The following is a 72089-nucleotide window of genomic DNA, read 5'->3' as shown; positions in this document are numbered from 1 at the left end:
ATATGAGAAATATGTTTCCCAATTTATGTGCACATGCATACACGCACAAAAACCAACAATAAAAAACCCCCCAAACTAGCAACAACAACAATAAAAATCCCAGCATAACAAAGCTAAAATCAAAGCATCAACAAGAAAACCCAAACCACAACAAAACAACAAGACCAAATCTGAAAAAAACACAGCATAGTGCAGACTACGGAAGGTCTTCTGAGCAACACATATTTTGAGAATTATAAATTTAAGTAATTTGTATTATTGGTGAAAAGTTTTCCTTTTGAGTCCCTGGTTTCATTTGCATATCACATATTACAACAAAAATGGATTTGTTGCCACAGAAACCCCTACCTCATAGAATATAAGTAGTAGAAGTTTGTTTTGGTTGTTTTGGAGAGTCTAAAGGTTCTGGAGGACACTTTAGAATTGCTGATATCTTTGCATATGACGTGGTTGGGCTTACAGGATACTTTCCACAACTTTGAAAGTTGTAATGGACCAGATCACTCCCCATTTTGTCACCAGAGAGTGTACATCAAAAACATATTCTTCCCTGTGCCATCACTCACTAGCTAGAGGTGTTTTCCCACCCAACAATGCGGCTTGACATCCTAGAAAGATGTCTTAAAAGGTCTAAATTCTTCAAACTTTATATACAGTATGTACAAATCTATGCAGTGTGCAATACTGATGGAGTTCACCAATGTCACTATGGGTTGGAGCTTTTGTATGAACAGTTACACATCAAGAAAGAACTGTTTTCCATATAATCTTCAGGAAGTCCTGCAGGAAGGTGGAAACAAAGGATCTGGAGATTCATTTCAGTGCCAGCTAGTAGGAATCTTAAATATTATTCTGTGTTACACATATTGCATAGCACAGCTGATTTCAAAGCTAAAAATGTGCTCATGAGTAATGTCTTTCAAGATAGTTTTCTTTATAAAATATAGAAATGCATCCCAAATGGTTTTATCAATAGAATAAAAAGTATGCAATGTCTACATTGAAATGAGGGAAATCTAACTACTAAAAACAGAAAAATAAGTTTTGATTAGGCTATTTGACAAGTTTATCTTCAATTTTCAGCAAATGTGTGACTGTGTTAAGACATTAAACAGCAAGGGAGTGCACTGATGGTGTTTGAGCATGACAGTACTATCTGGTCACAACCATAGGAAATAGTACTCAAGATTTTATTTAGGGTAATAAACACATTTTTATTCTCAAATACAGATATAATTTAATAGAAAATAATTCCTAATATTGAGTAAAAAAACCCATCCTTTAAAACCATGAAAAAAAGTTACAATTCTCAAAGAACAACTAACCAAAAAGACTACTGAGACCTCAGTTCCTACTTTGCTAGTGAATAGTGAAGTGTTTTCTTCTCAATAAACACTACCACAGTTTCTTTCACACATGCTGGTCTATGGATTGCTCTCCACAAGGTTTTAATCACAGGTCACAGCATTTGCAGAGACATCCAGCTATGCATAAAACAACACAGAATGAAACAAAACTGGAAAATAAAAAGCCCACCTTCATGGACTGTACTAGTTGCAAGTGATTATTTGAATCCTTATGGTATTTGTGACCTGCAGATCTGTGACATTTAAAAACTTACTAAGAATCTTTCTTTATCTCTGTCTACACTCCACCACCATCCCCAATTTGCTTTAAATCTCCCTCAAACTATTTCCTAAACATATTCTTCAGGTTTGTCTTTTACAGCTCCTTCATCTTCCCAGTGTGCACTTGCCTGCCTTCATTGACTCAGGGCCATTACATTTTGTCCCTCTTGCAACCACAGATGAACCTCCTGGATTCCATCCTCGAACTCAAAGCCAAAACAAGAGTCACACACCTTCCATTTTCTGTCTTTTTATATGTAAAATAGTATGTTTCTTCTTTGATGAAGAATTAGGACTCAGTCTGAAGTCTGTGTATATTTGGGAAGTGAGGTAGGTCTAAATCACCTTCAAGGTTTATTGATAATTTTGAACTGTAGATGCATTTCTATGCTGTGTTCCTCCTGTCAGTTTTGCAACTATATAGTTACCTCAGATAAATGATGAGTAGCACACAATGCATTTATTTTTTATTTTTATTTTTATTTTTATTTTTATGCATTTTTATGCATTTTTATGCATTTTTATGCATTTTTATTTTTAGAAGAAAAGCATATAGTCACTTTGCTTTTCTTCTTTTTCTTATGCCACACAAAACTGCCTTGTATTTCTGGCTCATATTTTGGAACAAAGTTAGATAATAAAGATTTTTTTCAGTGTGTCATCAATCTCAGTGCCACCAGCACTGTTATGCAGGGCTGTTTGAAAGAGTTTTATTAGGTGAGGGGGTGAATAAATATGCCTTTCCAAAAAATTGCATTTAGAAATATCCTTCTCCTATAGGATCTTACCTATTCTGATGAGCTGGGTAAATTGAATGACTCCTATAAATAGATAGCTTGCCAAAAACTGTGCTTCTATTATTAGATATTAGATAGATGACAACTAATCAGCATTCACTTTTCTAATTGCACTGCATCTGGATTCTTCTAAGTCCTCTGTAATTGTGTCTTTTAGGAGAGGAAAAATGGGAAAGGAAAGCTCTGCCAGTTTTATTTGCACATCTTTGCCAAAATTATGATTTAATAGCAATAAAATTTCCAACAGCAAGGCAATTTTTCCCTGTTTTTATCCCAAAGTCATATCAAGTGAACCTGAATCAATGATAAATGTCTACATTAAAACCATCATTGCTAATAGTATTCTATATCATTCGTCTTTTGTTCGATGTGACCAAATTACAATCAGCACATGACTATAGCTACTTGTGATTAATGATGGTTTTACTTAGTAACTGACAGTGAAGCTTCTGGGAGGAAAATGGCAATATATTTCAAAATTCCAAGCTATAAATTTTGGAAAAAAAATAGCTCTGTTTTCAAAGCTGTTAACATGTCTGCTGCTGCTTTTACCACTGTCAGACTGAAGAGCTTAAAAATGCTTAAATTTTGAAGGGATTATTCCTCTCTTCTCAGGGTGGGAATTTTGGCTTAGGAGGTCTTAAATCCTTTACAGAATATACACAATATTTCAGAAGAACTAGAGAGTATGCAGGGAAGAGTGTTGCAATTACTCAGGAAAAAAAATTAATGACCTGGAATAAAGTCTCTCTGAGAGCATGGTAAATTAAAAAATTATAGATAACCTTTATGAATGAATGAATTAAAGAGTAGACTTTTTGAAACATTGGAAGAAAGCTGTAGAAGCTTTCACTTGGGAGAAGCTGATCTTGATAAGGTCAGAAGTGGATAAAAGTCATTTTTATCATCTGATGGCCACTCAGCAGCTTTAGTCTGGTGTTTCTTAGTCTGGCACAGATGTTCACATCAAAACAAGTACTCCTGCTGATAATCTCCAGAGTCTGATCAAACAGAATGACTTCCCAAGCCTCTTGCCCACAATTATTCTGATACTGAACAGCTGGGCAATGTATGAAATACCTGTGTTGCCATTGCCAAATTTATTATAAACCTGAGAAACCTCTGTCTTTGGAACTATCAGTCTGTAAATTGTGTCAGCACTATGACTATTTCAAACTGAGAATCAAGTAAAAAGAAAAGAAGGTATGTATTTTAAGTGGGACTTGCTGTTTTAAGAGGTACAGTACCTGTCAAAGAACAATGCTTGCTCTCTACCCTCTACCTTTTGAAGAAGGCAAACACCTCTACCTCTCTGGGAACAAAGTGCTCCCAGACTCATAAGAACTTTATAAGAAGCCTGTTTTGAAGGCAAAGCCCTAGATACAAGTGAGGCCTTTATCAAAACCTCGATATTGTGCCCTACACCTCCTTATGCAAGAAAACAAACAAACAAACAAACAAACATACCTTTTTTTAAAACATCTTATTAACAGACAAATTGTGGAATACATGCAGAGCAAGGGGAACTCCCTCTATTAGCTGTTCCTGTGATCTTTTCCTCAAATAATTTTTCTGTCTTCATTTTCTGATATGTCAATTTGGGATAATTTGGGATAATAGATTCATGTAACTGCATTAACCATCTTATGTTCACAAAATCAGTATGCAACCTAAACTTGTGACTTCATAGTGTGTTTTCTTTTCCTCTGGATCAGTTATCTAAATAGATATGTCTATTCACTCTCTCTCTCTGTCTCTGTCTCTCTTGCTCTCTTTTCTCCACATTTTTAGTAAAGCAACTGGGAAGAATAAATACTTTTTCCATCTTTGAGCAAGAAAGAAATGTTGTTATCCCCTGAAATTTCACAGCATTTGGCCTTTCTGAGTTCTTCTTGAGACCCAATACAAAAATCAATCAATGAGCTGAAGTACCACTTTCAATTTGTGGCACATTTCTTCCCTCTGAATTATATAGTATAATTGATGTCAGCTTTTACATGAATTCTATGAGTAATACATAACTATTGAAACGTAGTTTCTAAAACCAATTAATTAGCTGATCTTCTAAAATTAATTCTTACTGTGACTAGAAATGACATCTAGGAGATTGTTGAAGGCTACATGAAAAAAAATTTGGTTCTCCTTTCCTTTTGTTTCAACTAATAATTAGGTAGGCGGGGGGGGGGGGGGGGTGGTTTTTTTTTTTGTTTTGTTTTTTTTTGGTTTTTTTTTTTTGGTTTTTTTTTTTTTTTTAAGGCAAAGATCGGTACATCAATTCATCACAATTTTGTGTGTGGGTGACCACTGCTATTGTCCCCCTGCTAAGGTTCACTATTAGACATGCAGCAGAGAAGTTAGGCTGTCTGTGTACACTTGAGTCACTACTAATACTGATACAGTTTACCACACAGCTTATTTTTTAAAATCTCAGAGTTTAGAATTGCAGAAGGGCAATGTCATACAAATTGACGACACATTTCTTGTAAAATGAGCAGGTTTGATCTTCAGACTATTGAAATATTTGTATTACAAAACCTTCCAGAGTAAAAACACTTTGGTTGATTCTGCTTCCTTTAAAAATTCAAGGCACTGATCTTAGTTCCAGAGCTGTCACAAGGTAACACAACTATGGAGACACAGTTAAATATATATGCAATATTTTGTAGCAGAACTACTTACATAAGGTTCATTTTATTTTTAGCTCATAAATTCATTTATTCTTTCTGTAATTTTGATGAGATAAAAATCAACAATGCAAACCAGTGAATTACAAATAAAAATGTTGCCTGAAACTGTTTTGTACAGCAGTAACAAATACTTTGTGACATTCAGACCTCGCTGCAAATCCATAGAAAGTGACCTTTGCAACGATTTATAGCAATGTAAATCTGCAAATGAAATGAGGGAAGTTTACACCTAATTATTTTTTCTGAGTGTCCCATTAAAACTGCTGCATGCCATAGAATGATATTATACGTAAAACTACAGTCTTTCTTCCTTCTGATGCTGCTATTTACAGTGATTTTGTTTCACCTTTTGTATGAATGACTTAGCAAAACACATTAAGAGTTAAAGCTTTCTCCAGGATTAGTTAAACTCCATAAAATCTAGCAGATCAGAAAAACTACCAGCTGCATTACATCACCCTCCGACATTTCTGTGCTCTTCCTTTCTATGATCATTTTTCTTCCACCAATTAAACTATTGGAATCTTAATTATGTATTTTGACAAGATCAGCATCACGTTCAAAAATCATTTTTAGTTAACATTCTTCAGTGTCAGTTACACAACCTATCACAATACAGTGTGCTATCATTTGGTAAGGTTTGACTTTCAGATTAGCTTTAAAGCTCAGAAGTTTTCATTGCATAGAGGAGAACAAATTACTGATGTTTTGTGGCAGAAAAAAACTCACAAAAAGTCCTAATCAGCAGACTTTATTTTGGTAAGGAAAAGAAAAGCAATATAAATGGCTTGTTTCTGCATTGCCAGAATAATTTGGTAGTGGTAAAACCTGAAAAATATCATAAGACACCAGTGACTATGAAGTGTTCGGGAAGTTTTCTTCCAAAATGCCAGCTTCTTTGTGACTTGTTTCATTTTGTTTTTTTCTTACCAAAAACTGATGCAGAAAATTACTTTCACTCCTGCATCTGGAGTTGCTCTCCCATTAAAGATTAAACATTAGAGTTCGTGAATTGAAATCAATGTCAACAAATTACTGTACCCTTATTACGCTTTTTTTGGTGATAACTATTACTGTCATCAGATCTTTCATCCAGTAGCAGCCAGAGCTTTCATATTTTTTCCTTAAAAAAAATTACTTCTAAACACCCATTACTTAATAACTGTAGTTTGCATATAAAAATTTTGCTGGGAGGGAGTTATTCATCTAACCTGGCATCTTATGCTGTATCAGCCTTTCAGCCTCAACTTCCTCAATATCAACCCTGAGGCCAGTGGTTTACTGCTTTTAGCTGAGAAAAGATATATTCTCACTAACTATCAACACCTTGCACAGAGTCAATAAACTACAAATTGGTGCCATGCGTAGGAAGAAAAAAAAAAAAAAAAAAAAAAGAGACCAGATTTCAAATTACTAGTCCTCACTCATGGGAGAAGAGGCACAAAATACCTGTCTCTGAAGAGCCAGTCTTGTAAAGCATTAAAGAAATTAAGCTTTAAGCATATAAATATTCCCACTGATGCCAATGGAGGTCATTTAAGTCAACAGCACTACTGTCTGCTCAAATGGCAGATAAATGAGGACACCAGTTTGGGGAAAGTGAAAAAATTATGTCTATTTAAACACTGAACATCTGAGGCCCTACTTAATAAAAATGAGTCACAGAGCAGCTTAACTTTGGATACTTTTGGGGGCTTTTAGTGTGTCAAGAAAATCCCTGTTTTATCCCTAAACAACTTAAAATTTCTTCATATTTCCTGTCAGAATGCTCCTATTTTGTTCCAATAATACTAATACTAGTCGTCATCATCATCAACATCTTGATATTTTATGGCTGTGTGCTTTCATTGGGATAAAAGATTTAATTCCAGATAAAAATTTTGGCCTAGGGCTCCTCACTGATTTTCCCCTTACTCCATTAAGCTTCCTTTCCTGTTCTAGCTTCCCGTAATCCCAGAAAGCTGCCCACAGCACTGAAAGTTTACAGTTTGGATTTTGTAAGGATTTGTACTTGTTAATATTTTATTCATCAGTTTGAAATGCTTAGGGCAGAAAAAATTACCTTCTCTTAAAACTTTTGTGTGTAACCTGTTGTGGAGGGTAACGTTTCACACCACAATGTAATACACAGCAAGGTGTCTCCAAAAAGTTGTAGCAAGAGGCTCCAGAAATTTGTGGTGTTCTACTTTCCACCTGGAGCCTCCTGTACTCTGGTGTAGCATTATGTCACAAGAGCAGCTCTGAACATCTCTATTTTTCCTAGGAATTATTGGGAATAAGACAAGAGGTTGAGCCCCAGAAGTTAATCTTAACTTATGACATTAGAACTTTTTTTTTTTTTAATTACAGAAATTTGAGTGCTATGGAGAATTTGACTTGCCAGGGGTGCCTCTGGGGGAACACCTCCTGCAGAGGAGGTAGATTCCACCATCCTGGGTCTCTTTTGCCCCTGCAAATGTGCCTCCTAAAGAAGCATTATTGCATAAACTACAAACTATAATGAAACTTAAGAAAAAGCTAAGGAAATGTTAAATCTGTTTCTTTGTGCTATTTGAATATCATCTTGGAGAGGAAGAGATATTAAAATGTACTAAAAAGAGCACAAAATACTGGTATGTATGAAAAGACTGAATAATCTGAAAATAGATTAGAAGACATGGGCAAAAATATGAAGAAACTGTTCCGAAGCCATACTCTCAAAACCACGTTCTTTTGCCACATTTATTACATTTACACCTTGTCTTTACACAAGTGCCAATATTTGCATGGAAAATGTCATCTCTTTGTCATATATCTTTGCTAAATGAATATAAAATCTAAGCAAACCTGAAACTTCAATGTAGATTTTTACTCATGGGTAACTGAAGGCAGAATTAAATCCTAATGGCTCATTAAAAGTGAAAACATTAATCAAACCCAATGAAATTAATAACTCCAACTGTCCAGTTAACACTATAACTTCCCAATTAATTTCCAAGTCACCAGGTAATACATTTAATATCTCAGACAGAAATGTGTACAAGGAAAAGCAACATGATTATTACAGTACTTTCTAAATGTCTTAAGTTTTTTTTTCCATAACTTTTTGGTTTTATCCTCCTTTTTATTTAGTTTTAGTTTATTTTTAATATAACCTGAACTACACACAAATCTTTACTTACGTGGTCTTGGGATACTTTACCTTCAGAAAGATGTTGAAAACAAAAATACTACCCACAAAAAAAAAAAAAAAAAAAAAAAAAAAAAAAAAAAAAAAAAAAAAAAAAAAAGGAGCGTACTCTGGCTTTGAATTTCCTTTGGTAGCAACACTTGAGCTTGGGTTTGGAAGTTATTCCGCTGAAATTATTTATATGTAGAATTGTAAGGCCCTTGCAAGAACATCTCCAGAGAAATTAGGAGCTGCAGCCCAGCTGGTCCATAGTCCTGCATGATCCCTGCAGTGCATACAGAACTCATTTCTATTTATGGTCTTTAATGATCACTGCAGTGCATACAGAACTCATTTCTATTTATGGTCTTTAATAATGAACAAAATATCTAATGGTTGTCTGAACTATACAGAAAACATTGTCCTGCGTGACCATGACTACATCTGTAGTATCAGTTTAGACGATATCAAATTACCAATGCGCAGTAATTAATTCTATAGCAAGGACCCAGGGAATTAACCAATACATGTTAAGCAAAAAGGTTGTGCCTATTGGATGGATTGTGCGTATCAGGAGCTGCCTGAGGTTCTCTCCAGAACTGTCTGAGTTCCTACAACACTCAAATGCCTTACTGTGAAGCTGGCTGCCATAGTAGTCCCCACCTTGTTGCATGCCTATCCCGTCTCCCCCTGCAAAGCTGTAACTGGAGCACCCCTGGAGTAACAGGGAATTGCGAAGTGCCATGGGTATGCACTTGCACACACACAACTCAGATGCTCCTCTACATTTACAGCTGTAACAGGACCAATTTGAGTTTCATCCTCACATCACCTTTGTAACTTATGTTCCCTGGATCCTAGTGCCACAGGTCAAATGCTGCAAACTACCTTTTTTAACATGGTTAAAAAAGTTAAAAAATTAAAGTTAAAAAGCTTAAGTTTTTAAGTTTAAAAACTTTAAAAATTAAAAAAATTGGATCTGTGGTCATCACTGGAATGCTTCACACAAGTACTCAGGAAACTAATATCTTGCTCTCAAAAGATTTAAGAGAAGATAGTTTGCAAATAACTGGGAGGTATACAGAAGTCTTTCCCCAGAAAATATCTGCATAAAAATCTAGTAGGCCTAACCACATATGCAATGTGGACTGTCAGGTATGACAATAAGAAATATGGAATTGTGAGAAAAGCAATGACTAAATAAGGGAATACTCAAAATTCTGAGTTCACAATAATTTATTTACTGAAACAAAAATCTATTTACTTAATAGCTTTAACAGCAAGAAGTAAGTGAATATCTAAGCACATTCAGTATAATTTACAAATGGAAAGTGAGATTTTAACTGTTTACACACTGGAATATAGTAGCTAATTCTGCATGTGTCATGGGAAGATTTTCTCATTCAAACCAGTTGAGGCAGCAAAGAATCAAGTTCAAAATTTCCAGCCAGTTGTGGGTCCATCTCTAGCAGAAGTCCTCCCTCTGTGCTTCTTCCTCACCTCAGCAGCAATTGACCAACCTACACAGCTACTGATCTCAGCTCAGCTCTCAGCTTTCTTCCTTCGCTTCATCATTTGTTGCCAACCAGGCTAAAAATGGCAACGTTCTTTTCACAAGTTCTCCTATTTCAGTTCTCATTCCTAGGCAGATTCCATCTAATGGGATCAATTTAAGGATATTATTTCTAACAATGTTTTCTTGAAGCTCCTCCAATGTCTGTCACTTTGCTTCCCACTGATTAACCCCTAGCTAGTTTGTGTTGCACCACACCCAGGCTCTGCCTACCAACAATCTTGCAAGATTATATAGTGCTACTACACCTCCTCAGCCTTGTAAGTGAAATTCCTGATTTTTTTTTTTTTTTTCCTATAAGATTAGCTGAAGAATATATATTTTTATAAAGGCATGTCCTGCCTTTAAAAAGTCTTTCAGCTACAAGCTCATCATTTCTGCTCAGCACCGGAACATGAGTTTTTTCTGGTGGTACTATCTTAGGGTGTGTAGTTACAGCAGAGTAAGGGACACAGAGAGACAAGAAAAAAAATATTCAACCAATTGAACTAGCCAAGCTTGTCTTCTTCTTAGACTGAGGTTCAGTAGCATTATTTAGGCTAAGTGAAACCTCCTTCTTCTTGGTTTAAAATAGTGCCAGACACTGAAAAGAAAATTTACAGTCTTTCAAATGCACTGTCACTGATGCTGCTGTTATGGCAGATTAAATAATATTTTCCTCTTTCCACTCTCATGGTTTCTCAAATATGCATACATAAAAATGCATATGTCATGACCTGAAAAACCCAGCCACGTGTTAAAGTGGATCTTGAAAATATAAAAATAACCCACACCTTATGTAATCTGTCCTTTTTTGGAGCAAAGATCTCTAAGAGTATGTTCAAATATTTGCCTGACCTTGTCTAGTGGAAAAGATAAAGAAATACTGAAAAGCCTCTGCAAAGGTGGTACATAGTTAATGTATGTTAATTTTTGATCATTCACAGACATATAATGAAGAGATAATAATAAGATAACCTTGCCGAATTAATTTTGTCCCCTCTAAATGTCAATGTTTTCTTTTTATCTCACATTTCTACATCCACCCCTGCATAGTTTGCATCATCAGTCTCTGACTGTTGACTTAACAATGACAAATACAAAGTTAGTGTTACTTCATGCATCCATCAGGGAAATTCCCTGAATTCTTACTGTTCAATATCTAGAATATCCACTCCTCAAAAAATCTATTTATCTGACAAGGAGAACACAAAATGTCAATACGGAAGAACAATTTCCCTTAGGATGTTAAAATCATTCTTATCTGCTTTGCTCTTAGCTTCACTTCAAATGATCTAACCTATCTGCTTTGCTTTGCTGTAAAAACGAAAATTGAAATGCTCTTATAACAAACCCACAGATTTTAATTTTTTTAAAGATGAGTTCATCTATGGAGACAACCAGTCTCTCAATTATGAAATCACTAGGAACCTTAGTCTTTATTTTTCTGAATCTGTTCTTGACTGAAACCTACCACTATGGATCTAAAGATCATCTTTTGACTGATTTACATACCCAAAGAGGAAGATGGAAAAGTCTCAACCATCATATAGATAAAATTTGTCACCTTGTGGCTTTTGCTGCATATTTTATCTTCATTTTGACAAGGTAGAGTCTGGCAGCTGCAAATGAAGAGCTAGTGCACAAGAGATATAGAGAATTGAGACTCATTCCAACAAGTCTCAGAATTCAAACTACTACATAATAACTACTTATTATTATAACTAATAGAAACAAAATAAAACAAACCAAAGAGCTATTTGAACATTTTCCTTTTGTGACACAAAATTTTAAGGAATTTGAAATTTCATCCTAGAAACCAAAGAAGTCCAAAATAAAAGTGGCTAAATTCATGCAGTATTACACAATATCGTATAACTTGTGACACACTTACAGAAATAATAAAATTGCTCTTTGGAAAAATACACTATATATATTTTTTCCTTCCAGGTGATCAGTATCAAAGGTGCTGCCTCTGTGATGCTAAGGTTTATTGTATGGTTCTTATTTGACATTAATCCTATCTTGTCAAATGACTTGTCTCAAAATTCTACACCTACAATTAGATTTTATTATTTTAGGACCATCCACATGTTTTACCAGCTTTAACATGCTTCTACATCTAACTTTCTTGCATTATATTCAACCCATGATCATTTCCAACCTTCCATGATTTTATCTTTAGAAGGCTACCATTTCTGTCTTTTTTTTTTTTTTTTTTTTTCTTCCTCCTCCTTTTGTGTTTTGTTTTCTTTTGTTTTTAAATTCAGAAACTGGCCTGGTCTCTCAGCATCTCAACATTGATGGCAGGATGAGAATTCCCAGCTAAACGATATTTGTCATAGCATTTTCTACATCATGAAACTCCACAGAGCTGATTCAGTGCAGTATGTATTATGACAGCAGTTTCCTGAATTACACCCAAAAGGCCATATTTAGGTTTGACTCATTACTGTTGGTTTTGGAGTTGATATTTTTGTTTTCCTTTTTTAATTGCTAAATATATTGTGATGATTCAGACAAAAAACCCCAAGAGATTGTTGCAATTCAGGTATCATTCATAAATTCACATTTTTTTGTTGCGTAGGAAAACAAATAATTTTTGAAAGGAAAAAAAATCTAATTTTTTCCACGGAAATTGTGCATAGAAAATTAACTGGAATTTCTTTTCTGTGAAAATGATCAAACCTTTAGAAGCTGCACTTTTTTTACAAATTATTTCTATGAAAAATTCTGGAATAAAAATTTAAATCTCCTTTTTATTTCTGTCTTCAACTTTATTTTCTATTTTCTATGCCCTCAGTTTCCATTTATCACTATTTTCAGTACAGAGCATTCAGTCTTCCATTTGGTTATTATTCACCTTTCACCTAATTCTTACCTCTTGCCTATTACAAAAATCCTCCTCATAAATCACCTCCTACCTATGCTCCGATCTTTGCTGCCCATAAAATGCCAGGTAGCACTTAAGCAAATTTTTGTGTTAGAACAAATTTTTTATTCCTGGTAAAACCATCTAAATCGTCTTTGTGATAATGGGTACTTAAGAAGTTCCCCCAAAAAAGACTAAATTTTTATTTTTAAACATTTCTCTACAAAAAATAATCTTTGCGGAATCACAGAACAAGTTGATTTGGATGGGACCCAAAAGGACCATCAGGTTCAGCTTCTTCCCCAGCACAGCACCATCCCCAAGAGTCACACCATGAGCCCAAGAGCTCCTCAAACTCTCTCTGGCTTAGTGCTATGACCACTTCCCTGGGGAGCCTGTTCCAGTGCCCAACCCCCACTGGGTGAAGAAAGTTTTCCTGATATCCAACCTAAACCTGCCCTGACACAACTTCATGCCATTCCTTCATGTCCTGTCACTGGACTGCCACTCTATGGGCTGGTCACCACAGGGAAAACCAGCAAGTGTCCCTAATGTTCCCCTCACAAGGAAGTTGTAGATTTCAATGAGGGCTCCCCTCCGTCTCCTCTTCTTGATATATCAGTGACTTTTATCTTTTTGCACCTCTGCATGAAAACATCTCAATTGTTTGTGGCCTGGTTTGTGGGTTTTTTGTTTTTTTTTTTTCAACTTGCTAATGCAAAGGGGGTTTTTTATTAAAATATCTTTGGCATATCAGTTCTGGGATTTTAGAGAACTATTAAGCCAAGATGGTTTCTATACTCTATGATTTATTTCATTTTATAGAAATGCTACCCCACAAGCAACTACAGGGATATTTCCCTCGTATGATTTCTAATCAACTGTTTGTAGTATTTACTTCCTTTGACACATAAGCTTTCTACTAAGACAAAAATTTAAAGGCAGAAACATTAAACATCTTTATGGGTCATCTACAGGAGAAAATATTTTATCTGAAATGCTGAGTATATTAACACTGTTAGTATCACATTTCCTGTCTCCTCACATTGTCTTTATGTTCAGCCTTCAACAGTGAGTTATACGAGATATCTCCTTTACTCTCTGCAGCTGGATTTCCCATCTCTCACCACTTTTCTCACTCTATGAGTTTCATTCTTCTTTTCTCCTCTTACTGTCACATGATCCTCCTATATCTTCCAGGAGTTCCCTGACTTCTCCACTATACATTACTCTCAATTTTTTTCCACTTAACAGTTGTGTCTCCTCTTCTACATTTCTGCCTTCATACCTGTAACTCATCTGGCTAGCAAACTGAAAAGTTGTCCAAATGAGCAGTGATGTCTTCCTATTTTTCTAATATTAAATATGCCTTGTTTCACTTCATTTTATGGAAAGACTCTTGTCTTTCGCCCTTTTCACATTTGTTGTTGCATGTCAGCCAAGGCAACTGTTCTGGTTTCATTCAGCAAATCTCTGATGTTTTCATTCTCCTTTCTCAGTGTCTTTGGAGATAAGAACTTGTTAAAAACCCTCATGAATTTTGACATTTGTTTTAACTTCATTCCATTTAATACCTAGAATTGTTCTTAGGCATGTACTTTCAAAGGCATTTAGATGCCTTTCTACATCATCACTGAATTTCAAGGTGCCATATCTATATATTAAGATGAAAGTAATGTTTGAATGGAAATATTGCATATAAATGGCATATTTTCAACAAAATTGGAACAAAAAAGGCCTCTTCATATCAAGATTGCAAAGGTTAATATTTAGAATTCTGATTATAAAAAATCTTTACAGAGTAAGAAACATACCTGTGTATACAGTACCTAAAATGGTAATTCTGGAGATTGTTTTGAAATGTACTCAAAGTCCCCCCTACAGGAAAGAACTAACTTGGCCACTAATCATTAAAAAAAAAAGTTTGTCATTACTTTATTAAGTTCTCTTCACAGTTTTCTCAACAGAAAATTAGTTAAGGCAGTTGCATTAACATGAGGAGAACTAGATTATATGCCCTTTTCAATCTAATGGAATTTGTAAAAACAGAAAAACAAAAAATATGTGTGTAGATTTTCTGCCAACTGTTACTGAATACCTACAGGTATTGAGAAATGCAAGTTCCTCCTCATAAAGATTTTCCACTTCCCATTAAATATCTAAATGTTCCCTTAATCTTTGTTTGATGGATATTTGGTTGACTGGTTGTTTTTAAAAGTAAAACAGAATCAACATTTAAACAGTGAGGTCATTTTCATCCACAGAGTACCTGACAATTTCATAGTCTAATTTTTTATAGGAAATATATATTGGATTCAGGTGCAGTTGTTCCTGTCTTAGATTGAGAACGTGGAAAAGATCTCTCACTTTTCATCTCTTTCTAATGTCTGTTCACTTCCTCTCAAGGCAAATGCAACTTTAATGACCAAATTAAACTACTGCTAACTTTAGTGAATGAATCCCTGGACTGTGGTGAAATGGCTGAGGAAGTTGGGGCTGTTGAGCCTGGAGAAGACAAACTTGCATGGAGACCTCATAGGAACATTCCTCTATCTGAAGGGTTCTACAGGGAAGCCAGAGAGGGACACTTCATCAGGAACTGTGGTAGCCCAAGGAGTAATGGATACAAACTGAAAATAGGGAAATTTAAGGTAGAAGTTAGGAAGAAATTCTTGACCATGAGGGTGGTGAGATACAAAAAGCAGTTGGTTCTGGAACCACCAACCCTGATAGTGTTCAAGGCCATGTTAAATATGGCCTTGAACAACCTGGTCAAGTGAGAGGTGTCCCTGCCCATGGAAGTAGGGGCTGGGACTAGGTGGTTTTTAAGGTGCATTCCAACCCCTTAACTTTCTATGACTCTATGACTCTAGCAAATACCATGACTTATTTTTGGACATAATTTTCACTGTTTTTCTTCTCATTTTCCATAAACTAAATATTTTGGGTTTATGTGAAAAGTTTCTTTATACAGGAAATAAATTCTTACATGAAACCAGTTCTCATTTTTGATTTTTTTTCATTTTCATCATGAACTATCTCTTTGTAAAAATTAATATTTCTATCTCCCTGTCCTTAAATATCATAGAGGAAAATTTATTTTTTTTTTTTTATATATATATATATATAAACAGCTAGAAACTAAAGACTGACACAGTTAAATGTGTCACTAATTGGTACTGGTGAAAGTGATTGACTATGAACATGAACTGCTAAGGGGTTGTTTATCTATTGATACTCACCTATAAAGATTTTGTGGCACTCTGCAAGACATATCTGTCAAATATATCATTGTACTGTGTAGATAAGAAATAAGAATACCTGATCTATCATTAGATAGTCTCTTTGGCCTTATTATATGTAGTTATATGTAATTGAGAAGATTTATTAATCAGAATTGAGATCTTTGTTCCTAAAACAGCCATCTAAATGATTCCATAGGAATGAGGTTTTATCTTAATTGTTTTCAGCTAGGAACAGTCTCACTGAAACAGATTGGTCACAGTGTGACTCATGTCCATTGAAACCAAAGAGCTTGACTGAAAATTCCTTAATTTTAGCATCCTGAGTCTCATGCCGTGTTATCAACCCAGAATATTGGAAGAACAGAGGAACTGGTTCCAATTCAAAGCCTTTGGTGCCGAAGGCTATTTCTTAACAGTCTGATATTCAGTACAACTCTCTCAATATATCCAGAAATCTTCACACCAAATTAGTATCAAATAATTTCTCTTCTGCTGCTTTGAAATATGTAGATAAACAATATTTAGGTGACAAAAAAGAACAATTTTTTATAGTAAACTATGTTTTCACATCATAATCCAATTATATGGTTATTTATCCAGCTGTTTCCTTCAAACAGAACTTGATCTCTTCTGAGGGACTTTAACCACTTGGAAAAATATGAGATTTTAATTATTTTGAAATGTAAAATAGAATAGAATAGAATAGAATAGAATAGAATAGAATAGAATAGAATAGAATAGAATTTTTTAGTTGTTTCCATCTATAGCAGTATAGTTTAGTATATATGGGGCAATATCATATGGGGTAATCCACAAATTCAATAAGTCTAATACAGGAATGTTCATATACAGAAAAGTATCATTGTTTCATGTTTTTATTGTTCAATTTTAATATTATCATTTTACATACTTCTAGACACTAGATTTTCAGCACAAAAATATTTATCTATATATTGAGGCATTTGCATTTTTTTTATTAAGAACCATGTTAACTATGATTTTCCCAATAATGTCAGGGTTCTACTTTCACTTTATATTCCTAACTGTTTAGTCCTAGTCTTAATACTTGTGAGCATCTTCCATATATTCTATTATCTACATTTAGGACACCAATACTCACAAGATGTGAGAAATTCACAGCCAGTTGCATTTTTTTCTGTTTGCACTAGATTTTAATTAGACCATATTTTTTGTTGCGTTGAAATATTTCTATTTCTTTTCAGGTTTTGCTATACTTTGAAATTAAGGGGATAGGTAAGCCAAATATTTTAAATCTCTGTCTCTTGGCTACAGTAATTACAGTTACCTATTCCAGTTTATTATGGGACCCTGCAGAGTTGTGTAAAGAGAATCTTACCTTTTAAACTGCATAAAAGTCTTGTTCTATGTAGTCAGTATATTCATGCAAGCACAAAACTTCCCTTTAGTCTAATATGAACACAGTTAATTTTCCTGTGAAAATCAGTCAAGCTCATTTGGTATGATCATAGGAACTATTCCTGAAACACCATAAAAAACAATGGGTTTATTTTCCTTTCCAGGCCTTTACACTGTACAGCCATGCCTTTGCTTCTTCTGTTTTCTTTACAAAGAGAAGAGCTGAAAAGGGTGGGCTTCTAGACAGTCTCAGACTCGGTCATTTCAGAACAGTGTGACATCCTTTTAAAAATTAAGTATATATACATAAAAGTTGAATAGAATTTTTGTGCGGAGGTAGCTTTCACTGCTATAAACTCAAATGCTTCGTTCAGAACCATACACTGGGAGTACTATGTGATCTGCAATACTACTACCACTAAACTGTCAGCATTTTCAAGGTGATTTTCCAGGTGGTCTGTACTCTCTACAGGTTTTTCTGCTGTTTTAAACTAACTTTCATCCTACCAGTTTTCATTTATATGCCTCAATTTTCCCTGGACACATTGTTCCCTCCTTCAAAGATTGGGCAGTTCCCAGACGTCTGCCCCTCTGTCATAGTCTCAAAGGTGTGCCAGGCACCGTCCCCAGGGACCAAAAGCTGAACTCCACCTAGCTCACAGACCAGCATGTACACTGCCATTTCCTCTGGAACCATGGCTTAGTGCTGCCTCAGCCTCACTTCTGCTTTGCCCTTCAGCAGAGGTTGGCAGCACCTGCACAGAGCCAGATGGGAGAAGCTGAAGGGATCCTCCGTGGGTCCCTCTTCCCTTTTGACATGCCCACCATGATGACGCTTGCTGTCACTTGAATGAGTAGATGAGCAAGACGGGGTGAGTATAACACTAATCAGACAAGGTGGCAAACAGGCAAGATACCAGCAGACAAACTGAGTGCGTGTAATTTCACAGATCCTGTAACTACACTCAAATAATCCACAAGATTATCCTCTTATGAGATAGATTATTATTATTATTATTATTATTATTTTAAGTTTAGTTCTCCTAAATGGCCAAGGAATATGAACGCCGTAAGTTGCAGTACGGTAATTTGTGCAGGGCAACCCTCATGAAAATCCTTCTTGTCAAGTCTAAAAAAAATCACCTGAATATTTCACAGATTGTTTCAACCTTTCTGCAGTTAATCAACACTTGGCTTTTTCGGAGAGCATGCTTGCAAGGATCTCTGATATTGCCAGTGGGACAATGATGTTTGCAGTGTGATGATATTTGTCCAGGGGGAATGTGGACAGATCCCAGCTGCTCGCCCAACACAGCTTTCTCCATTGCTACCAAATGCCAACGACTCATTCCCTGATGACCTTGGCTGATTTCAAACTACTAATGTAACAGTGCATTTTACATGTGTTTAATATTCTTATGCCTAGTTCAGCCTATAATACAGTGACTTCCTTAAATAAACCAATATCTGATTTGCTGGGTTTTAATAAATAACAGGTATAAATTGTTACTATAAATAATAACACTGATTATCCTGTGTAATCAAACTCTTCACCTGCTGTGAGACATACCACATTTATGCAGATCAGCTGTAGGCTTTTCATCCATGAAATTATAGAATGTATAATGTGATGGGCCATGATATATTTAGTGTACTGTAATTGCTTATTTATAAAAGAGCTATCAACAGCCCACTTTAAATAAATTCAGAAATCACCGTAGGGCATTTCAAAATGAATATTTTATATGACATTTCTAAAAGATTATGAGCATTTCTTTGAACAGTAAAATTAATGGATGTTTTGCTGTTTAACGTCATCCTGTGTAGATTCAGGATAATGGCATATAAACTGTAATTGCTGTATTTGTGTTTTAATTAGGAATATAATAATCCACCTCTCTCATGCTGTAGTTTTCTGAAATTAATATGGGGGATAATTTAAAATGGTCTGTTTGCTAATAAGATAGTTATAAAAAAGTGAATAAATTAAGCAGTAAGATACATACTTGCAGCTCATTCCTAACAGGAGATAGTCTACAGGGTCATCTTGCCTATTGCATTTTAGACTCAATGGTTGATTTTCATCTTTTCCAGTAAGTAAGATTTAATGACAAATGAAGGTGCCAGCTTTGCCTATTTCCTTCCAAACAATAACAGCCTGCAGTCTGTCTATGTAAAGAGAGCAAAGTTTTCTCCTGTAGATGCTAGTTTTGGAAGAGGAAAGGATGAAAGCAGAGTAAAAAAAAATCTTTCTGACAGAGAAATCTAAAACTTTCAAAACCCCTACTTATTGAGAAGGCCAGTTAGGCTTCTATTCACTTTGACAGACTGAGAGATTAATAGGTAGATGGAAAAGCAATTTTATACTTTTAGTGACTGCCAACACCTATTCCATATCTTACAGAGTAGTGCTATTAAAAAACATGTTGATCCGTGGAACAATACATCAAAATCACCCTTCAGGGCCATCATTTTGTTCATACCTGCCCTTGTGTTTATGTAATTTACAAATAAAGCTTGAAGAAAAGAAATGCCCAAAGCCTACAACTGCTGTGCTTTCTTCACCTGCCACAGAAAATTATACTGATTATGTGTTAAGCTACTGTGTCTTCAGCTGAATCTTAACATAACGTAAAAGTCTGTATTTATGAAACTAGCCTTGATACTTCATCATTCCTAAGTTGGAAAATTAATGAAACCTGACATGATTTTCATGTCTTGATCTTCTAGTAGCTAATTAGTGCTCCAATAAGATATTCCATAGTTGGAGTATTTATTGAGTGTCTTGCAGTCATGTATTCTCTGGTAACTAAGAAGGTAATATTCATGTGGCAGCATTTCCTTTAGAAGGGTCATTGTAGGACTTCTGCCTACTAAGTCACATATTTCAATGGAAGCCAGAGGGATCACTGACAGAAGGATCCTAAAGTCCATCTGTCAAATTCAGTTGAAACTGGTAGAGTTGACTGCAACTGCAGATTGAGAAGTTTCTAAGGGACAGAAAGAGACAGATAGGAGTCGCAAAGCAAACAAAACCAAAACAAAAACCTTACAGTTTTTCAGCTAAAATAAGATTTTTCATTAAATTGGCATTCTGGTTCTCTAGCCAACCTGAAGCAATTTGTATAAAGCACAGGAGAGGTAAATTATCAAAAACTTTCCAAAATTCCAATTGATTCTTGAATCAAGACCCAAGTAGGGGCATAAAGTGATTTGTATTTTATCAAAACTGGTTCGTGCGTCCAACTTATTTTTATTCAAGTGATTTTTTTAAATATGCTTTTCCTTCTTGTGTTTACAAGCTGTCTGTGTGATTTCATTAATGCATATAAAATGTATTTGTCTCCTTTCTATCACTAAACCGAATTATAACCTAACAGGCAAGGAACAACAGCTGAAATGTACAGGTGCCAGAACGAAAATTATTGGTGTGTCTTGAAGCAATTTCCCAATTGTTTCTGGCTTTGCAGTGCAGGGAAATCTGCAGTCACTAGACCATCATGAGTGATGTATGTCTTCACAGTGAATTGGATCAAAGATATTTTACACAGATGTTTCTGTAATTGTGTTTCATTCCGGAAATTTACTGTTCAGTGTCCCACAAATACATATTTCCACCTGTGCAATGATCTAGTACAGAAGCTGGGCCTACAGCATAAAACATGTAGTTAAGATGTCTGGCACAAAGGCAGCTAGAGATAATTTTTTAGAATTGTCTATGCATGTATTTCTGTAACCACAATTCTTTGTTTCAGTAACTGGACTTCCAGCTTTACTTCAAGGAAGAAAGAAAAAAATTGGCAGGCTTATGGGAAGTTTCAGTTTTGTCGTGTTAGAGATAAGATGGAAAACATGAATGTCTAACCAATTTTGAGGGGTGCTATTTATTTCTATTTTATGTTGAGAATATGAAGTCAGTACAGACAACACCTTCCTTGATCCTGATGCACATGCTAAGTTTCTTAAGTCTTAGGTTGACGCTATGTGTGGCATAAGGAGTCTGCATGAATGAGATGAACTTCCTTTCTAAAAGGTACCTGAGACACTTCTGCTTGGAAAATGCTTCAGTCATGGATGGTATCATTAATTCTCAGTCTGATTTCTCACTGAATACTCATCTTCTAGAATTTGTCTTAGTTGTGACAAAAAATCCAGTTCGTTTTTTTCTTCAAAGCATTTTTTTAGTTCAGTATATATGGACCTTTGAACATTAAAGCAAGGAGAGTTCAGCAACCCTAATACTAAACAAGAGATATTTTTAAGTGGGCTGAAGAAAATAATGTGAGAGATTCAGATTTTATCGCCACTTTGATCAGCAAGAAACACACTGTTCTTCATGCAGTTCTAACTGCAGTCAGTTTGAGGGCTTATTTGTGGTGTTAAACACAAAGCAGAAAGACCCAAAATAATAAAAACACATTTACAGCGCATACTAAAACAGTGTACTCTTGCAGTGAAAAACTGTAAAAGGAAGTTGGAATTGTCAGAGTTAGCCTGGCAACCTCAGAGCATCAATACCCTATGTCTGAAAGAATTTATCCTTCTCCTAGCCACTAAGGTACAGGAAAGAGCAGAAAAATTAGAATTTTTAGCATATCCATAATTGATAAAATAGTAGTTGATTGGTTTTGATGGTTTTAAACTCTCTGCTCAACTCTTTTATTTTTCAGTGAATAATCCCAATGCCACTCTGACAACCCTGGTGTCTTAATCTTGTAAATCCTATTAACCTCTCTCTAAATCAATATGAAAAGATTAAATTTTATCATAGATTCATTTTAAATGTTAAAATCTCTGATTCTCCCAACTGAATCTGTTACACAGTACTGTTACTCCACTGACTCAAAAGGAATGACTTTCACATTGATGTTGATGCCAAAAAAACTCCCCATACCTTAATGCAGTGGTGAGTTCTAGATAAAGGTTACATGGCTACAATGGACCAATCCAGAAGTAAAAAGAGGAAAAGTTAATAAATATATAATAGTGAGAAGAACAGCACAAAGAACAGATGTGGGAAATGAGAAGGAAAGGAATCAAAAATTGATGATTTGTAATTGTTTTAAAGGGATGACGAAGTGCAGAAGGTGAGAAGAAGAATTTGATTTTAGGAGCTGTGTCTTCATTACCACTCTTGGGGATTGCTTTTATTCTGCTTCTTTGGTCCCTGTAAATCAGCACTAAGGTTGATCAGGCACTACTACACTGGCTGCCAAAAAGATATGCAATCAACAGCTCCCACCTCGGAATTCTGGAGTAGTAGACAGAATTATTTTTCTGGAATGGACTATCTGGGCACACCCTGCCACCTCACAGCAGCTCCTTGGTTGGCATTGCCCAGCTGACTAGCCACACTCCTCTGTGGTGAAAAGCATAGTTGCTGCACAGCTCCTCTCCATCAATGTTACAGCTGAATCTTCACCTCTTAAACTGCCACTAACCAAGGTCATATCTCCCAGGATGCAGCTTAACCATTAATCCTGGATTTCAGTTAGGCTTCTGACACTGTCTCCCATAAGGTGTTCATAGAGATGTTACACAGACTGAAAGAATCAGCAAGGTGGATTGAAAACTGACTGAGTCCAGATGGGGATGATCAGTGGCAAGAAGCCTAGCTGGAGACCAGTGACTAATGTACCCCAGGGGCCAATACAGGGTCAAATCATGTTTAACACATTCATTAATGATCTAATGATTGGGCAGAGAGTTTTCTCATTACACCAAATTGTGAGGAGGGGCTCGTACAGCAGAGGGTTGTGCTGTCATCCAGTGGAATCTTGACAGGCTTGAAAATGGATTGACAAGAACCTCATGAAATCCAACAAGTGGAAATGCAAAGTCTGCATCTGAGAAGGAAAAACCCTAGGCTGTGCAGCTGGAAGGCTGCTGGGAGCTGTCCAGCTGGAGGCATCTCTGTGGAGAAGGACCTGGAGGTCCTCCTGGACATGAAATTGAATATGAGTCAACAGCATGCCCCTGTCACAAAAAGGACTAATGGTATCATGACCTGCATTAAGAGTTCTGCCAGGTACTTGAGGAAGGTAGTCCTTTGCCTCTAATCAGAACTGGTAAGGCCACATCTAAAGTGCTCTGCTCAGTTCTGGGCTTCTTAGAAAAAGGGGCATAGATATATTGAGGAGGATCCAGTAAAGGGCCACAGAAGTGACTGTAGGCTTTCATAGAGTGAGAAGCTGAGAGCTGTGTTTATTCAGCCTGGAGAAGGGGCTCTCATCAGTATCTGTAAATATCTGAAAGAGGGTGTAAAGATGGATCTTCTCAGTGGTGCCCACTGACAGGACCAGAGTTGGGCAAAATTATGTAGAAAGAAAGTCCTCTCAGAGTACCAGGAGGCACTTTTATTCATTGTGCAGTTGACCAAGCACTGGCACAGGTTACCCAGAGAGATTTTAGGGACTCCCTCTCTGACAATATTCAAAAGCATATGGACATAGTTCTGAGCAGTCAGTTCTAGATGACCCTACTTGAGCAGGCGGATTAGACCTGATGACTTTCAGGGATCATTTCCACCCTTAATTATTCTGTATTTCTGTGATCCCAGAGACAATCTCAGTAGTTTCTCAATAAAATATTTTCGCATCTTGGAAGGGTAACATATGCACTAAGTTCACACATTTAAAAAATATTCCTTGAAGCACCCAATCTTTTTGCCTTTATTTCCTAGTCACCCATGTAAGAATGGATTATTGTAACATTTGCTATGCAACATATACTTTGAAAAAAAAAAATATTCAGTTGCCAAGTGGTATGGCATTACTAGGTCTGAGAAAACAAATGAATCTATCCCACACTTACTCTCTCCTCCCTAAAATTCTCTTTTCTGCCAAGGAAATTTAACCCTGTGTTGCAGAAAGCACAAAAGCCACATACCATTTTTTTCTACTTACTTCTAATTTTTAATCTGTATGTAAATTAGTCAAAATTGTGAACTGTTTTTTGCATAGTCTCTGCTCTACATCACCTTATGTGCATATCTGTGTTGTCTGGAGCTGATCAGACACAGGAAATACAGGCAATATACTTTTTATTGTATTGACAGAAAATCAGTTTGTTGTTGCCAACTTTAACAGCATCTTTGTAACTCTCAGAATGCTTAAAAACTTAAGTGCCTCTGCAACAAGCATTGATGTACCAGTCAATTATGTTACATACATTACAAAGCAGCACTTTTGCTTTCTGGCAATGGTATAATGATTTGAAAATAAAAAATGGAAATTGAACAAGTGGTTTGTGAAAATGATAATAATAAAATCAACTGAATACATTGAGCAGCATTTTTAAAGTGCTTTAATTATTTTCCCACTCTTTTTCTTCATCATGTAACATCCTCTTTTTCTTCATATACACGTAACTTATTTGTAAGAAAAGGAGGCAGTATTCTTAAGACTGTTAAAAACACCATCAATCATTGTCTTGCTTGGTAATGCTTCAACTACTCTGGAAAAATACTATCATTTTCATTGCTACAATCTGATGTATGGAAAATCCCACCCACTCCCTCCCCAAACAGTAATGTTTGCATATGAGAAACGTAGGCAGTGTTGGCAAGATGATGAACCATTAATAAAGCTTTCTCTGTGCCTCCCAAGAGTTTGGAAAGCGTACTGCATCTTTGCAAGATTAGCCTAATGCTTTGTCACTTTATACTTTTCTGCCTTTTTTTTTCTTCAGCTTTTCTACAGTGAATATTACACTTGACACCACAGTAAGTGTTTCTGTAGCTGTTCCACTGGAAGTTGCATAAGGCATGAGTGGTTGGAACCATTCAGCAAGACATGGAACTGGATACTGAATATCAGCCTATGTGCAAATTATTTCCAGCGTATTTTGCCAAGGATTGTCAGGACCCACAACACTTGTGAGGGTCTTATATAATATAAAGTCACTTTCATATAAAAGAGGAGAAAAGAGAGCATTTTGACACAGAGGAAAAATAATTTCTTTCTTGCAAAGAAAAATGGAGGCAACAAATCTTCCAGGGTTTTTGAAAACATAATGGAGATGTGGAAAGGGAAGAGGAATGGAAGGGGGGTAAAGGAAAAGAAGGCGGAGTAGGGGAACAGGAAAAAAGGGGAAGAGAGAGGAAGGGGAAAAGAAAGGATAAAAGATTGCAATAGGTAACAACTTTGTGAGATGTGTTGGTAGACACAAGCCAGTTGTGGATAATGTTACAGAATTTTGTTCTGTGTATTTCGTCTTTAAATGTTGTTTTTTACAGACTGTGTAGTTTCATTATGTTTTTATCTTCCATCTCTGTGTTCCATACTGCCCACAGCTAGATCTAGATTTCAAGCACGACATTTGCAGCAATAGCCATTGCATATTAGTGCAGCGTGTAATTGAATAAAGTCTTGTTCCTCAATGAGAGCCTTAGATGCCCAATTTATAATTCAGTTAACTTCCTGCAGCCCCCTGTGGTTTCCTGGAACTACAGACTCTCTTCTCCCACTTCTCCATGGCACATACCATGAAGCTGTCTACAACAGCATAACTCTATGCAGCGCAATTACGCGAACTAGGCTTCTTTGAAGGCTTTATATGCAGTAAGAAGGGGTGTGGATCACATACAAGTCAGACAAAAGTAGTATGTTAAGAATCATACTCTCCAATCATCAGAGAATTAATAATAAGCAGAAAAATCAAAGATTTGGACATTATGATGTAATTTCTTCAAATATATTTTAGAAGATCTCTGTATTGTGGTGAAATGGTAAAATCAATTGCAAAATTGTTTTAATTTTCACCCTTTACATCTGTCTTTACATCTTTGTAACATGCTTACCTCTATTCTGACACTTTCACACTAGTACGGAGCCAGTCCACTTCTGTTTAATACCTCCCATTTGAATTCAAGAGTAATAACCACCTTGACAACATTATGCATGTTCCTCTTCATGTCACTTGGACTTTAAAAAAAAATTTAAATAAGACAGAGAGTATTTGTTTCTACCTGAAAAGTGTGAGTCTTCATTCTCATGATTATTTGCCTCCTTAAAGTCATATTGTGAACCTCTCAACAAAGGCAATAGAAGAGATTATTACCATAGATGTAATAGACTACTTCATATAAGATTTTTCAGTTCATTTTACATAAATATTCGGGGTATATTTACATGCAAAATTCACTACTACATCTTTTTTATTTAAAGCACTGTATCATATGCAAATATCATAATGAACAACAAAAACCAGAATCCATTTCTTAATAGAAGCAATCCATCAATACATATGGTTTAAATGCTTCTGAATGCTGAGTAAGTGGTCTTTGACTCATCTGTATCTAAATCAGCCTAAGTAATTTAGTAAATCTAAACAGCCTAGATAAATCTAAATTCAAATTCAATTTCAAAGTGAGTTTTTTGACCAAGTCATATATTCTCACTTGACCAGATTCAGGACAGACTGAATTAGCTTACTATTTCCTGAATAGTCTCTATTGAAAACAACAGGAATATTTAGAGAGCAGAGTATTTTCCTTTATTTTCAAGGCCAGTGGTCACCCTCTAGAAGAACTGCTTTGTGTCCTGTGCTGATGTGAGCTAAGTTTTAAACAGCCATTTATTCTTGGAAGCAGCTCCAGCCACATACGTGATACCCATTCATTCCTGGGTGTGGTAAATGAGCATCACCATCACTGCTTTGCCTTCCCAGTGTTTTCCTCACGAGTAAGGTCACTCATCCATACCCATGAAGCTTTTCCAGGTTCCTAGAGCATTACCTATAACAAGGATATTAAAAACAGCCACACAGGGAGGGAAGCAGAGCAGTATTTATGGGTTTTTTTTTTTCTTCTGAATACGCACACACTGTACAAGACTAAAAAGAGCACAGATAAGGAGCTTGACAGATTGCTCATTTCTGCTGTTTTATAGTAAGATGAGGCAGTGATGGTGCCAATATGCTGTCATTTTGTTTAAATGCAAGATGGAAATAGAGGGAATTTGTTTCAGTATTTAAATCACTGCAAATCGAGTTAGCCTAAGTAAAGGCATTTCACAGAAAAGGTTTCATGGTTGTTATTGTCATTTGGGCATGACAAAACAGTGTAATGATTTCACGTTCAAGTTTTTATAGGTTTCCCTTAGGGTGTAGACAATATATTTAAAAGTCACAGCTAGTCTTTCTGACAAAACATGCATTGCTCCTTATCCTTTGCATCTTTCACACTGCAAAGGGAGTTTAGTTGCAGATATTCATTGCATAATAATAATTATAACATTTCAGTTAATTGAATATTTACTAAATATTCTGATCCCAAATCTTTTTTATAAACAAGTTCTACCAGCGACTGGAGGCTCCAAGGAGCTGACTAGAGCTCATCAATTCAACATCTTTTAACCTAGGCACACAGTTTCTTAAATCACTGTCAAACCTGTGTACTGGGCAGGCTTTTACCCACCTCCATGTGCGCAGTTCCTAAAATCCACAATGCTCCAAAATGGAGAACATCCGTCCAACAGCTCTACCATTCCCCCCACATCTGTACAGTCTTTGCAAGTAAGCCTCTAAATATATATCCATAAGCCAGTTAGTGCTGTCCAGGCTTAGATGTTGGAGGTACCGTGGTGCGCACTGTGGTGTGAAAATAATGGCTGCATTAGTCACACACAGGGAGCCACAAATGAGCTACGCAGGACCTCTAACCCAGCACCAGGCTTATTAGCTCGGGCACAGTACCATGCTTCAGCTGCTGGCCTGCCCCTAGCACTGGGGAACCCCTGATGTCCTGCACCCCTGCCAGCAGGTCCCGTTCTGTGGCATGGACATGCGCATAGTAGAGAAGCTCTCTTGTAAAGAAGACTGCTCTACACTGCTTCACGTGCAAAAGAAGGATGCTCAATTTACCCCCAAACACAAACACACTCCTTACAACTCAGCCAGACATGTCTGTCTTATAATGGCACACGACGGCTTTGAATAGGGGAATGAGCTGGCAACATACAGTGCTAAACATACAAGATACAAGATACTGGGACAAATGACCTTGAAATTTAGTTGAGTTTTAACAATATCTCATGCAGACTGCTCATGGCAGAAAAGCTCACATGTATTTTCCAGTGAAACACAATGACTTAAAAAGCAATCAAAGGAACCGACAAAATAACACCTTTTTGGCAGTGACCAGAGGTTTGGACTATTAAAGATATGAAGGATACCTAATAAATTACAGTTATTGCATAGTCCACAGATTAGCCAGACAAGGATAGTAATTACCTAGGAGAGCATTTAGCATATAAATGATAGTTGCAAACAATAAATGTAACTGAAAACACATAATTTTCTTAATATTTCTTTCTCTCACCCTTCTTATGACATTATTTTGATCTCTGCATAGGTTTGAGTTTTTACACTGCTGCCATATTGAATTGAGAGGGATAAACGTTCTCCCCACTAGAGTGAAATCCTGGTAATAAAAATTAACATCACAACAGCTCTCAACAACAATAGATTCACATTTTTTTTATTCTCCTGAAATAGGCCCCTTTAAAAATGTTGGTATTCCTACAACCCTTCTTTGATTAAAGCCATTAAGAATGAAAATTTTCATTCTTATGACTTTTCCAGCACCAAATTGTTCTACATCCCTAGTGGGCTGCCCCTAGTGGGGAGCAGCCAAAAATATGATGGTCAAATGTGACCTGTGAAATTAAGTAGAACTTAGTCCAATATCTAGTGGAAAGATATTTTCTGAAAATCTTATCTTATTATTACCAGAAATGGACACTGCTTCTGGTAACATGGAAATAAATGTCCAAGCCCTGTGTAGAAACTGAGAATAAGAAAGGGAGAGGAGAGGAGAGGAGAGGAGAGGAGAGGAGAGGAGAGGAGAGGAGAGGAGAGGAGAGGAGAGGAGAGGAGAGGAGAGGAGAGGAGAGGAGAGGAGAGTAGAGTAGTAGTAGAGGAGAGGAGAGGATAGGAGAGGGAGGAAGAGGAGAGGTATGTATAGTAATTAGCCTTATATGAGCTTAATTAACTTCTTCTCACGTGTGTTAGTGAGCTTCTAGAGGTGCATTCCCTCTTCCTTCTCGTTCTATACTTATTAAGCTGTCTCGTTCTCTGTCAATCGGGTTGCGACTTCTGCTTAAGGTGAAGGGTAATAGCTGCTTCTCTGATGGCTCTCCCCCCTATATGCTCTTCCCTTACTATCCTCTCTTCACCTGCTTTCTCTTCCCTTCTCTTCCCTTACTTCAAGCTGACAAAAGACAAAGAAAGACAAGACAAGACAAGACAAGACAAGACAAGACAAGACAAGACAAGACAAGACAAGACAAGACAAGACAAGACAAGAAAAGAAAAGAAAAGAAAAGAAAAGAAAAGAAAAGAAAAGAAAAGAAAAGAAAAGAAAAGAAAAGAAAAGAAAAGAAAAGAAAAGAAAAGAAAAGAAAAGAAAAGAAAAGAAAAGAAAAGCCTTCTCTTTGGATTTGCAAATTTGTTTTTAACTCATCTCAGGTGGACAAAGAATTAGTGAAATGAGGAGAGGGAATGGTTCAGAAAGGTTTGGGTGTATTCAGAACAGTTTACAAATAGCTGCCAAATAATAAGGAAGAAAAGATCAAACAGTCCCAATGGGAGCTGTAAATGGCGGTAACTGTGGTGTGCTGGAGGAAAAAGGGAAGAAAGGAGTTTCTACAGCAGTGAGAACTGGCTTCAGTCATAAACAAGAACTTGCATAGAAAACTCACTAGTTTGTAGCCCTATATCATGACTGCCTCAAAAATAATGTCTTGTATGTGGGTAATAATCACCGTTCTACAGCTTTAAACAGTGCTCTTTAAAAGAGGAGTACTTGCACATCAGCAAGGATGGATGGGAACAGTATTCCACAGGACCTGATGACATCCTGTGTGTCCACTTCCAAATCCAAGAAGCTGTCCTAGGCAGACACTCTCTGCTGCTCCACCACATGTGAAGCAGGAATGTGCTCTCCTCTGCCCAATTTTGTTATATTTACTTCCTGACTGTCACTTCTCTTCTGCACTGCTGCATCCTGCCAACAGCCTCTCCACTCCATCTCCCTGGTTCATCTCTTCAGGGGAGAGCTTCTGCCTAGTCTGCTGGGCTAAGGATTCCTGTGTGCAATGTTCTCTCTATTTTCTTTCCATAGGATATGAGAAAAGAGGTCAGTGAGAATGACTCCCTTATCTCCTGCTATTCGGCTATGAAGCAGTTCTTCCTCTCCTGTACAACTGAGGGTGAGCCCCAGCCCAAGAACAGTCCATGTGCACGCCCAGCTTTAGGGCACTGAACACAGCAGGAGAAAGCAATGAGCATTTAGCGGGGTTGCTGAAGAATTCACACTTCCACAGATTAGAGTCTGTTCCCGATTTTTGAATTAATAATATTGTTTGAGAAGATCCCAAATGCTATGCATTTGCTCTTCATTAGTTGCAAACAGTGAAGCATTAGTGTCAGTCAGAATTTCATGCTTTTAAAATTTATTTTATTTTATTTTAGTAACTCTGAGAATAGAGATACAGTGAACACTGGGTTTGAACAAAAGCCCATCCAGAACAACAGCCTCAGTGTAAGGTTAGGGTACACAATGATCCTCCTGTTGCATAATCTTGTCACTTCAAGCTGTTTGTGGCTCAGGATGGTTTTAAGGAAGAGGTGATAGCTTTGTATTTAGTAGCCCCAGAATGACAATTCTTCCATGAGGTTCTCTAGATGATTTCCAAGCCCATGGAGGTGTTTGAGTCCACAAGGCTGCAAGCAGGTCCACGGCTTCAGTATCTGCTTTTGGACAAAATGGTACCCACAGTTTGTCTGAGCCTGCTGACAGCAGGGAGGGGCTTAATTTGTTCCTCCTAGTTTTGTGGCAGAATAGTCAAAAATGTCATGAACTCATGTCTGTGAATATGGATGGACGCCATAGCGAAGAGTAAGCTGAATATAATGATCTAGGAGTTTTGTGTGGTGGAAGAGGATTTGATACTTGGATGTACCTTAACCACATGTATACAAATTGTGCAAGATAACCTTTGAGGTAGCTCCACATATATCTAATCCCTGTCTTTCAGAACACCTTAATCTTGCATCCTGACAAATATTGCCACAATGAGTACTATATAGATAAGATGCGAGCTAAAGACTAGCAAAGTTTACCAAACCCTCTTCCACCCATGAAATCCTAAATAAGCTTAGTATAGAAAAGTGGTTGAAAGTATCTTAGCTTCATCCCCAAAACTATTCACCCCCCTCCCTTTTGTTTCCCATTTGAACCAGCCTAAACAAGGATTCATTACTGTTAATGGGATTTTCTTTTTCTTTAGTGACATTAAAGATTTGCTATCCAAACTCTACTTGGATAGCAATAAAAAATGGAGCCAGAAGGGAGAATCCTATTCCAGTATAGGATATCACTAATGTAAATAATCTGCCTGAAAACATTATATATATATATATATTTTTTTTTAATTGTTAGAAATACTGTAAACATTTCAGATGTTATCCCATGCAGTTAGCACAATGTCTAGGAAAATAATGAATTTGTTTATAACTGGCATTTCCTAAAGGAGAAAAAAAAAAAAAATCTTTATACATAATAACAAAAAAAGGGAGCTTCATAGTGAATAATACACAGCTCATTAGAAAGAATAAACTCCCAGGTTCCCTGAAGGTAAAATACAATGAATGTAGCCTCTTTAATACTTCATTCAATGAATATGATTTTTATACTAAAGCAAATCATATTTCATAACACAATGGATTATTTTATATTACTTCTTTTTACTATTTAATGTTCTTATTATATAAGCTGCATTTTCCACTCAACTGTCTTTTAGAAATCATATTTTTCTAAATGTGGTTTACTAAGGAATGCATTTTAAAAATGAATCATCAGGCGGTACTAAGATTTTTCTATTGTTTATTCTATGTATAAATGTTTGGTGACGCATTTGAGGTAAAAAGTCTCCCCAGTAGTATGCTGTAGTAATTCACAGCTGCCATGTTAAAAGGCAAATATTTAAAAGTTATGTACGTAAACTGTTGGAAGACATTGGGCTATGTGGAAGAATGCTGACATACTAATATGCCAATACTTAATAGAATGTCTATGGTTTTACAAACTGTTTACAAGGTGTTGTTTATCCCAGACTAACTTTCTTAGCCTCGCTTTCAAGCCACCAACATGTAAAGAGGATTTAAAGGGGCGACAACTCAAAGACAGAGAATAACATTTTCATTTGAAGCCAGGTAAAGCCATAAATCCATCCTGTAGTTGATCCAGAACATGGAAGAAAGTCCCTTCATGTCTGTCATAATAACCTTGCTGAAAGTGAAGTGCTTGGTTAATCAGTAGTTGGCACCCAGTTAAGAATTCTTTTTTTCTATAGTACGGTTGATGAGATCACAGCAAAACAGCTGAGGCTTCTCTTTAGTGCTGCCAGCCAGAAAGGATTAAAGGTGTTTAAAGGCACAGCCTTCCCTGGCAGATGGATGAGCAGTGCAAAGTGAGAAAGGCAGAGGCCCTTGGTTTGACAAGACTCCTCCATCTGGCATAGAGTAGCCTGTGCTGACCATGCTGGGTGAAGGGTGAATTTGCTGATCATGTGATTTGCGGCTCAGACTGGTCTACATGAGATCTGCCATGAGCATGTCTTGTGACATGTTTGAGGAGACTGTTCCACATAAACAAAGAACATGTACTGTGTGCCCAAACAAGTGCTGCGAGTTCAGTTCTGCTGTTCTCCTTGAAGACAATGTTCCAGCTACATTTGGCTACCAACACAGGAGATCATACTCAGTCAGAAGTTGAGATGCATAGCAATAGAACACTTTGTATTTTTTTGATAATTCATGACATTTGCATGCTTGTATTCCATCTTGTCTGACTTCTTCTGTTTGTCTCTGAACAACTCAGATTTACACAAAGAGGATTTGGATGAAGAAGCAAAGACTCTAATACCTAAATTGGATACTAACGGTATACAACTGTAATTCAATGAACACACATATCATTTATTAACTTTCTTCATAATCTGGGAATTGTATTGAGTGTCCAGATGTGCTGACAGGGGGAAGTGCTCTTCAATAATTTCAACAAGTTTTTCCTAGTAAGAAAGCTGTGACCTTTCTCTTTCAATATTATTGAAGTCCAAGTCTTTTGCAGGTTGAATTACTTCAAATGGCTCTGGTCTGTGTTATGATCTTAAACAAACAAAAGAATCCTTTTTGCCTAGCCAAGGAGGGCCTGAATCCCTCAGATATGGTCATGAATGTATTTGTGATTTGTTTTATAATGGAGGACTTTTTAGGCGGTTTTACAGGTATTTTATCTTCCAAGTCCTATATTATCTAGTTACTCAAACACTTTTCTCTTTTCTTTTTTTTTTTTTTTCCTTTCCTTTTCTTTTCTTTTCTTTTCTTTTCTTTTCTTTTCTTTTCTTTTCTTTTCTTTTCTTTTTTTGTCTTCTCTTCTCTTCTCTTCTCTTCTCTTCTCTTCTCTTCTCTTCTCTTCTCTTCTCTTCTCTTCTCTTCTCTTCTCTTCTCTTCTCTTCTCTTCTCTTCTCTCTCTTCTCTCTTCTCTCTCTTCTCTCTTCTCTTTTCACTCTTTTCTCTCTTTTCTCTCTTTTCTCTCTTTTCTCTCTTTTCTCTTCTCTTTTAGCATTGTTTTCCCACTGGAAAGAGAAGCAGTGGGATATAAAATGCAAACTTTCATTCCAAAGCCCATAAGGTAACCTTCTGCTGTTGCTGCAGTTCCTGCTGCCAGCACTGTCAGCAGCTCCAATGCTTTTATAGTAACAACTACTTCCAACAGTGCAATACTTGCAACAACGTTTTAGTAAGTACTGCATGTTATACACTTGAAACACAGCATCTGTCAATAAAACCTAAGTTTGCCTCTGATTATAATTCTTCTGTATCTTTCCCAACACCCTCTTCACACTTCCCTGGGCAACAGAAGTTTGCAAGGAAATATAAGGAGAAAGAAAACTCCCACCTTTACACAAAAAAAAAAAAATGCACAGAAATTTAGCAGCCAAAGAAGCATCCAGAACAGTTAGTGGCAGGTAAGTATAGATATCAAGGTAAGCATTTTTAGAAAAAACCAAAGCAGCTTGAGCATTTCTCTGTTCAGGAATCTGTCCTTGATCTTGGACGATGCAGATGGCATGTTTTATCTTTACAGCATCCTAAAGACATTTCTTAAGATAGAAGAGACATAATCTAAATCCCAAAACTCTCCTGGCCAATCTGCAATATTTAGTTACCACCTGTCATCCAGAAAAGGAGACAGGCAGGTACAGAGAGAAACATATGCAAGCAGAACTTTTCCCACTGTTAAAGATTATCTGAAATCATGACAGAAACATGAGGCATAATAGAATAATGTAGGTTTATTCTGTCTTTGGACATGATAATGTTATTCATTTATTTAGTCACTGCACTGCCTAAGTTTTCCATCAGTATATTGCGTGGAAGAAAAAGTGTATGGCATAGGAGCATAGAGCAGAGTCAAACAGTAATATTTACTGGACTTGGAACTCATCATGTACACAAACACTTCTGGTTGCTTAGCAAGGCTCTGCAAATGCCTGTAAATTGTAACTTTCTCTATAGAGATCAATAAATGTGAAGATTTCACACAATGCTTCCAGAGATGCCAGCTGCTGCAGTATTTAATGAGGATGTCACATAACGCTATCACCTGAAGTCTAGAATTAGCAGTAGGTTCTGCTAACAAAGAGGCAATTTGAAGCAACAAGTATAACAAACTACAGAAACTGAGTTCAGAATATGAGAAGGTCCCAGTTCCTGATGTCTCCACATTTCTTCTGTGCTCCTGTTTATCCTCATGTTGTGCACAATCACTACCAGCAGACATCACACAATTGTATAAATTTACTCTTCCACTCTCTACATGTTTTTCACATTCCTGGATTCCTAGTCACACTGATAAAATTAATACAAAAGTGATACAACAGAAAATCCTCTTAAATGAAAATTCAAATTTTTGTGTTTCTTTATTGCTCTTGCAACAAGCCTGGAAAATCAGAAATATTTTAAACAGAGTGAAAGTGTCATTCTTTGTTTATTTTTTTTTTTTTATCTTTTGCCAGATTTCATACCACATCTCAGTGTATCAATATATAAAAAGAGACATATCTGCTTTTTATATAAAAAAATATATATATATAATGTCAGAATCTCTTAATCCCTAGTCTACAGAAAGAAAGAAAAAGGGCCAAATTTTGCCTTCTGGCCAATAGAGGGCAGCTAGCTCACTTCCCCAAACCCACCCGTCATCCTTGCAGGAACCGCTTGGCAAGGTACCTGAGGAAACTCTTTTTACCACCAGTTTAAATTTCACTATCCCAACTCAATCTTCTGAATCTGTTTACAAGTGGATAAGACACAGCCCATCCTCTGCAGCCTCAGCCATATTCCTGACAAGAAACAAAGAATGCAGCATGATGGCTAGAAGCTGGCAAAAGCACACACTAGACCAGTAAGCAGAAGGTAGAGACCTTTCTGTCACCAGTTTGTAAAAGGTCTGTGGTGCAGCATGTGGAGTTTCTGGGTGTGAGCAATCCAGTGGTTAGCCTTGGAAAACAGCAGGTAAGATCATAAACTTCCTAATAACACAAATCAAGTTCTAAAGTGAAAGAAACATCTTTGCTTTAGTGGTACTACAGGGATAAAACTTCAACATTGTTAAATTCTCATTCACAGCCTACAGACCCCATTGATGAGTTGTGCACAGCTTCTAGGCAAGGTAGGGGAAGCAGAATTTATTAACTCAGATATTAAGCAAGGTCGGGCTTTAACAGAAGTTGCCGAGAGAGAAGCTACAAAGCCTGTACACAACTGACAACAGATGCAGGAAAAGATAAGCAAAACTGTCTTTCAACATCAGCTTTTTGGGAATTTTTGCCTGCACTTCTTTGCCTTGTCACCGTTAACCCTTTTTGGCCCAGACTCTGTCTCATCTAGAGAGTAATTATACATTGTAAATCCCTTGCTACTGCTCATGAATAGACAACAGGTTGTTGGCTGACAACTCCATTTGTATTGAAGTCTAAAGATTTTGTTCAGTTCTCAATTTCCACCTGTTCCTGGCCAGCTGTGTGTCTACTTAAAACCTGTTTTCCACTGCAGCACTTCCAGGCTTTTCCTCTCACTGCTCTTCATGGCCCTTGGCTTCACATTCTCTCTTGTTTCTCACTAGAAACCTCTAGTGGCTTAATGCTCAGCTTCATCTTTCTTTCTACTCTAAAACTGAAGGAAAATTTAAATTTTTTTTTTTTTTTTTTCCTCTGGGGGGCTCACCACTGCATTGTGTCCTGCTAAATCATTCATGTCAGAAACTATTTATCTCTGTGCCTGAGAAAAGCACTTTTCTAGATCAAACACTATGTTGTTTTGGACTAGTACCCTCCAAACAGACATGAAAGCAGACAGACATGATCCTCCCAATTTGTTCTGTTAACCTGCTCCCTCACTCCTTTCCAAGTATGCAAGTAAACATTCTTCTACTCTATCAATAAATTCAGCATCAGAATTTCTAGAACGAAGTTTAAAAAAACCCTCACAAAGATCACTTCATATTTTTTCTTTTTTTTCTTACCAGCCGAATACCCTTTCTTGTCTTCTTTACTTTCTGGGAGTATTTTTCTTTAAGGAAAAATTAAACTTGTATGTCATGTCTCAGAACCATTCTTAGTATATGTACACATACACTAAAGCCTAATTTAAGAACTAAGTAGCATCATAATTTTCAATAGTGATTTAAAGGCATAAAGACTCCTCACATTATTCCAAACTGCATGCGAAGTATCAACATGACAGACAAAAGAAGAACTCTCAAAACATCAAGAAAGCATACTGAATAGAGTTTTGGGGGAAAATAAAATATATTTTAGTCTCTCACTGAATTATTTGGCCCTGAAACTATTTCTCACACTATTAGAGAAACACCAAGGAGATTCAAAAGACTGTAACAAAGAATGGAAACGAAGAGTGTCATGCTTCATAAAAGACTCGACATTTTCTTAAAATAGAAATTATCATAGCATCAACTAAAGTACTCCCAAATGCTGAGAAACCATAGAACCAGTTACAAAAGAATAAAGATATTTTGACGAGTCATGGAAATCTCTTTTAATGATAATATATTGTATTTCTTTTTTATTTGTGTGTGGCACGTATATATTTCGTGTGCGCTCTGCTCACATGGTTCTCTGCAGGCTGAAATGAAAAACGGAAACAACTTATTCATGATGTGGTCACATTGTTATAGTTGCATACGTGGGAAAATAGAATAAAATAGAATAAAAATATAAAATAGAATAAAAATAGAGAGAATAAGAGTTTTCTATTTAACCACAAGGGCCCATCAAGTGAGACTTTAATTAAAGATACCAGAAAAAAACTGTCAGAAAGTAGCAAGCACGTACTAACTAAGTTGACCTGGATGACTTATAAAAAGAGTACAAAAAAAAAAAAAAATTATACCCTTTGTCTGATTGCCCACCTGAGGGAGGGATGGGTGCAGTAATGCTCCCCTGAGAGAGGCTTTGTCTGTAGGGAACAGTACCCTCCCACTCCCATAATGGTGTCAGGACCGGGTTAACACTGTGGCTTCCATCACATTCTGCTCAGAGGATGAAAACCTGTCTCAGAATGGACACCCCAAATCACACACAGTTCCCCATCTAGTTTATTTAATGCACATGATGAAAAATAGGATGACATTTACATCCTCTTCAAACACACAATTTGAGAATAAAAATTACTTATCATTAGTCACCACAATCTAAATCTCATTATTGACTCTAATTCTGGTTTGAATTTTGATCCTAACAACAAACTAGAAAGTGTTTCCACCCTCTTACTAGTCCTTCTAATGGCAGTCAGCCAAAAAGCAACCTGGCATCACTACCATTGTTTGATAATCTAATCACGCCTGGCATTTTTTTCCATGCCATTGTCACACACGTGGGTAGAATAAAGATGTGGGAAGATCTTGTTCTGCTGAGAAGTTCCCATGTTCAGAAGCTTCTGCTTTGAATGTATTTCCAAAATTATTGGCAACCTTGTCAAAAGAAAGCCTGAAATACTGAGTGTTGTGAGGAACTGACATTGCTAGAAGTGAAGGTGAAACCATTTAATTCAGACTTTGTCCTGTTCACTGCTTGCCCTGCTTCAGATGCTATTAGGTTTGACAATGCAGACAATGGAGGGGTCAGGGCTGGCAGGTGACTGCAGCGGACTAGAGTGTAAAGAGAAATCTTCCAGATAGGACTCTGGTAACAAAACATGTTTTGCCTCTGTGAACCCAACTGATTAGGACAAGAGAATAAATGAAGCCTGATATGAAAGATTGCTCTCATAATACAGACTCTGTATGCATATACTCAACGCAGAGAAGAGAACTGAGCAACACACAGGTTCAGAACTGATTCTGTGTGTTTCAGACAGGCTTTTATCAAAAGGACTTTGCTGGATTCACCATACATGGATTAGTTTCTCTTTTAAGGTAGTCACTAAGCCAAAACTTATGAAAATAATAATTCAGTCTTGATTTCTGACCGCAAATAAAACCAAATTCCTCTAGGATTTTCTCATGATAATGGATTCCCTGAGGGTAGTTTGCTAATTACTGTATAAAATCAGACACAGCAGATTGCTAATGAAACAGTGAAACAAGCATATTTCTTCTTGTGTAAATATGGCTCTGTATGTTTTGCCACCAAACTTTTATACAGTTGTTCAGAATCATGAAAAGCTAAACAACTTTTCAACTACAAATATATTCACAATCTAGCTTGCAAGGAAACTGAGAGGAGGTGATTTCAAGAATGTGCTCGATACCTACAATTTCTACCTAGTAATTATGTCATCAGTTTTGTCTTATCAGAAAGCAGCATTAAAAAAAATGAAGTGGAAGAGGAAATGCTAAGATAGAAACAAGCATTTAAATTTTTAAAAGGGAATAATTATACTGCAGAGCTTCTAATTCTCATTCTTTTCACTAAATACCCTTTACTTACCCAGACCACTTTAAAATGAAGAAGTGGCATCCGTTGTCTTTATGAATTTATGCATAATTATGGATAACTCTCTTACAGGTATTTCAGTTGGCATTATTGAACTTATCAGCCAAAAGTTGTTTGTAAGGCTCCATCACTCACAAAGAATTGTCCATTTCTAATGACATTAATTACTAATCTATGACCAGAAAATCTTGTATACTTGAGCTAGCAGCAGCACTCTCAACACTTGCCATAAGTGACTTAGAGAGCTTAATCTGTGTAGTTTATCAAAAGGACAGAGGTGACTTGATTACATCATGTGAGTACCTTCAGAGGGAGAAAATACAAGGGCTCTCTAATCCAGCAGAGGTGTAACAGAAAACGGCAGCTGAAAACTGAAGTCAAGAAAATTAAGCAGGAAATAAAGCACACCATTCCTAGCGATAAGGAAGTAAATCACTGGAGCAATCTACAAAGGAATCACAGGATCATAGATCAGTTTGGATGGAAAATACTTCTAAGATCATGGAGTCCAACATTCTTGAGCTACTACAGTCTCAAGAACAACATCAGATGCCTTTCAGGAAGTTATGCTTTAGCTCAACATGGTGTGCTTCAGCTGAAACACAGGTTATTATGCTCAGCTACAGGGTATCTGGGAGAATTCAGTGACCTGTGATATACAGTAGGTCAGATTTCAGCATCTATGACTGTGGGAGAGGTAGCAATTTTTTTGGTGTTGTTTTTGTTTTTGATGTTTGTTTCAATTTTTTTTTTATTTTTTTTTTTACTATGTAAGACGATGTTGCTGCCAAACAGGCAGACTTTCAAGCACACGAGCCTTCCTTCAGGTATAACATACACTGAAGCAGCAACTTACAATGCTGAAAACAAGTTGAGAAAAATTGGTCCAACTTTAATAGCTGTTCCACATCCTGGGTTAAAATGGCAGAGGTTAAAAGTGAGGGGATACTGACACAGAGCAAGGTTCTGTATCCCACACCTTTCTAATGAGTGCTAGTGATAAAGGAACCGACCAGAACCTGCTTTTTAACAACAAAACATGAACAGAACAACTGCTGCCTCTTCTGTGCTGATCCTGGGTGTTCTGTTAGCTTTGTTAGAACATGTAACAGAAATAGGGAAGTCTCAGCCTATTCTCTCCTTTCTTTTTTATTTTGAGAGCAAGGAAACTGAAAGCTTTCTGATAAGAACCTCAGCCAAGCTCAACAGCTCTTTCCTACTGTCCAATTACATCTTGTCAAGGCAGAAGGAGTTCATATTTAAAGCACTATCATTATTAGTCTCCTGAACAGTTTATTTGTCTTCCTGCTCAACAGTTAATTGGTTATAAAGTAGTAGTCAGATAAATCCACAGGAGGAGGTTTGTAAGCATTACTCCATTATATCACCAAAACTATGTTGATACATGACAGCTGAGAAACTCCAGAAGTTTATCCCTAGTCATTGTCAAACAGGATTTTCCCATGGTCTCATCTATTGAGCGACACATGTAGTGTGGCAATAATAAGGAAAAAGTATTTCAATGATTTTTGCTATGACACTAAAAATACAAAATTTTGAAGTAGTTAAGCCACTTATAGGCAAATCAAACTTTCAAACTCTCTTTATTTAAGTGCAAGAATTGAGAATAACTGCTCTGGTAAATGCCAAAGAGGGTGCTACTTTCTTGTGCAGATTTCCAACAGGAACATTTTGTTGTTTTCAACACCATAAATGTACCATAAAAGATTTACCACAGAGGCGTGTCTCACGATCTTGAGAAGTTTATTCAACCAGTCTTTTATTTAGCCCTGTATTTGTTGATTGTCATGTGAGGTAAACTTTGCTGGAACATCTGTAAATTTGGGGCACTCATCTAATTAACCAGCCTTACTTAAGCTCTTTAACTAAAGTAATCCTCTTACTAACGAGTAACAACAGGAGTCAGCCCACCACAAGAAAACAAAGAGTCCAAATACAGAAAAAAAGGACATAGAAAAAGGAAATGGTAAGAATGACTGACTGAAGAGTCCGGTTCTTACATGTGCTGAATCCTGTGGTACCTGTGGCAGAGGGTGTCTGGGTGTGAGGCATCCGACCAAAAACACCCAGTATATTTATTTTCAGATGACAGAAACAGGAGAGGGAAAACTAACCATTCGGTTGATGTTAATGACATTTCAGCTAGTGGATGGAGGTTTGAAATCCAAACATAAAATATCATCAAAAGCAGAATTACTTGATCAAGTCTAACCTGTGGAAAGTGTAGGGAATGTGACTAAAGGAGAAATAGACCAGGTGAGCTGAATGAAGGGGTCAGATAAGTGTGTGCCTTGTAGAGACATTCCCCCCACTTATTCCTGCAGGAAGGGAAAGATAGAAAAATACACACCAATTACATAACTTTTATTTTTTCCAACACTTAAAGCAAATCTTACTATATGAACAAAACCAAAAACAACAAAACAAAACAACAACAACAAAAATCCTTTGTATTTTTCAAGCTCTTTGGAATTTGATGAGAAGTCCATGCTGCATTCTCAAGTCTTCCTCTGCCAGGCTCATGGGATAGAGCAGAGATGGTTTCCCTTGAGCCACTTTTCAGTGTAGAAGTTTGGGGAAGGCTGCGTCACCAGCAGGGACAACTTCTACAAGAAGCTGGTAAGCTTTATATGATGATATAATTCACCAGCTCTCAGGAACTGTGTTGAATGTTGTAGGGATTTTACACATACTCAAATCTTTCAGTACTTTGGGATGCACTAGGTATAGCTACAAGAAGTTGGTCTCTCACCACACACAAAGCAAGGTGATGATTAGACATGTACAGCAGCATTCCCAATGTCATCCTTTTATTCCTCCTGGAACATAATGGCTCTAGGGTTCTACAGTACAGCCATTTTAGAAAGAAAAAATGAGCAGCATGTCTTTCTTTGGTTCCATTCAAAACAGAGTTAAGTATAATTTCCATAGCCTAAATCCTATCTTTATTCTGGTACCCACTGTCCTCCAGAGAAAATTGGAAACTAGGTTACGTAGAAGAAACTGTTTATTGTTCTGGCTTTTCTTCTCCAAAAATAATAAATTTGCTCACTTCAAGCTTGTATTAATGACTGCACTTAAAATATATTCCAGGAGCTACTGGAGAGGATCAAGCTTGGGATCAAAAAGATTATTTGGTGTTTGCAGCATTTCTTTTATAAGAAGAGACTGTGGGAGCTGGACCTCTTAATCTGAAGAAGAGAAAGCTGAGAGAGTTATCATATAAATGTCTCAAAGGCTGGTGTCAAGGAAATGGTGCCCAACTACAGGATGAGGAGCAATGGCCATAAACTAAATCACAAGTTTCACCTCAACATGAGAAAGAGCTTCTTTACACTGAGGACGGCAGAGCACTGGAAGAGGCTGCCCAGGGAGGTCGCGGGGTCTCTCTGGAGACACTCAAACCTGGATGCGTTCCTGTGTCACCTGCCTTGAGTGACCCTGCCTTGGCAGGGTGATGGGCTAGATAATCTCCAAGGTCCCTTCCAACCTTAAATATTTTGTGATTCTGTCTCAGGACCATATGTGACAGAAATCAGGAAGTCTCGGGTTTTTTCTCTGAGATTCAGGTGGTTTTAGTCTTTTTGCCCTCTGCAAAGCTCTGAGCCAAACACAAGGAAAAGACGGAGTCTTCAGGTTCTGATTTTTCAAGGTTGCATGCTTCGTTTATTATTTCTTATCATACAATGTTGGGCATTCTCAGTGCCCAACAAAGATCTGTGCAGCTGCTCAGGCATCTGGTGACTCCTCGACTCCTCGAATCCTCCCGGACTGGGCAGTTATTATCTTTTATACTAATTGCTACGTATTCTTTATTTATCGTTACTTGCCAATACCTATCACTTATACTAAACAGGTCATCCCTACTTTGACCCAATCTCTTTAAACTACTTTGTGCCACCGCCACTGCAGAAATGGAGTGAGGGAAGAAGAAAGAAGAAGCAGGAGACAATGCCCCAAACCCTCCATCTTGCCCCCATTCACTTCAATACTAAAAACCCAAATCTACTGTTTTCTCACCCTGTGATAAGCTAAACTACTATCTTTCACACTCTTGTGGTTTGCAATCCTTCCCGCAGTGTAGGAAGCCTTTCCCATGGACTGAGATCAAAGCCAATGTCCCTCTGGGCTCTGGGCCAGGGTCCCAGACCCCCCTGTCCAGGTCTCCGACCCTCCAAGGCAGCCAAAGGAATGCTCTGGACTCCAACAAGGAAGGTTTTGTTGAAGGCGTAGTTGGCCACTTTATGTTTATTCACAAAGAGAAAATACTGTCATTTTTTCCCCATCAAGTGGAAATAACTGGTTACAGGTTTGCCCTGATTTTGCTAATCAGTGCATCACCTCTTTATACTTTTGTCCAGTATACAAATATGCACCTCTTTATACAATGTCCAGACTTTTTTTTTTTTTTTTCTTTTTTTTTTTTTACCTAACTACATGATCACTTGAGATTACCTGTAAGAAGACAGAACCACTCAATAATGTCATCAGGAAAAGAGGGATTGATAGACAGCATTCAAGTATAAAAACAGTAGCACAATTCATCTTACTTTAAATCTGTCATTGAGAAGAATACAGATTGTTACTTTCTTCAATTGACAGTAAAGAAAGCCTTTGGTCACTAGTTCAAATAGAGTATGTGCTACAGAAAAGTAAATGCAGGTGACATCTTTCCACTGTTTAGTTTTTACAGTGTTTTAAATAGATCACCTGATTTAAAATCTGAGATGAGTCCTGCATGTGGGATTAAAGATACAGTGGGGGGAGTGCGTTGAAAAATTAGTAAATATCAAATTTGTTTAACATTGGAACAAAAAGAAATACAAGATCTTGATCACTTGGGAAAGGAAGAATTTAGCTGTTATATTTCATCCAGCCTTGCTGAAGCTGAACACAGTACTAGCAAAATCTGCAGAATTTGAATTTATATTCATTATACAGCTGCAGTAAAAGTACGCAGGTGGCACAGACTTGGATGACTAAGGAGGCAAACCAGCAAAGCCTAAAGCATATTCAAGTGGCAAAATCCCTCAAAATCACGTTTAGCTGCAGGCAGAAAAGATGAGTAACCTGCCCTATTTTTCTCAGCTACAGAGAAGGAAATACAGGTTTTGCAGCCTCATATATATGTGTCATCCGGATCCTCAGACAGTCCAGACTACCAGACTAATAATGAACCCAAGCAGAATATTGTCAAACAAGATAATAAAAACATTTGAAGTCACCTACTGCAAACTTTTTTTCCAGAAACACAAAAATAGATCTTATTTTTATCTACATTATGTCTTGGGGAATATAACACAGAGCAGACTTAATAATTAATACCTTGATATAAAAATTTCAAAGATTTAGTGCCAGAAATGGTTTAAAACTTGTGTAAGGATATTCTGAACATAAGAACATATTCTGCATTAGGTAATTTCAGGCATGAAGGTGAAGACTTCTTACTGGGCTCACCTTCATATCACTGGTATCTTAGAGTGTTGTTAATGTGGGGATGTTTTCCAGAACTCAAGCACCAGTCCCAGCAGACAAGGGTAAGTTTGGAGAGGGTATGTGCTTGTGAACAACCACATAAAGATTTGTACAGTTTTATTACTTTGTCTAAGGAAAGTGTAATTTTGACCACAGTCTCTTAAAATCAATTCAGCAGTTGCTAAACAATATTAATAATATATTTCCTGTGTGATTGATTTATTTTTGTAATATATAACTACAACATTAAAAACAAAGTCATTTTTTTCATCTCCCACTAACAGCTTTCCTGGAACAAGCAGAAATTTTGAAGATCGAAATGCCTTGTTTAATTGTTCTGGGTTAACCCTGGCTGGATATCTGATTCCCACCAAAGCCGTCTTGTCACTCCCATTCTCAGCTGTGCAGGGGAGAGAAAATCCGATGAAAGGCTCAGTTTAATTTACTGCCAACTAAATCAGAGTAAGATAATGAAAATAAAACTAAATCTTGAAACACCTTGTCCCCACTCCTCCCTTCTTCCCACCTTAACTTTACTCCACATTTTCTCTCTCTCCTCCCCCACAGCAACACAGAGGGACAGGAAATGGGTGCTGTTATCAATTCATCACCTCCCTAACCCTTTTTCCACCTCAGGAGAAGGGTTCCTCATGCTCTGTCCCTGCTCCAACACAGGGTCTATCCCAAGGGAGTGTCCTCCACAAACTTGTCCAAAGTGAATCTTTCCCATGGACTGCAGTTCTTCACAAGCACCCCAGAGCAGGTCCATTCCACAGGTTTCAATCCTTCAGGAATTGCTCCAGCCTGAGTCCCCTGTGGGGTCACAAGTTCTGACAGCAAACCTGCTCCAGCATGGTGTCCTCTCTCCATGAAACCACATGTCCTGTCAGGAGTCTGCTCCAGCATGGGCTTTCCATGAGGCCACAGGCTCCTTTGGGCATCCACCTGCTCCATGGAGTAGTCCTGCAGGCTGCAGGTGCATCTCTTCTGCAACATGGACCTCCTGTTATCACCACGGGCTGCACGACAGGCTGCAAAGGAATCTCAACTCAGACACCTGGAGCACCTCCTGTCCCTTGTCCACTGTCCTTGGTGTCTGCAGTGCTGTAGCTCTCACATGTTCTCACTCTCCTCTTCTCTGGATGCAATTGCTTCTGCACGGCAACTTTTCTGCCATCCTAAATCTGTTATCCCAGAAGTGCCACCGCTGTTGCTAACGGGCTCAGCCTTGGCCAGAGGCTTGTCCATCTTGGAGCCAGCTGGGACTGGCTTCACTTAACATAGGGGAAATTTTTGGCAGCTTTAACAGAAGCCACCAGAGTAGCCCCTCTCATTACCAAAATATTGCCATACACATACAATACATTAATATATTCCAAAGACCATTTCTGGTTGCTTACTCTTTTAAGAAATGCGTTCACAAGATAAAACTTTTTTTTTTTTTTTTTTTTTTTTTTCCTGCTGAGCAATACAAATTTTCAAGTAATTATTATTTTCCCGGCCTGTGATATTTGGGGCTCACGTACCCTAGGGAATTAGGACAGTCTTCCTGACCCAATTATCTCATTTTATAAAAACTGGCATTCATTCCAGACTTAAGTCATGTTTCTATGTTTCTCTAATTAAGAGTTTCAATAATTTTTTTTTTTTTAATATCATTTGAAAGAAAAAAAAAGGCATTCTACAACTCCAAATCTCACTTAACTACAGAAACCTCACTGAAATGTTGACATAGAAAGGAGACTAAACTTTATTTTTTAAAAAAAAAAGGCAAATAAAATTAAAAGGAAGCAAAACCAATATCATAAATACTCTTAGAAAGTCCTACACAAGTTCTACACATGGTACACTGCCAAAGTAAAAAATTAAATTCTATTACTTTGGCTCAGATTTATTTCTATGAGAACACATTTGAACATGAGAACCACAGATGTTTGGATCAGGACTAGAGTTCTTCCTAGATATATTCAAGTCTATCATTAGAATAATTTGTTTCTAAATGGTGAACTTTTATTATTCAGGTTTCTCTAATTTTCAAGGTTTAATTCATTACCTTATGTAAGGAAGCTAATATAAACTCAAGTAGATCTATAATTTCCTAGAACTGATTGACAAAAAAGACTTCAGAAAAATAAAACCAAAGTCAGTATGGAGACTGGTGGACTTTAAACTCCATAAAGCAAATTTGTAACCTTGACATTGCTGTATATCATCAATGTTAGTAACAAAACAATGTATTATGGCTCTGCAGAGTAATCTGTTATTTTCTGGGCTTAAGGAAACTTCTGTCAATATTGCATTTTTAAAAATCAGTGAGGTTTGTCCCTCTGAGGCAAGAGTGGATCTACTTTTACAGCTCTACAAGGGCTGGAAGATTCAAATGCCATGATTTCAAGCAAGTCACCAGCAGAAAGAATCAAACCTGTGATATCTGTGTGCTTTCAAGCCTTTCTAGCTCAGAAGGAAACATCTGTATTGCCTAGCTGCTAGCACAGCAGGAAGACACATCATTTGGTCCAAGTAGAAGAACAGCTTGCACTTATATTTCAGCTTACACAGAGCTTATAGAATTCTCATTCCTTCTTTTATCCAAACAGAGACAAATATTGGGTAAAAGAAGATGAGTTTAAAGCAAAAGATAAATAGTCATATGTTAGTAATGATGTATGTTCCAAGACACTTACAAGGAATAGAACATCTCTCCAATAAACACAAGATAGCTGTGCTCATTCTGCTAGTTTAGAAGGGTGGAAAAATGACAGATCCGGTTATGTATATTGCAAGCCATTACATTTTCTGCACAGATGTGACTAGAGCTGAATTTGCAGCCCTTAAGTAGCAGTGAAGCCATTGGTGGTGGGCTGTCATAATGTGGAGAAAACACATATCTACAAAAGTATAGAAATAAGAAAAAAGCTAAAGCAGAAGTGCTGTGTAATAGAATCTTGGAAAAAAGTTGAGGGAAGACGTAAGAGTGCATTAGTGAGCCTATAGAAACATGCCATGAAAGGAACAATGCGATACTACCGATGGCTCCTGCTGACCTTCATCACATTTCTCACATTTTGGCCTATGCATCCTGCTGAAGAATTGTTTGCTGTACTATAAGGTAGAGCATATGTCACTGTGTTCTACACCAGGTGAAATACACTTGTTCTATGCCACAGTTTACCCACATGCTAATTTGAAAGGTCAATAATGTTGACAAAGCAACAACTTATTTTCAGCTGGCCAGAATTAAAATGCTGAGGACTATGCTGAGGAACAACTAACAGGAAGAAATGTACTTGTGAATTTTATTAGCTCGTTTTCTAGAAAGAAGGAATCCGCAGAAGACAAGTCAGCCCATCAACAGAATAAACAGACAGCAAATGCAAGAAAAGATGGACACCAGTCAAATATGTCTTACATAATGCATCCTTTCACCAACAGAGATAGAGTAAACAGTGTCTCTAATCAGAAATGGACCTCCCAGAGCCCACTTTCACTACACATGCAGAGCAGTCTGATCCCACGGAATTCAGAGTAACTCAGGACAAAAATGAAGGATACAGCTTGCTCCTCAGATCTTGTATGGTGCATAGTCTTAAGACGGTTGTGTTTTTTGTTGGTTTTTTTTTTGTTTTTTTTGGGGGGGGGTTGGGGTTTTTTTTGGGGTTTTTTTGCTTATTTGGAGCATATGTGTTTATTTTTCCCTAAACAGTGTAGGATAGGATATCTTCTTGCTTACTAGTCAGATCTGACAGCTTCTGCCATTTCTTTTTCCTCACTGTATTTGTCTGCTTTCTTATCCCTCCACTTCACAGATGCAGTCAAGTTGAAATCAAGACAGCTTTCATACCTATTCCTAAAGGAATTTTACCCAAGTTCAGATTAATACCGTATCTCTTTTTTACCTCCCCAGCACCATCTCTGTATGGCATGGAATTGTTGAAGAGGGATGGAATTTATGAAATAGGATCTAAAATCTGTGCCTCTTCACCACAATTAGTAATTTTCCTAGTTTGTTAGAATAACAATGGAATTTAATGAAAAAAATCTTATTAAAACAAATTTAAAAAATACCCACCCTCTTTGAAAGTTAGGAATTTAAACTAGACAACATTAAATTCAAATTCCTGGCAAAGTTGATTGTGCTATCATGCTGGCATACTCTGTATTTTCTCCAAGTCTTGAAATGAAAAATATCTATTTCTCTTGTGGAAGAAAAAGCGGTTTGATATCAGGTGAATCAGTTAAAAATACACTCTCTTGAGCAAAGGAGTAAATAAAAACAGCACTCTTGTTTTCTGAGGTTTTAATTTTTTCATGGTTTTGGTTGAATGAGAACAGGGAACGTAAACATTGCCTGATGTGTTCTTTCTCCAGATGTAGATATCCACAAGTTCAGATCCTGGAAGAGATGCCATGTGGTTATTACAGCTCATGTCATTATACTATAAATAGATATCCACAGGCATAGGAATGAACCTTGTTGTGCTGTTGTTCACCATGATGACTGACTGTAGTAATGTTTTCCCTTATAATCTCAGTTAATGACTGCTTCCCTCAGTACTCTATTTTTGGAAAGGACATTTAATTATATGCCTGGTTTATCATTCCTTATATTAATTACATCTAGAGGTCATGTGCTAGCACTTTTAATATTTAATGTTTTGAAAATAAATTAAAATACATAATTTCAGGATAACTAATTTACAGATATTACAAAAGGATTACAGAAACAATTATGCCCTATATTGTAAGACTAGATGACTCAAATTATAGCTAAATAGAGGCTGTGTCTTTCCTCTTTAGGTTACCAATTCAAGTCCATCTGGTTTACTAGAGACAGAACGATAGATTCAAATGAGTGGTTGTGTCATTTGCTGAAACAATGAAATTGATTCAGGCTAGGATTTTCAAGGCATTCCAGAAGCATCTTATCTCCTCAGATACCTTTGGAAATCCTCGTCTTAGGTCTTTTTTTGCTTCACAAAGTCATTCACAAAGTATAAATCCTCATTCCATTAAAATCAATGGTAATTCTTGACTTCAGCAAGGCCAGAATTTGAACTATTCAGGCCAAGTACTGTTTTGTTAATTTCTTTTTTACAGCAGCCCATTTCCAAGGAGGTTATTGACTGTGTTTGAAGTGCTGTTTCCAGACACTTCAGGAATTTCTTATTTCATCTTAACTTATGCATTATTACTTACTTTGTGAAGGGGGGAATGGTGGCAGGCAACCTTAGCAAGAAAAGGCAGAAAACAAGAAAATTATCCCAGTAGGAATAATGCTGTTCGGATACATCCATTTGTCAAACACAGTCCCCAAACTAATGGTCTTACTGCAATAGATTTTAGAAATTCCAGCATTGCTCAGGATCTTAAATTCTGGTGATACCTGTAAGGCAAGTCTCAGGTCCATAAGATTCGTAATTAAGCTAGTTAGAAATATAATGATGAAAGCAATGCATCGTCACTCCCCTTTACATATGGTGAGCTAAGGCACAAAAATCTGAAAAGATTGCATCATATAAGATGCAAGTAACAAACACAAGAGCTGCATTGAGTCTTCAGAATCCTCATCAATCATAGTCATTTAACCTGTCTATAGTCACATTTTCACCCAAATATGTGGTGCTGAAATATTACAATTTTCAAGTAATACTTCTGAGTACAAGAAGAACACCAAAACAAGTAATTCTCAGCGTTTAAACAATTTATTTCTTTTGTTCTGTTGTAATTCATCTCTCCTGAGTTCAAGGAGTTCAGCAGAATCCTGATGATGACACCAAACTGGGTGGTGAGGTGAACAAATATGTCAGATGGGAGAACCATCTTACAGACATAATGGACAGACTGGAAGACTGCCTACCAAGAACAGCATGAAATTTAACTAAATACAAAATCCTGTGCCTTGGTTGGAATAAAATAAAGAGCCCAGTATACAACAGGAATTATGTGGCTGGTGAGCAGCCTCAGTGAAAAGAATTTGAGGGACAATGAGCTGAACACAAGAGACCAGTGTGCTGCTGGAGGAACAAAGTTAAATTGAATCCTGGGGATTATAAGGGACATTACAATCAGAGGTACAGACGTGACCATTCCACTCTACTCAGCACCTGTCAGGCTGTCCCTGGCGTAGCATCCCCCTTTCTGCTCCCCACAAGGCAAGAAAGACATGGGCGTATTGGACAGGGTCCAAAGGAGAGTGTCAGTGCTGTTCAATGCGTTGGAGAGCCTGCCCTATAAGGAAAGACTGAAGGAGTTAGGTCTCTTCTCCCTGGAGAAGGCTCAGGTGGGACCTCATCACAATATTCCAGTACTTAAAGGGCAGCTTCAAAGAGGGCAGAGGCTCACAAGGAACAATACAGAGAAGACAAAGCAAGCACTGGGAGTAATTTCACCTTAAGAAATATCCTCCCCAGCGATGTGGGAGAGTCCCCATTGCTGAAGATTTTCAAGATATGTGATTGGACAAGGTGCTAGATAATCTCATTTACACAGCTTTTCCCATGAAAGCTTAGACTGGATAATCTTTTAAGGTCCCTTCTGGACTATTCTGTGATTGTAGGATAAGTTAATAAATCACAGTTATCAGGAACTGGTAGCACTGAGATAAATTCAAGGAGTCTAATATTTATATATCTGAATATAATTCAATATTTAAAGATTATAAACTTAAAAATAACTTCTTTGGTATGTTCCAGTTCTTCTGATTTGCACCAAGATAACTTGAGAGGGTTGCTTATCATCTCCCCAGCATCTTCACACTTACCCATTTGTAATGCATTTAGGAGGTGTGCTGGCAAAATGTTACTCTTCTGGGCTTTTAGGAGATGATCATACACCCAAACTCTTATGTTTTGTTCTCTTCTTGGCAATGGCAAACAATTTCATTCCAGCCACTTGCAACCCACTCACTTCTCTGCAGGGCACAAGTACATTTGCTGCTCATCCCTTCTGGAACATGGAAACAAGAAAACAACTGTAAAAGACGAAAAAAAAAAATGCAGAAAGAAACCAATCTGGTTTATCTATATCCAAGTCCATTATATAAGAACTGATTTCCAGTTCTTTGACTTTTGTGTTGAGGACTGGCTGGGTTGAATTGTTTATTTTGTGTCAACATGCAGTGAATGCTCAAATGTTAAAGCAACAAAGTAGGCAAATTCTTTGAAGTTTAAAAAGACTGTGTGTGAGAGAAAAGAAGGGATAGAGTTAGAGCACAGGTGAAAAGATTATTGCAACTTCTCCTCTGAGGATTCTAAGGGGATGAGGAAGATTTTTGCAAAGACAAACCATGCCTTGAGGGAATTTCCTGATGCTTGGTTTTGCTTCTGGGACAAAAAGTGTCTCAGTTACCAGAACAGATCTCAGACACTGGGAACTTTTTGCTGGAACTTTTTTCAACCCGGAGAGCTGAACATACAAACTTTTACATCCATCTCCTATAACAAAGCCAGATGAATTAACACTGTTGAGAGGGGAAAACATAGTCATACAAACTGATACAAACTAGGAGAACAGTATGCCAGGAGAACCAGTCATGCATTTTTTCCTGATCGTCTGACAACCTCACACACTTTCTCAGATTAAAATGCTCTTTCCAAAACACCTGCCTACAAAGAATTGACCAGAGCAATGACTTGTCAGAGGTAGTCAATACAGGGTAAGGAGAAATACACTCTGACTTCTTGCATCATGGCAGTAAAACTCTTAAATTTCCAGTGTGCAGTGAGTCATTCAGCTTCTGGTTAAAATCAGCTCTAGTAAATGTAAGTCTTGTCTTTAGGAGACTGCGAGAAACTGACCTGCTTGAAGTGACTGCTTTCAATTTCAGAATCAAAATGGTTAAGACCTAGTTCTTTAGAGTCACTGGGTTTGTTCTGCATCTTTCTATAGCAAAAACAATTTCTTGGAATATTATTTTCTGCCTTTAGGAGTAGCTAATGTAAGGATGTTTTTGTGGAAAGAAGATTCTGAACTCTGAATGGTTCACTGGGCAGGAGTGAACATCTATTTCATTTAGCATGCTGTGTTGCCCAAGCTCCTAACATGACAGTCCATTGACTGTGTTGATCTTTGATGCACTATGTACCACACATTTTTGTGGCTCATGAACTAATTACTTGGCATGTACTGTAGAAATGCAAAGGGAGAAATTATTCCAGAAAAGCATTACCTGGAAACAGTAGTGAGATTTGAGCTGAAAACCATAAGATAAAACAGAAATGTGTTTTAATTTTGGATCTTGAGTCAGAGGGAAATACTGCTGACACCATCTGGTCTTCAACATACAGATTCTATGAATAAAGCATTGTATTAAATTCCTACCTCATTAAATCAGCTGTTTAGCTCTGTTGTGTTCTGCTACTGCAGCTCTGATCTGCATTTACAGTGCTGTCTGTAATACCTTGTAAGGCAAACAAAATTCCTGAACTATGAGGTATAATGTAATGCAAAAGTTGGGCCAACTACATTCTTGTCTAGTTTACATTCTTTACTGAATACTTGTTGAGAAGCATATTTTTTTTTTAATGTAGTGAGGAGTTGCAAGGAGCAATCAGCTTTACCAAAGATTCAGAAAAACAGCCAAAATATCTCTGGAGTTTCACAAGAAGAATTTCCTTGTCAGCACCATTCAGGAGCTGTTAACCTTAGGAGAATGGGAAAAAAAAATAAAAACCAAATAACAAAGTCTAAGAACAGGGCTATATTTCTGAAACAGAAAGTTGTTGTTGAAACGCCTTAGATTGACATCACTGGAGATTTTGACGGATGATTAAGACAAATACCATCTGGACAAACAACAGCAAAATGCCCCCAATACGCTATTGTCTATCAGTCCTGGCCTTTAAACACCAGCTGCGACTGTCAAGATAGGATGGGTTCTGTCACAGGCCCACATACTCCCCTTTAAAAGGACAAGATGCTTGGCAGTAGCTACACTCTCCTGAAAAAAAATGTTAAAAGGACTGTTCTCTTCTCAAACTTTTCCTTTAAATGTGTCTCCAGATTCCTGCAAAGAACTTGGTTAACTAAGCAGCTGGCACATTGTGTGCAGCGCTTATTATACTGATCACTAACATTTCAGCCCTCATTGTGGAGATCCTAGTTTTGTATCTCATCTTACACTTTGAATTTAAATATAGCAGGGTATTTTTGTTCTCTTCTTGCAGTGCACAGCAAAAGAGTGGGGTATCAGTGTGCAGAAAGAAATGAACAGGAGCACATGAATAACATCATTTTATTACAAACTAACAAAGCACCAAGTCGATTGCACTGTTCATAGAAAATGCTCCACAATGTGATAAGAGAATAACAGTTCTGTTCTTTTCGTAAATATTGCTCTTTTTGTGTTCGCAAAATGTTGCCTAAAGGGTAGGGAATTTGAAGAAAAAATTTGAGAGGGTGGCAAACAGGTGAAAAAGCATAAAATTTCCAGTGAGTCTCTCTAAAACTGTATTTTCTTGTATTGCTGCAGAAAGGAAACTGGAGGCAGTGACCCAGCTGATCCCCCCCAGTAACTTGCCACTGCTCCCAAAATTTAGAGTTGTTATATAGATATGAAGTCTCTGTGCACTCAGGAATGCCCTTTGGACGTCAATGTCAAAATTAAAATGACAGCAGGGGCTACTGTTTCCAATATTTTGTATTTCACTTCCTTTCTAGTTATTGCAAAATCAGAATTGTCAGGCTGATTTTCATTCATGGAGCTCATCAAGACAATCTTCTTGGCTCTGTAAAGCAGCAGATTTTATCATTCATTATTTCTTAAAATATCTTCAACCTCTTTCTCAATCAAGCAATACAAATAGAATAGAACACAAAATACAAGCAGACATCCTAGAAGTTTTTAAAGAGGTGTTGCCTCTTTATTTGATTATTAAGGAGCATTTTTGTTTGCTTGCAAAGCAAAGGAATACATTTGCTGGTCCCTTGACACCCATCTGCAAGTGTATGTGTCTGATATGAATTCTGCCACAAGCCAGTGAGAAAAATTTTTGTTGGTACCCATTGTGAAAAGATTGGCAGCATATCCATGTTTATGTCCCACTATGAGTCTCTTGAGCTGCTTATCTTTCTCAAGTGCTAACACTCATCTTGGGCAAATCCTACATCCTGCCACAAGCCCACTGCTAACATGGTTCAAGTCACTTGGGGCCAGATCTAGTGTGGCAGTGCAGAGCACCATGGTCATGCTATGTGGTTATGTTTAATCCAGTATCCTCTCTCTGATTGCTGCTACTAGGAGAGCAAGGTGCAAAATGCCATGTTTAAGTGGGATTTGCTTTTCCCTGCCTCTTTCTGCTGGTTGTGGGAATGGCACAAGAAGACAGAAATAAAGGGGAAAAAAGAGTGAGAAGAACAGAAAAATAAGTAAATAAATAAATAGGTCTTGGAGCTACAGAAATCCACCTAAGACCTTTCAGTAGAACTGAGGATGAAAAAATAAAATGGAGCAGAAAGGAAAAATACAAAATCAAGTAGCAGAGAGGAAACATTAAAGAATAACAATGCTTACAGCATTCTTTTTTGTGGATACTTGTTGAAAATTAATCTGCTTGAATGAAGATATCTCAAAGCCATATAGTACATATGTCTGCTTACTCTGCAGCTATAATCTCGTGCCTCAGCCTGGGTTTTAACCCAGACATATTCTGAACCCAGCATTTTAACCAAATTAAGTCACAAAATATCTCCCTGGCTAGATGAGAACTGAAGTTCATGAGAATTGTAAATATGAAGATTCTTTGTATTTTCACCTGAAGGGAAACAAACTGAAACCTAGACGATTTTTGCTTCCTATTTTTTGAACTGAGATCAACAGAACAGCTAACAGGGTTGATACCTGTTTTAGAGGTCCGTCAAGCACTGGCCATTCCATAAACTCATCATTGCGTGTCCATTCACGCAACATCTGAGTATCTGAGCTTGCCCCCACCTTGTCACACTAGCAATTCTGTAAGGGGATAGAAAAGGGGATAATGAAATCCCCAAATATTGATCAGGTTTAATATTTAAAGTCAGTAATCACTGACCACAGGGACAGTCACCAAGTTTCACCTCTTACCCAGGATAAATATGCAATAAGGGTACAATTACTGACACCAAGATTCATGCTTTGTGAACCTCCAACTGAAGTTGAGAGATCATGAGCATAAAAGAAAAAAAAAAAAAAAAAAAGGCAAAAAGATTTAAAGTGGTCATTTTATTCCTCATTGGTATGGATTTCCTCATTGTGAAGAAGTCCTTGCTGTCATAGAACTGCATTGGATCTTGTACGTTCCTTCCACTTAGTTCATTTTTATGGTATTAATAAAATTATGACTTTCTGAAGTAAAATCAGATTTGATAACTCCCACACAGATAAGAACAAACTGAAATGCAGTGTGTTAAAAGTGTTATAATTTGCGTTCATATAGGGCCTCTTATCAAAGAATCTCAAAATATTTTTTAAATGGCTATTATTCAGCTTTTCAGAGGAGGAAAAAAAAACAAAAAACAAAACAAAACAAAAAAAATCATGAAGATCAGCATTTTTCCTCTTGGATATAAGTGTTGGATACAAAAACCATGACCCAGCATTCAGAATATCTGAAATATCTGAATACCTACAACAGCTAGTAGTTCTGAAGATAAGACCCTAAGTGGTTTTTCTAATAAACAAAACTGTATTTGGTTTCTGTGGCAAGGTTGTGGCAGGTGAGAAGGTGTGGTTTCTGTGAGAAACTACCAGAGGCTTCCCTTATTATCTGATGGAGTCAACACCAAGAGGATCCAAGACAGACACACAACTGTCCAAGGCCAAATCCATGGGTAATGACAGTAACAATTCTGGGATAACAGATATAAGAAGGGGAAAAGTTGCTGCATAGGAGTGATTGCAGCCAGAGAGAGAAGTGAGAATATGTGTGAGCAACAGCCCTGCAGACACCAAAGCCAGTGAAGAAGGAGGGGCAGGAGGTGCTCCAGGCACCAGAGATGAGATTCCCCTGCTGCTGTGGTGAGGACCATGGTGAGGCAGCTGTGCCCCTGCAGCCCATGGAAAGCCCCTTGCCAGAGCAGATGGATGCCCAAAGAAGTCTGTGACCCCATGGGAAGATCACGCTGGAGCATCTTTGCTGTCAGGACTTGTGACCCCTCTGGGGACCGGCACTGGATCAATCTGCCCCTCAGGGACATGTAGGAGGGGTCTGCCCTAGAGCAGCTCATGAAGAATTGCAGGTCATGGGAAGGGCTTATGTTGGAGATCATGGAGCACTATCTCCCATGGGAGAGGGCCCACATGGGAGCATGGGACGGTGTGAGTCCTCTGCCCGAGGAGGAAGCAATGGCACAGATATCACATGATGAACTGACCACAGCTCCCATTCCCCATCCCACTGTGTTGCTGTGGGAGAAGGAGAGAGACAAAATGGGAAGTTAAGCCCTGGAAGAAAGGAGGGTTGGAGGGAAGGTATTTTTATGATTTGATTTTTCATTACCCTACTCTGATTTGGATGACAAAAAATTAAACTGATTTCCCAACACTGAGTCTGCTTTGCCGGTGACAGTAGCTGATCTCCCCCTGTCCTTGTATTGGCCCACAAGCCTTACATTACATTTTCTCTCCCCTGTCCAACTGATGAGAGAAATGACAGAAAGGCTTTGGTGAGAATTTGGCAACCAACCATGGTCAACACCCCAGAAAAAAGAATTATTAAAATTAACTACTTTCTATTTAAGTGAGTTCTTAATAAAGACTTTAATTGCTTAGGACTACAGCTTGTCTAAAAATGGAACTTATTTTCATGAACTATTTTGATGACTTGAATTTGAGTTCATTCCTAAGGACTTGAAACAAATTGATTTTTATTTCATTTCTCTATTTATTGAGCAATAGTTTGGATGTAAATGGTTAATATTATTTTCTATTTGGTTTTCAGATAAACCAAGAGTATTATTAGGATTATTAGGAGGGTTATTTTTAAAATGATAAATAATTCAGAGCAACCCCATCCCCCATTATCTGCAGTTACATGCTGGCCAGAGATGAGCCTATCTACTTTCCCAGAGTACCTTTTTAGGCATGATAAAGCACAGCCCATTGGCAGCATCCAGGCATATCTACAAAATGTCACTGACATCCAAAATTACATACCTAGCTGTGTCCATAAATTCTACAGTGGTCATTGGGGTCTAGGCTCAAGCAGAGAATGTCACCTACTCTGCTCAGGTCCCTCAGGAAAGGCTAAAAGTCCTGCAAGCATCTAACCAGAAAGGAAGTGGTTGGACAGGATGGGTAAGGGATTGAGGAAGGAATTCACTCTGCTGGAATTCACAAGATCCATTGCTGGAGCAGTAGATCTACCCTTAGCCAGGAGAAAATGGGACTCTCTTTTGTCAGCCTGATACATCTTTCCAGCAGTGTCACAGAATATCTGAGTTGGAAAGGACCTGCAAGTATCATAAAGTCCAACACTCTGCTTCTTGCAGGAATAACTAAAACTAAACCATATGACTAAGAACATAATCCAGATGCTCACTGAGTTCTTGTCAGGCTTCATGCTGTGGCCACTTCTCTGGGGAGCTGGTTCCACTCACCAACCACCCTCATCATGAAGCACTTTTTCTAATGTCCAATCTGAATTTCCCTTGACATAACTTCATTCTGTTGTCTCATGTCCCACTTCTCACCAGAGAGAAGAGATCATAGTGGAACATAAACATGGATATGCAACCCCATCTCTGCTGCCCAACTTTTGGGAGGCGTAAGCTATGATGAGGGCACCACTCACCCTTGTCTTGTCAAGGTGAACAAACCAAGTGAGCTCAGACACTCTTTATAAATCTTGCTTTTGAGGGCTTTCACCATCTTTGTTACCTTTCTCTGTACACACCCTAACAGTCCTTCCTATGTTGAGGCAGCCTAATCTACACCCAGTATTAAAGGTGGGGCTGCACTAGTGCAGTGTGAAGCACTGATATTTGAATTTGTTAAAGTGGAGACCAGTCACCTGCAGCTTGGCTAAAATGCTGAGGTATTTATGATAAAATCATAGAATACTTTGTATTGGAAAGGATCTTAAAGATCATCTAGTTCCAACCCCTCTGTCATGGGCAGGGACGCCTTCCACTAGCCAGACTGCTCAGAGCTGTGTTTAATCTGGCCTTGAACACCTCCAGGGATGAGGCATCCACAACCTTCCTGGGCAACCTGTTGCAGTGCCTCACCACCCTCACAGCAAAAAAATTTCTTCCTAATATCTAATCTAAACCTGCCCTCTTTCAGTGTGAAGCTATCCCCCCTTGCCCTGTCTTACATAGGCTATCTTCCCTGTAGGTTTCCTTCAGGAAGATACTGGAAGGCTGCAATTAGGTCACCCCAAAGCCTTCTCTTTTCCAGGGTGAACAGTCACAATTCTCTCAGCCTTTCCTCTTAGAAGAGGTGCTCCATCCATACAATCAACTTTTTTTCTCTGGACTCTCAAAGCTGATGAATCTAGAAATGCAAGTTCAAATGAACTTTAGTCTTGATTTTCTTTCCTGGGAAAATTCTCTAAAATATGAAGATACAGTGTCATTGATGGAACCTCCCTTCAGGAAAAGCCACTCAGCACTGTTTGGTGGTTTTCCACCATTAAAAAGAAGAAAAAAAGAAAAAAAAAGAAAAACCAAAACAAACAAACAAAACTACAACCCACCACAACTATTCAGGTCTGTGAAGCTCTTGTTTCTGTACATTTCTCTTGTGGTTTAATCCCAGTAAGCAGCTCAAACCCACTCTGCTGTTTGCTTACTCCCCTCAGTGAAATGGGCAGCAGAAACAGAAGGCTAAAAGTGAGAATGCGTTGAGGTAGACTCATCTTTAATAGGTAAAGTAGAAGCTGTGCATACAAGCAAAGCTGAACAAGGAAGTCATTTACCACTTTCCAAGGGCAAGCAAGTGTTCAGTCATGTCCAGGAAAGCAGGACTCCATCCCTTGGAACAGTTACTTGGGAAGACAAATGCCTTAGCTCTGAACATTCTCTGTTTCCTCCTTCCTTCCTCAGGTTTTATTGCTGAGCACGATGTCACATGGTACGGGATATCCCTTCGGTCATCAGGGGTCAGTGGTCCTGGCTGGGTCCTCTCCCAGCCTCTCATGCATGCCAGCCTACTCACTGAGAGAGCAGCATGAGAAAACCTTGAGGCTATGTAAACCCTGCTCTGCAGGAGCTGAACTGGGGGGCCCTTACCACTACCATTTTGGTCAGAAATCCAAAAGATATCACCATAAAAGTTTCTACGAAGAATTCTGTCCCAGTCAAAACCAACCACACACAAGCAGAAGCATGTCTATTCCTCTCAGGTCACTCATCTCTCTATCTGCCTTCAGGGGGACTTTTGGTCCATCTTTTAGAAAGCCTCATGCTACTTCCTCTGTCTCTGGTTACAGAAAAAAAAAAAAACCTTTACATTTCAAAGACATCTTCAGCCAAGCTAGTGTGATTATATTTCTACACAAAATCCCAGCTGAACATTCTGTATCTTTTAGCACTAGTTTATTCACCATCAGTTTCTACTGCTATAATTCTTTATCATAGTCTACATGGCACAATATGTCTATTAAACTGTCAGTTCGAGGTGAGGCAGTTCAAGGAGGAGGGAAATAGTCTCCAAACTGAGAGTGCAGCCAGAAGTGTAGATGGCAAAGATGTTAAAAAGTAGCCTTGTCATTAAAAGTGGCAGCAAGTTACTGAGGAGAATCCTGTTTAGACTATGTGTTGGTCAAACTCTTGCTGAGGGAAGAAATGGAAACACATAACATCTGTCATCCACCCATTGCAAAGGACATTTGCAGTGTGCAACATTTGGAGAAATTCAGTTTTCAAGAATATTGTCTTGATTCATCCCTAATTTTACTGTGCCTGACCAAGGAGATTTGCATTTATCGAAGGGGAAGGGGAGGAAAGGAAAGTGAAAATAAAAGAAACGTTCCTAGATTTGTTCTCTTGATTTAACACTTCATCAGCTTATCACCTCAGAAACACAGAATTTACCCACAGCCAATTCCCATCTGGTTCCTCAACAGGTTTTTTGCAAGTAGGTCCATTAGTACTGCTAGGGTTGTTTGGCTTTTTCTTTCTGTTTTTTTCCCTATTGTCAGTCATTTCTACTATTCTTAAGTGAAATGTTCCATCTCAGAAACAACTCCCAGAAGACAATTTCTGCCCAGGCATGACCTCAGAACTGAGTGCTGTCATCATTGAAGACATGCAAACACTGAAGCTCTCTGGCACCAGTCTTTCAAAAGGAAACATGTCTTGTATATGTGTGACAAAGTATATTGGTTTATATGTGACAAAGATCACATATAAACCAATGTGGCAACAAGTACTTAAAAAGCTAATAACGGTCTGATTTCTGCCTGAAGCTTCTCAGTCATTCTCAGATGCCAGAAATTTCATCTTCTGCTTCAGTGTAATTACACATGATTCTTCTATAATTCAAATATTTCAGCTACCATCAAGCCATTTTAGTAAAAATTCTAGTATATTTTTAAAGCCAAGGGATGCCTCCTGTTTCAGCTTGATTCTGGCAGAAAAATAAGCAGGAGAACATGATGTTACAGTTCGACTTTCCCCTTACTGAGCCAAGATTGATAAAGACATTAAGGTGTCACTAGTGTTATCTGTCTGAAAAAATATTCAAAAGCAATGCTGACAGACGAATTTGCAAGTCTGCTGCCCACATATTAAATAGTCTGTATAGCATAGGATAATCTTGTCACAAAGATCTTTATTTGCTGCTCAGTCAGTTCATCTTCTTCCTCCTCCAGCTGTTCATCAGAAATTGAAACTATGGCTATCAAATCCAGAAAGATGTCTCAGGGCAAACTGGTCAGGTTTATGATCAAAGGCTAATGAAAAGGTTAGTAATCTATGCTGAGGACAGCTGGAAAGTTCACCCTGGAGACAAAACTGTGACCAGCTTGAATGCACACTCTCTTTTCCCTACCAGTGAAAATTAAAAATGTAGGATAAAAAAATTTACAAAGATGGAAAGAAATTATTGTGTCCAGGTTTCATTGCATTCACCTCTCCTTCTCATACGTAATAATGGACCTTTGTCAGCCCTTGAGAAATAATAGCACCAATGTTTCTTACCAGCTGAGATGAAGGGTAAACGGCAGAATAAAGAATCTGTAAGGGGCTTGCTAAGGCACTACTGTACAAAGTTTGTGCCACTGATTTAAATCTCATTTTAATGTTTTACTAAAGCCTAAGAGCTGTTGTGAACTGCTTATTGTCTATTTTGTGCAAACACCAGCTAATGGATGAAAAATCCTATACTTAAAGAGTAAATTTGCTGGGTTTTTTTGTTGGTTTTTATATATATATATATATATATATATATATAAAATGCTGGTTTAGCCCTGCTCAATTCTCATCATTTACTCATAGACATTTTGTTCAACCACAGAACACCTTCTTTTATTTAGAGCAGTGATGAGGAGACTACACTGGATTCTGTCCTGGCAGATTAACTTCATCACACTGTTTTTTGACTTTTTTTCCTTCTATTTCTTTATGTATTAGTGGCAATGCTGCAAAGCTACAATGCCACAATGCCGGAGTTGTAGGCAAACATCATCTCAGATTCAGCTTTCAGTTTTTCATAGCAGTTTCCAGAAGCTCTATAAATCTTATGCTGATTAACATTTGTCAGTCGCTGATCATCAAACCCCTAAAGCAGAAAACTTGCTCTTAAAACTAATGCCAAAAAGCTGAGTTAAAATAAAGTAGAAAAACAGAACTATTGGATTTTATTTTACTCGATTCAATGGTTAAATCCCAGTTAACAATTGTGTTGCTGTGATTAAATAGCCATGATGTCACTTATGGGGGAAAAAAGGTTCTCTGAGAGCAAAACATTAATGAAAACTGCCTAATGTAATTTTTAAAAGCATAAAAATATAGTAACAGGAAGGGTTAAAAGAGTGCTAAAAGAAACTTGAATTTGCCTTTAGAATGAGACATTTGAGGGAACAGGGGAAAAAGACTGAAATGAACTATGAAAAAAATAAGAGAACATGGAGGAAATACATAACTAAATGATAAAAAGAAAATATTTGTGTAGCACTTCTAACATTTAGTATAACAGAAAAATGAGAATTAACTTTAGCCAGCTTAGGAATTCATTATTTACATCAGCGAGCAAGGGTAGCAGTTCTATTCAGAGATGTGATATGAAAAAATGCTTGTCACTTTATATACGCTTTATCTTTCAGAATATTCACTTGATAGTTGCTCATTGTTGTAAAGTGATTCTTATAATTATGATGATTCTTAAAATTGTGATGAAATCAGCAAATTCCCAATCTACTGTACAATGGCTTTACTCCAGTGATTTTTTTCCTGTTAACATTTATCTATTTATGGGGGGGGGGGGGGTGGGGGGAAGAGTGGAGAAATTAATTTGGCTGATGCTTTTAATGTATGACGGCATCACTTCCTTTAATATTTCTAACACAACTCTGAAGACAATTTTTTTCAGTGAGTATTACATGCCTGTCCTTCTGGGACAGTGCAGTTTTACTTTAATAATATATATGTTTCATTTGTACTTTTTGTCGATACTGTATAGGGCCCAGAGGTAGATAGCAAATGTGGGCAAACAGCTTCCCTGTGAAAGCAGAGAGATAGGATTAATCATCAGGTAGAAGTCCCTTCAGGAGATATATCAGAAGAAACCCTTTCTGTCTATTGAGCATATTGAGATGTCCTGAGAGATGTCACAGAAACACCTTTCACTCTGAAACAAATGTGAGGAAAAGATCAAGTTTCTGTCAAATTGCTCATGAAATATTGCATTTAGTCAGTTTTATGCTGGTTTTATAATGGACTCAGATGGGTCCACGAAAACATGGTCCACATAAGATTCCATGGAGTTAAACTGCTGTATCTTTTAAACAAATTTGGACCAAGAGAGCAATTATTTATCATATAAATGCCTGCTTGCTATGGTACAAGTGTTTCTTGTTCACTACTGTAAAGTTCAAAAACCAGATTTGCAATTTTGTCAAGCAACAAAAAAATTTAGGTGAGGCAACATGACATACACTTTCCCAGAATGAAACATAATCACATTTACAGGTTTGTGCCCTTTCACACTGTCTAGGGTACTCGATCCTTGTTCTAGTACAAAATCTTACAGAGCTTTACATGTCCAAACAAAGTATTTTGAGGTCAAGTAGCAAAATATCTATTCAATACTTAATAGTTGTGTTTAGGTTAAGATATGAGTAGGTAATGAGTTACATTCACTGAATTTTTGGATAGTGGGACTTTCATTACACTTCAAAAATCCTCTAACTTAATGTAATTGCTGTAAATTCTGAGGTGGAAAGAAACTTGGGTAAACATTTTAACTAGCTTTCCAAAAATTGGCTTGCTTCCTTAGTTGCTGTCTTGCACAGCTTCATGTGTTATACATTTGTCTGGTGAAGAAGCTTCGTTAAGTTCCACATTCCGTACTTCATTGACTGTATTACGTGCGTTAACAGTTCCATAATGCTCTGTATATTTTATCTGGCAATGCTTCAAGTTTAGATTATGTTACACTTTAAAAAATTTGTTAGCCAGAATGAGGCTTTATAAAACCCAATTGAGATTTAGCATCCAAAGGTCTCTCAAGTGCAGGACAAATTATATGGACATCTCCCAGAGGTACCCATTTTAATATGCTTTCTTACTGCTCAGAGGGACATTTATACTGATTTGTGTTTTCAGAACTGTCTGGAATAGTATGTTGCATTTTTATAGGAGTGACACCTAAGCATTTCCCACTTCCTACAGATTTGTGATTTCCAGGGCCGTAAGAGTAGGGAGGCACTGGTTTTGTTTATTATGTGGCAGAAAATGGAAAGGGAGAATAAGCTAACACTCGCTTGAAGTGCCACCAAATGCCATACATTCTTCACTGAGCTGTTGACGCACTCTTCACTGGCTTATTGAAGGAGGTCTTCAACATACAAAAAAACAACTGATGACTCACCAGAGCAAGAGGCCCGGTCCCATCCCTAGCATCATTTTTCCAAGTAAAGCTGTAAGAAATTAAGGAGGTCTGTTAAATTGCCCTGAATTGTTCCTTTTCTTTGACATATTTTCACAACCCTGTCTCTAGTAAGGAGATACCTGATGTCACCTGGCAAAATGCAGCCACTGTCAAACCACTGTAAATTTGGTCTTAGCCTGTGCATCATGGTCCAGGACATATGGACATGGTTACCTGTTCTTTGACTGACCAGATATGTGTCCAGTTGTGTGTTCAGAGTACTGGTATATGTGTTTGCCTCTCTAGCTCTCTGCATGTGTCATCACTGCACAACACAGTAATATCTTTATTGACTTTACCTCTAGATCAGATGGTGGTTATGCCATTAATGCCTCCACTGCGGTAGTATAAACTTCTCAAGGTAAGAAGATGTATATCACTGATTAAGGGATGCTTTGATCTGCTCAGAGTTCATGACTGGAAATCTACACAAGCAGTGCAGCTTCTGGATCTGGACACAGATTATTTTAATATATATATAATTCAAATTCAAAACTAAATTTTCCCACAGTTTGAAATGCCGGCTCCTTGAAATCAGAGGGAGATTTTCTGCCATCAATGGATATTTGGAATGAAATTTTGGTCAAAAATCTTTTGTTATAAGCTTAACACATGTTCAAGTATTTTGCTGAGTCAAAGCTATACATTATGTAAACAAAGAGTGTTTCAAACAACAGTTAAAATGGTTCTACTTCAGTAGATCTGTTTATATATAAATATATATATATAAAATGCAGTAAACTACTATTCATTCCAATCTTTAATGGTCAAATCTTTATGGAAAGCATAAAGAAATTAACAGGAGAGTTTCCTAACAATATGAGGTTCCAAGTTTAACAAGTCAGATATTAAACAACAACTGACATATGCTGTGGACCTGTTTAGGCACATAATAATCCTGATTTCTTTTTTAAGAACCTTTATGGTTTATCTCAAGCTATTAAATGTTATGGAAATGAACCATATATCAAGGGACGTTTATGTTCTTGAATGTAGCACATTCTAAAAGCAACACAGAGCAACATATCAAAAACGATTACTAGTACATTAAGTTTGTTCATACCTAAAATACAAGTAAGAGGAAAAAGTGACTCAATATTGAAATGATCGTTAAGGGGACACACACAGTTGAGAGAAGGGGAAGAAGAAATGCCCTGTTTTATGCAGGTATTTAGTATCCAAATAAAATGCAGCTCATTTTTTATCGTTTTTCTTACTGGTATTTGTAAAGAGCAGCAAACCAGAATTATGGGCACCTAGGCCCAGAAACTTTGCCTTAGAGCTTTTAAAATTGATTAAAATCTTCTGGCAAACTCATGATGTATTTAACCATTAACTCATCCAGACAGCAGACACCTGACCTCTCAGTTTGTTAACTAACTATCAGGTCAAATTGACTGCCAGAATTAAGAATATTTAATACTCAAGAGTGCAAATCAGCATTGTCCACACTAGTGATAATAATCTCCTTATGTAAAACCTTCCTCGATATTTCACCAGTAATGGTTGAACAGCCTCATTTATGCATCAACTCTTTTAGAAAATGTGCCCTAACATGTCCCAAGGTGCATATACAAAATGCAATAACTTGCACAGAAATAATGCCCTACAGTACAATAATATACATGCACAGGAAAAAAATTTATGGTATGTAAAAATCGCTCAAACACTGAAATGAATACTGATGCAGAAATTTTTTTTCAGATATGGGTTTATACACTGAAGATCTACTCACCTAATATGACTAAGAATTCAGAATACATCCTGTAGGGAACATCTAAAGACCATAGATCCTAAATCAGACAGATAAATTGAGAAAAAAGTTTTCTCACAGTTCTGTTTTCCACACATGCTTGCCAGGAAGTTATGTGGCATACTAGGAGGGAATATTCCATAGGGCCCAAGGTTTTGCCGACACAGATATGTGATATATGTGGAATGATCAGTGGAATAATTTTTCCACATGGAAATGTCTTACTGGCTGCCAGTTTTTATTTTCTGTATCATTCCTTAGCTTCACTTTTTTCATCACTTGATGGCTTAGAAATTTTGTATTGTTCGCTTCAGTAACAGGCATTTTACTACAAAATATTTCCATTTCTGGGAAAAAAAAGCAAGATTATTGCAAGGAGAAAATTGAAAATGTAGCACTTCATTTTCCATCTGCAGTAGACTTTGGGGGTCAAACATTCTAGCATTGCTGACCCAGCAGTCAAAAATGAAAGCACCACTTTCAGTTATTGTGGGGTTTGCTGCTCTTTTCAGAGTAGAAGAAAAATGCACCAGACAGGTAACTACACCATCACTGCAAGACTACAAAGTTTCATTTCAGACATATAGTAATAATAAAATAATATATATAAAATTAAAACCACACTCGTTCCCAAATAGAAGCTTTTCTAGACTTTCTATCTGTCATATGAATACAGTGCCATTTTACTGACCAATAGTCCGAGTTATGGCCCTTGCCCTCTACTCTCAACACTGTAGATGTTACATCAGAACCTAGTCCTGCCTCTTGGCCTCTCTTTTGTCTTGTTTTGTAAATATTTCTAAGTGAATTCTCCGTACTTTGGAATATCATGTCAAACTCTTATTTGGGTGCATAAATGCCAAAATCAGATAAAGATCCCTGTCATACAGGTGGCTTCAATTCTATTTCAGTTTCAAAGGGTGGTTTCACAGAAGTTTTCTACTTATATTTCAGAAAAAGTTGTTCTGTTTTTCCTCTTATGTACTTCTTCATTGACTTTTTCTGTAGATTTCAAAAACAAAAAAAGGAAGTGTAAGTTAAAAAAATATTAAACATAAGGAAGAAAAAAAGAAAAAACCTGAAAGGATTAGTAGATATACATCATAATTAATAATATATGCATGCATGTGATTTATGTCATTTAGCATCTGTCTGTATTATATATAAAAATGTTCCTTTAAAGATAGCTTGAAATTACTGAAATTCCTGGGGGGTTTTGTGGTTTAGTTTTGTTTGTTTGTTTTTAATTTCATAAATATAGATGTTATTTCTGAGATGTAGAGGTAGAGAATCTGCTATTGATTATGTAGGGGTGTAGCGGAATAAGATATTTTAAATTCATCCTAGTCCAGCTGCTAATCTACTAAAGCAGTGTTTCATTCATCCTACTCATCTCTAGACTGAATCTTCTATTTTTGATCCACCAGTAGTACAGCATTATAGTATTATAACATTAGAGACAACAAATTAAGGAGACCTACCTTTCAACTGATGCTTCACTTCACACCTCGGTAGAATTAAGCTCATGGGTTCTTTTAATTTTATGAAGCTATGGGATCCACGAGGATCAGCTGCCAGACTAGAAGCAACACAAATGGTCAGCGCTTTTAGTTCAAGAAGTAACTCAACAGAAGAAAATAGTAATTAGAGTAAATAGTGTCTGCAGGCAGTACAGAGTGTCAACTAGTAGACTGGATTTCAAATGGTCTCCCGATTGTGCTAGATTCTGACTGAAGAGTATCAACCCTAACCTCTCCAGAGTGATAGTAATGGTCTGAGGATCCATCTTAAAAAAGGATAAAGTCAACTGTGTGAAGACTCCACTTGAGAACTGATTAGGCTGCTAGCCTCAAGAAACCAAGCGATCAGTTCACTGAACTGTCCTGTCTGAGGTCTCAACTGTGTTTGAATAAACTCAACACCCTAGTTTTAGCAAAAAACTTAGGAAGCTATAGTCTTCAGGGTCTCCAGCTACCTGACCACAGGAGAGGATTCTAGAGGTATACAAGACAACCCCTATCCTTTCACTTGTCTTGTGTTTGGAGAGTGTATAGAAAAAGGCTGTGGAGAATTAGCACTGAAGTGAATGGGACTCTGTAAATTCCAAAGAAAGTTGTTGACTAACTCAGGGTTTAAAATTTTTGAAAAGTTGAAGGCTGTTGTCTATTTTTTGTTACATTAAGTGCACCAATGAATATAATTATTTGAAAAAGAAAAATCATGCTGGAGGAAAGCAAAAAGAGTAATTAAGGAAAATGTTGGTTTCTAAAGCAGAGTTTTACTTCAAATTGCATATTTTAAGTATTAAGTGAAAACAAATTAACCCAAAGTGCCAGCAATTCCTCATGAGAAATCCCTTCCTGTCTCAGTTACTCAGTTCCTCAGTTGTCACCATATTTTCCTATCTCTAGTCCTCATAATTATTTTCTCACCACAAAGAAGGTCTTAATTTTCAATGTAAAAGCAGAAATTCACACAGGAAAAATTCTTCATTATATTAAAAATAAACTTTATTTTCCAAGAACTACTTCCAGAACTACTTACTTTCAGACATATACCATGAAAAAGATACCTCAAGAAGAGGAAGAACAAGTGCTGTTCCTCCCATTTTTTGGTCACCTTTGAAAAGCAGCTTTCTCCATACAGGTCGCTTGAAGCCTTCAACATATTGCATCTGTTATCTTTGATATGCTTAGCACAGACTCCTGTGGAGACATTTTCTTAATTATGAGGCAGAGAAGCTCTTGGAATCCCAACTGTCTCTTTTACTTTATCTAATCTGATGGGCTCATTTGTCCTAAATACTTAATTTTGCAACCCTCAGAGTCATCCTCTAGCAGTATACTATAACATGTGTCACTCTTTCCCTACTAATATCCAATTAGGCAGTCATCCATCTTTTGCTATTGCCTTCTCTAATCACAAAGTCATATGCAGAGACGGAAAAGAACTATTTTATCCATCTCCTGTCAATGTAGATTCATTCCCTAGAGTATATTTTTTAGCGTTATGTTTATTTAACTTAGATTATTACAGATTTTTCAAAATAAATTTCAAGCCAAATTATATGAACAGCTTGGATTACACCATTTGGGAGTTATATGATCATTAACTAATGCCAAGAGAATCAATAGACAGGAAATGACATTTAAATGTGAGAAGAGAAATAAATGTGCCTTTTACTCTACAACAAATACAATTCATAGAACTAAATATTAGTGAAATAGATTCCAGTGGAACTCTAATGGTTCTTTAGAAAAATTGGATCTATCTATTCCTGGCAAGGAAGCAAGAGGCAAAACAGAGATGGTCATCAAAGGCCAGATGTTTTACATTAATTTGAACCACTAAATATTTGACTTCTTTTTAAAAAAAAAAAGAATCAGTGACAGTGTGAAATATCTGACCTTTTCAACACGAAGAGCCCATCCTAATCCAAGGGAAATACATACACCCACCCTTGATCTGCTCAGCGGGTGTGACCAAATCCAGAAGTCTCTGCAGTCAGTGGAGGCTCCCAGTGATGCAAGTGAGTCCTGGCTACCATATTAGTTATTGCAATGTAGTCAGTTGCCCACAGGAATTTGGGATGGGACCACCAAATTTACTTCATGTATGTCACTGAGCAGTGGTCAGATGACAATATTAGGTTATTCCTGGCTCACAGTGACAGCTCTTCATGCTTTCCTGATGCCTCTGGACCCATGTTCCTGGGTTATTCCTACTCCATCTTCTCTCACCTTGTGTGCACAAAGCACATATCACTGTATGCAAGCAAATAAAAGAGGGAGAAGAAGCAGTAAGAATCCAGGTCAAGTGATCTCTTACCAGAGGACACAAACAGCCTTGTCAGTACTATTTCTTTTGGTGTAAAGGAGGTCACAGAAGTGAGAATTGCTGTCCAGAGAACTGCAAAAGACTAAAGCAAGAAAAAAATAAACAGATCAAGGGCGATGACATAGGCAATTCAGCTTTCTAAACACCCTAACGCAAAGATGTGACTACACCAAAAAATAATTACTGGATGAAGTGTAAACATGACATAGGTGGATTTATAGGAATTCTGCCTCTAAATTAACATGCAAGTTGACGACATTTCCACTTAGCCTTGCCTGTAGAAATAAAAGTCCTAATTAAATAATAAAAATTGATATATTGGAAGTTTAATTAAAAAATCATAGTCACACCAACACTTTCTACTTGGCTTTTTTATAGAAGCAATGAAATAAATATGACATAAAGTCCTTAAAGAGAAACTTCATTTTCTGCTTATGAAAATCATTAGCTTTACACAGTGTCTTCATTTATAATAAGGTTAAGTTGCAGTATACTGATGAAGAAAATTTCTTACAAAAGGGAATAGTCTAAACCAACAACCTGTGTGTAAGAGTCACTCTCATAATCATCAATCTCAGTGAGCACATCTACAGTAGTAAATTAAATAACTCAAGTGAATGTACACAAGAACCCCGGATTCCATTGTCTAAATAGCTAACACTGACACTGGTTTTGTTGCAGGAAAATGATTGTCTCTGTGATTTTCCTCACATAATCTGAAAACACTGGAATCACTAGCCCAGATGTTGAGGGCACCATCCCCGTAAACATTCAGCGTCAGGTAGAATGTGGTTTTGAAAAACCCGGTGTAGTTGAAGATGACCTGGCACATGGTGAGGGGGCTAGACTAGAAGGCTTTTAAACGTCCCTTCCAACCCAAACTATTCTCTGTTTTATATGTCTATGGTTCTTTATCAGTTTTCAGGCACAGCTCAGACATAATTAAGGACTCAGAAGAGGTAGGCATCCTCTTTGGGGGACTAGAACAGCAGGTTATCGTGACTGTGGGCTGCTCTTTCCAAGGTGGCTTCAGATAACAGTGCCAGACATATTTAATTTGCTGCCCCAGACTTGGCAATCCACCCCAGAAACAAAGACAGGAAATGTAAGTTCCTACTCTTTTCTTTCCCCATGTCTACATTAAGAAATGCAGTTAGCAGACATGCTGGCATAGAGATATACCAGTATTGCAGTTGTCCCACGCACACTAACCTCATTGTGAGTGGCTGTGTGAAGAAAAGATGCACTGTACAGAGGATAGACATTGCTATTCATACCTCTCTCTTTTGCTTGCTTGCCACCGGGGACTGCTTTTGCTGTGAACTGTGAGATTCTGCTAGGATTTTCAAGGGTTTACAAAAATTTGAGGGTGAATTGTTCTTGTTCAAGTCAATAACTCAGTCTTTCTTCACCCTGTCTTCAGTGATAACTTCTCCCTCTCTATCAGATTTGAGGCTGCTAATATGGTTTTGTATCTGGTGAAGAGATAGCACATTTAGCTGTCAGGAACTTGAACACCATGATAGCAGAGAAAAATGAGAATGTTAGGATGACAGAAAATAAATAGAAAATGATGGGTGCTGAGAGCATTCACTGACCATCTGTAT

This window comes from Hirundo rustica, chromosome 3 (genome assembly GCF_015227805.2).
Source record: "Hirundo rustica isolate bHirRus1 chromosome 3, bHirRus1.pri.v3, whole genome shotgun sequence".
Classification (NCBI taxonomy): domain Eukaryota; kingdom Metazoa; phylum Chordata; class Aves; order Passeriformes; family Hirundinidae; genus Hirundo; species Hirundo rustica.
This window is presented reverse-complemented; position numbering follows the sequence as displayed.